The sequence below is a fragment of the Dasypus novemcinctus genome, chromosome 16 (assembly GCF_030445035.2).
Source record: "Dasypus novemcinctus isolate mDasNov1 chromosome 16, mDasNov1.1.hap2, whole genome shotgun sequence".
In the NCBI taxonomy this organism is placed as follows: Eukaryota; Metazoa; Chordata; class Mammalia; order Cingulata; family Dasypodidae; genus Dasypus; species Dasypus novemcinctus.
The window spans coordinates 12,540,909-12,612,997 of record NC_080688.1 but is presented as its reverse complement, the minus strand read 5'-3'; the positions used below and the strand labels follow the sequence as shown (position 1 = coordinate 12,612,997).

The following is a 72,089-nucleotide window of genomic DNA, read 5'->3' as shown; positions in this document are numbered from 1 at the left end:
GTTAGATTATATAGTTGTAAGAAGAAATGAATTGGGAAAGCACATGGCAACATGGAGGAACCTTGAGAATATTATGTTGAGCAAAATAAGCCAGCCACAAAAGGACAAATATTTTATTGTCTCACTGATATGAACTAAAGACAATAAGTAGACCTATTATGAAGTGTTATGAAGTGTAAGCTGGTGGGAGATGGAATTTGGGATGAAAAGCAGAAGAAGATGCTGGATATATGTAGAAAATTTAATAAGGTTAAAATATAAAAATATGAAAATGATTGGACTTCATAATACAAAACGATTATAACAAATGATGAATTTTTATGTGATTGTGGCTAAAATGAGTAGTCTCAGATTAATGTTAGTTGGATGACAGCTGGAGGATATTGGTAATGCATTACAATGATTTTGGAAATAGATGGTTAATAAAGTAAATATACGGATGTTCTGCTAAAGACTGTTAAGAATGTGATGATACCTTGGAAAAATAACTAATATATTTCATGGGGTATGATAACAAAAATATTGCAATGTTTTTGCAGCAAGAGCAAGGATGGTAGTATATTAATTCTAAAGGTAAAAAATGAATATGGGGTTTGGTTTTCTGAGATATGAATACAATTAAGCTTTATTTCTCTCCATTTTTTCATTAATAAGGTGACCTTGATTATGTTACTTAACTGATCTGTATTCATCTTTCTATTTTTCTGAACACCAGATGAACAACTGAGCTATGAATTGCAATTAGATGAGATAAAATTTCCTGAAAAAGATTATTTTAGGAGTATTGTTTCCATAACTTGCTGAGCTTGCTTTCTCTGTTCTTTTGTTTTTTTGTGAATGTGAAAGTTGTAATGAAAAATGGAAATAAATAAAAGAAATTCTGTGATTAATCCATAAATGGTACATTTATTTATTTGGTAAATTTACTTACAATGCAATCTTTATTTTTTGAAGATATATTTTTATTTATTTCTCTCCCCTTTTCCCCTGTTGTCTGCCATCTGTGTTCATTCGCTGTGTGTTCTTCTGTGACCATTTGCACTCTTGTCATGCAGCACCAGGAAACTGTGTAGCGTTTTTTGCTGCATCATCTTGCTGTGTCATCTCTCCATGTATGTGACAACAGTTCTGGGAGGGTTCCATTTATTTGTGCAGGGTGGCTCTCCTTAGGGGGTGCACTCCTTGTGTTTGGGGCACCCCATGCAAGGGACACCCCTGCATGGCACAGCACTCCTTGTGTGTGGCAGCACTGCATGTGGGCCAGCTCACCACATGGGTCAGGAGGCCCTGGGTATCAAACCCTGAACCCTTCATATGGTAGGCAGATGCTCTATCAGTTAAACCACAGCCACTTCCCTACAATGCAATCTTAAAGAGGCTTTGTATAAAGAACTGAGTTAGTGATGAAATGACCTACCATAAAAGCAGAATAAATAAAAGGAACCAATCTCTTAATCATATCACATGAAAATTGACAGTAACAAGGATAAATAGCCTGAGTTTTTAACAGATAAAATTAAACATGCCAGGAACACAAAAATGAAAATAGACTGGCATCATACTTCTTTATAGCAATGCTGAATTAGTAAATACCTTAAAATTTTCAGTTTCATTTAAAAATCCTGAAATTATTGGTTCCAAACTTAAGAAACAAAATAACGGATACAGGTGACTGTTGTTTTCAGCTTCATGGAAATACAAGGGTCACAATATTTAGCTAACAAATGGAAGGGTAAGGGTACTAGTTCTTGTGGATTACATTTGTACTTTGAACTTCAGTTACTTAAGGGCATTTCAGTTTATGAAATTTCTAAACCAAGTAGGTAGTAATATATTCAAGACACCTAACCGTAATTCAAAATTTTACAACCCAAAAAGAGTTGATCTCTTTCAAACTTTGTCATACACTCTTTCAGTCAGTAATGCATTTGTGTAAGTAGGCATAAATTAAAAATAAAATAAATTCTTATAATGTATATTTGTACATACTCCTGAGTGTGTGTGTTTGTGTGTGTGTGTAGATTAAAGCTCAGAGAGATGAAAGTGACAAGAATATCCATAGAAATCATAATTTATATAACCTTTATCAATTATAAATATTGTCAATAGTTTCATTACCATTTGACATTTATTCACAATAAAATGTTTAATATTGCATATTTTAAAATAAATCTGCCATAAATTATTAATAGTATTCCAAAATTTGTTCTTAAAAGAATGATACATTGATATAACATGTTTGGAGAAATAAGCAACATTCACATATACTCTCTCCAATGATTCATGAATGAGACAGAAGATCCATACACCCATAATGATTTAAAAATGAACAAAAAAATAAAGAATATGACTCATTAAATGATGGATGATTTGGATTGAGAAATGGACACTGACCAAGCAAGGCATGGTAAGTAAAATATTAAAGATTTTTTGGAAGAGGAGTCAGCTCTTGGGATAGGAGACAATTTTCCCTGCACAGCACAAGAGAAACTCAACAATCAAAAATTATTTGCTGTTTTATAAGGCAGGACTGAGCTATTGGGATGAAAACATAAATATATTGATGTCTCTGCTGGAAACTATTTTTTTCCTCAATCCTATTTTTCCCCTTGAACACAGAACTCCTTGATCGAGGCTATTGGCCCTCTCTGTGAAGATTCAGATTGGCTTACTAAAAATCAGTGAACTTGCCCAGAAAAGATAAACTCTGCAATGTGACCTTTGGTTCAAAGCCTAGTGGATGCAGCTGTGGTTGATGACTCTGAAGTAATTACACTTCAAATCAACAGAACTACCAGCCACATTTTTTCTTCATTTTTAACTTTAAAATAGCCAAGGATGACCAGAAATTGAAATACATTGTAACATGAAATAGACCCAAATTAACAGAAAAAAAAAAAAATCCTGAAGGTTACAGAGAATAGACTCAGTACACAAAAATATTTAAATGTAAAATAATTACCAAATGAATATTTTTGGTGACATGACAATATTGAATTTATCCAAAACAAAGAACAGGTTGACACCAAGAATATATATCCAGAAAAGAAGAAATAGGACCTCAAAAGAAAACTATGAGTGTAAAAAAAGTAAATGAATAGAAACATTAGAAATATAACTTCAAGAAGCATTTTAGAAAGCAGGAAAACATTACTAAAAACAATAAAAGTTAGGCAATATTAAGGAAAATGTAGAAATGGAAGAAAAAAAAAACCCAAGGAGGCAACATTATGAAAAATAGAACTTTTAAAGAGACTAACAAAGAAAAGACATGGAAAGTTTATTTCAAATATAATGCTGGCATATTTCCCAAAGTAAAGCCACAGCCTCAATTTGGTTTGGAGTAACTAAATGTGGAAAATAGTGAAAGAGAAAAATATATATACTTGGAAACATTGCTCTGATTTCAAAAGCCTTAAAGCATCAGATCACCCTAAATATTTCTGGAGAGAATAAAATCATTTAACTGGCCATCAATATTTCAGTGACATTGAATGTTATAATAATAAAATGTCTCCATAATGTTAAAATCCTGAAGATGAAGTGAGCTTAAATATAGAAATGTATACCTAGCCAAACTATCACTAATGCCCAAATATACAATAACAGAAATTTAAGATAGGCTAGGTTACAATGTTTCTTCCTGCATATCCTTTTATAGGAATTGTGCTCTAGCCAAGTGAAAGGAAACCAACAATGAGGAAACCAAGATATTCAGAGACAGTACATTTACGTTTGTAAAGCTGTAAAGAAGTATTTCAATATAGTAATGAAAGCATGCTTAGAGAGCAACTAGCTTTGATTGAAACAGGATAATGTATCTCAGGGGGGAGTGAAACACCTATGGAATGTCTAATATGACTGATATCTTAAAAAGGTGCCATTTTGATGAAAATAATGCTGGTAAAATGCAGGGTACTTTCAACTCCAGAAAAGAAAACAAAAGTGAAGAAAAATGTATTCCTGGAATATGGTTCTGCAATAGAAAATATATAAATAATCAAAATAACAAAATTTACTTGTAACAGTATTACAAATACTAGAAAGATATGTGGAAAAGAGTGGATTAAGAAAGCTAATCATATCTATCGTCATCCTAAATTAGTACATTGTATGTAAAAATGACACTTGGAAACTGGCATGTAAAATACTTAGAGAAAGGGACAAAAATTAGAAAAAAAAATAGCTTAGGGCTGAGATTCACTAATGTGTGGAATTAGGGAAGAACAGGTTCTGCTTATTTTCATCGTAGACATCATATATCTTAATTTTATTGGTGTGTTAATCAGTCAAAGAGATGATGATGCAAAATACCAGAAATCAGTTAATTTTTATAAAGGGTATTTATTTGGGGTAGAAACTTACAGTTACCAGGCCATAAAGTGTAAATTACTTCCCTCACCAAAGTCTGTTGCCTGTGTTGGAGTAAGATGTCTGCTGATGTCTGCAAGGATTTAGGCTTCCTCGTTTTCTCTCTTCCTGGGACTTGTTTCTCTCCTGACTGAGGTGTTCACCTCTCTCCACAAGGCCAGCTATAGACTATCAGGAAAATGGCTCATCTCTCTTTCTGGGGCCCCTGCCATGACTAATTGAGCCTTCTCTCTGCTGCTATTTGTGCTTACTTCCCAGGCTCCAGCATTAAAACTCCCAAATCTGTCCTTTGCCATGTCTTTTCTCTATGAGTTCCTACCCACCAAAGTGGTGGGAACACAACATCCTACTAATGTGGCCCAAACAAAGCTTAATCAGTATTTAATCAAGTAAAAGTGAAACCTTTGAATCCAATATGCCCAGAGGGACAGATGAGTTTACAAACATAACCCAATATCTATTTCTGGAATTCATAAATAATACCAAACTTTTACAATCAGTTTAATTTTAGCAAATTTATTGAGGTATTATTTACATTTCATAAAATTCACACTTTAATTATATAATTTATAATTTAGTAAATATACTGAAAAGTGTAACTATCATCACAATCCTGTTTTAGAATATTTCTGTCACTGACTAAGCTCCTTTTCCTACTCAATTACAATTAGGTCTCATCTCCACTCCCCAGGCTCAAGAAATCATTAATTTGCATTTTGGTTGAATAGATTTCTCTCCTGAATATTTTATATGATTCTATTTGTGGATTTATTAATAATGATCATATAATATTTTTGTAAATTAGTTATTGTAACTGTGATTCAAAAAAGCATTCTTCAGCTGAGTAGTATTCTATTGTATGTATATACAACACTTTGTTTATCCATTCATCTGTTGATGGGCATTTGGGTTGATTACAACTTTTGGCGATAGTGAATAATACCACTATGAACATTGCTGTGCATATATCGGTTTGCGTCTTTGTTTCCATTTCTTCTGGGAAGGCGGTTGTTGATGTGGGAGGAGTGAGGGGGGTAGGGGTTGGTGTATGTGGGAACTTCTTATATTTTAATGTAACATTTTTGTGATCTATGCACCTTCAAAAACACAATGAAAAATGCTCATATAAAATAGATTGAAGAAAAAAACTTTATATTGTACATTTAATAAATGAAACAATGAACAATTAAGAATTTAAAAGAAACACAGTTGAATAAAAACACATTTCTCAATTAAAAAAGCATTCTTCTATTTTTTGTTTAACATTTATGTTATTTAGGTATCTCATAAAATAAAAAAAAATTAATAAAAAATGGACTGGGAGAGAGTGTAAACTACAATGTAAACTATAATCCTTGTGTGTAGCAGTGCTTCAAAATGTATTCATCAAAGGGAATGAATGTGCCACATTGATGAAAGAGGTTGACATGGGAGGAGTGGGAGTTTCAGGAATGGAGGTATATGGGAATCTCTTACATTTTTAATGTAAAATTTTGTGTAATATATATCTTTAAAAAAAGGATAATAAAAATGATAAAAAGAAGGATTCTTGCACATAGTCTCCCACATTTGTAATTGTCTAAAGGTGAGATAAAAGAAAAAAATTGCATTGATATATGTGTTTAGTCAAACATGGTATCAATTTCAGATGTAACTAATAGTCCACCATAATGGAAAATTTTCCTAAAATCTTTTGAAAGTGATTTAAAAGAATCTCTGCACATTTGGTAGAAGAGCTATGTTAATAAAATACTTTTTATTTGTATTTTTTAATTTGTGGGAAAATTGTATCTATCTTCTCAAGAACTGATGTTCTTAACTTTTTACTTGCAATATTATTTTCTTAATTATTTGTAGATATTCTAATATATTCATCTTAATTGATCTGTTTCATTCCTATAAACTGAAATTTTTTCAGATTCATTTAACATATTCATTCAGTGTATTCAAAAGTCATTTAACTTCTGTAATCAATAACCTTTTATTTTGTTAAATATTCATTCTTTTCAATCTTGGATTATGATTTTGACTATGTTTTGAAAGTAATTTCTCACTGAACATTTTCTTTTAATTCTTTAAATTCACTTTTATTTTGCATTTTTAAAATAGAATATATGTTGTTGCATATAATGCAATAAAATTCTGATACTACATGTTATGGTTAAATTCATATGTATACTTAGAAGGATATGGTGTCCAGTTGTTTGGTCAGAGAAGCATTGGCCTCATTATGAGAATATTCCATAGATGGATTTAAATCACTAGTCATTTGATTGCCTCAAACCATTACATCTAAAATCAACAAAGGAAATTGTCTTCAGCAGTGAGTGCATTTTAAAGGAGTTAAATTAATACACACCAATAATTGCATTTCTTTCCTCCTCCTTTTAGCACATATTTTCATATTTTTTTCATTTTCTTAATTTGACTTTCCAATAGTTCTTTTAAAAAATATTTCTATGGAAAATTTCTGTTTTCCTTAGGGTTACTTATTAAATGTTTTTTAAAAATTTGAAATCTTAATTTATTGTAATTCCTTCTTATGAACTAATAAATACAATAGATAGATATGTAGAATTATGTTATTTTTTCTTAAAAGGATTTCATTCCAATTACACCTAAGGATGTTTCTAATTTACAAATTTATTGCATTTTGACTGTTTCCTCACTTTTTTTTAGTTTCACCTTTAGTAACCATATGATCATAGAAAATAAATTGAGAGAGGCAGGGCAAGATGGCATCTGAGTGAGGGCACCTTATAATCTCTCCTGCAAAGAAGTGGCTGAGTAGGGTTGGAGTCCTGCTGGACTGGGCTGTTTTGTATGTTTGCAGGGCAGGAGGTATCTGGATGTCAGTTTAGTGGGACAGTGACAGAGGAGATTCTTGTAAGAGGTAGAATTTTGGGTCTCTTACATGGAGGTGGGGCTGCACACGAGACCCTCCCCCCTGGGGCTGGTGGCCTGGCAGCAGCGATTCCTGGAGGCTTTGCTGCACTGGGGAGTTCCCAAGCTCTGAGCAGGCTGCTTCGGGGGCTTGCAGGGTGGGAGGTGTCTGGAAGTTGATTTGGTGAGACAGTGATGGAGGAGATTCTTGCGAGAGGTGGAATTTTGGGTTTCTGACATGGAGGTCAGAGTTTCTGGCTGGAGCCCCTCCCCCTAGGCCTGGTGGCCCATCTGCAGCAGTCCCTGAACTGTTTGTAGTACAGCAGCACCCCCAGCAGGCTGTTTTGGGGGCTTGCAGGGTGGGAGATGTCTGGAAGTCAATTTGGTGAGACAGTGACAGAAGAGATCCTTGTGAGAGGTGGAATTTTGGGTTTCTGACACGGAAGTCAGAGTTTGCAGGTGTGACCCCTCCCCCTAGGACTGCAGCCCTGAAGGATGTGTTGCACTGCGGTGCTCCCAGGCTCCCTGTTAACAGGATACATGGTTCCCAGGTCTGTGTCCCCTAAATCCTGGTGGCCCACACTCCAGAGACTCACACACCTTGAGTCTGCAGTGTCACAGACTTCCCATCCCTGAATCCACTGTGCCCTGAGGTTCATCTGAGGTCCTGGATTATCCTAGCCCTTGGCGTTTGTGTATTTTTTTCTTTCTCTTTTTTCTTTTTTTTATTGTCTTGGTTGCTAATATTGCATTATCTCCTAGTCTTTTCTCCCACTTTATTGTCAAGGTCCTTTTTCATTTATTTAGTTTTTTTTCTTCTTTTCTTTTTCTTGTTTCCCTCCCTTTTCTTTGTCCACCTCCTTTTTTTCTTCTTCTTTTCTTTTCTTTTCTTTATGTAATAGGTGCTGCAGGGAATGTTTCACATTTGCTGTGATTCCTCATTACTCCATTTCCTCTTTTCTGTGTGAATTGAGTTTGGCCACCTACACTATCACCTTTCCCCCATATCTTGATATCCTCCATCATCTACTGTCTCTCTTACATTCCACCTCCCCTTCATTGGTGCCAAAATTGTCTAACTTTTAATTTCTAATACCTTTCTTCTGTTTTCTGTCTTTTATCCACTCTTGATATTATGGTCTTTCTTTTATCTTTCCCTCTCTTATGAAAACACTTCTTTTTAATCCATACTATATTCTTCCCAATATTCAATTGACTATCTCATTATAGGTACTCTACTTACTGCTATAACTCTACACAACTATATGAGTCTAATATCCATTCTCCCAGATCTCACATTGTTGCTCTGTCAACATTATTACCAATACTACTTTACACATTTTCTTTTCCAACACATTATCCTTTCCCTGGCCCTAGTATTTTCTGTCAAAATGAGCTTAGCCAGCAAAAAGAAATTAGAGTAAGAAGAACAAAGTGACAAAGAGAAGAAGTAACACTTAAGTGAGAACAACAAATTAATCCCCAAGACTAGACAAAGAAGCTAAGGAACTGATTAAACCTGTCAAGATAAAATGATGACCAGACAGAGACAAAAAACTACAAACCAAACCAATAATCAGGAAAATATGGCTGAATCCAATGAACAAACTAAAAACCAGGAAGGGGAACAGAACATTGGACAAGTAATTAAAGATATCAAAACATATATTAGAGACCAACTTTATGAAGTAAAGGAAGAGATTAACAATATGAGGAAAACACTTGGAGAGGAAATTGCAGACATGCACAAAATGATAACAGATATGGTGTTGAACGACAGCTCAAGAAATCAAAAATACACTCTCAGCAAATAGCAGCAATTAGAAGAGGCAGAGGAGAGAATTAGTGACATGAAGGACAGTACATCTGAAATCAAACATATAGTAGAATTGATTGATAAAAAGATAGAAAAAATCCAGCTTGGACTTAAGGACCTGAATGACAATGCAAAACACTCAAGCATATGTACTATAGGTATCCCAGAAGGAGAAGAGAAGGGAAAGGGGACAGTACGGGTTTTGGAGGAAATAATGGCTGAAATCTTCCCAAATCTACTGAGAGAGATGGATGTACACATCCAGAAAGCACAACGCACCCCAAACATCATAAATCCCAACAGGTCACCCCCAAGACCTATACTTGTCAAATTATCCAATGCTCAAGACAAAGAGAAAATTCTAAAAGCAACAAGAGAAAAGAAAACCATCAGATGAATTCTCATCTGAAACCATGGAGGCAAGAAGGCAGTGGTATGATATAGTCAAGGTACTAAAAGAAAAAATTTCCAGCCAAGAATACTCTACACTGCTAAGCTAGCATTCAAAAATGATTAAGAGTTCAAAATAATCACAGTTAAACAAAAATTAAAAGAGTATGCCAACAAAAACCCTCCCCTTCAAGAAATACTAAAGGGAGTTCTACAGGAAGAAAGGAAAAAACAGAAGAAGCAGAGACATAGGAGAGTGTAAGAGCAACAAAAAAGAAAAAAGAGAAGGAAATAACAAACAAAATATGATAAACACAAGTCCAATCAAAATATGGCTAACATAAATAATTCCTTGAAAGAATTAACACTGAATGTCAATGGATTAAACTCACCTATCAAAAGATTCAGACTGGGACATTGGATAAGGAAATATGACCCATCCATATGCTGTCTACAAGAAACATATCTTAGACCCAGGGATTCATAGAGGTTGAAAGTGAATGGTTGGAAAACAATCTTACAAGCAAACAATAACCAAAAAAACAAGACAGGAGTAGCTATATTAATATGAGACAAAATAGACTTCAAATGTGAAACAATTGTGAGAGACAAAGAAGGATATCACATATTAGTGAAAGGGATAATCTCTCAAGAAGAATGAACAATCATTAATATTTATGCTCCTAACAAGGGCGCCTCCAAATACATAAGGCAAACACTGGAAAAACTAAGTGAAAGAATAGATGTCTCTACAATTATAGTGGGAGATTTTAATACAACACTATCAACTTTGGACAGAACATCTCAAAAGAGAATCACTAAAGAAACAAAATATTTGAACAATATATTAGAGGAGCTGGATCTAAAAGACATATACAGATTATTACACCTGAATAAAGCAAGATATACATTTTTCTCAAGTGCACATGGATCATTCTCCAGGACAGACCATATAATAGGCTACAAAGAAAGGCTTATTGAATTCAGAAAGATTGAAAGAATAATATCTCTGACCCCAGTGGAGTGAAGCTGGAAATCTGCAAGGGTCAGAGGCCCAGATTTCACAACAAGATATGGAAATTAAACAACACACTCTTAGAAAAACAGGGGGTCAAAGAGGAAATCTCAAAAGAAATTAATAACTACCTTAAAACTAATGATAATGATAACACAACATACCAAAACATATGGGATGCAGCAAAAACCGTATTGAGGGAAATTTATACCCATAAATTCATACATCAAAAAAGAAGAAAGAGCAAAATTGAAGAACTAACTGCTAATTTGGAGGAATTAGTAAAAAACAACAACAAAGTAACCCCACAGGAAGAAGAAAGAAGAAATAACAAAGATAAGAGCAGAACCAAATGAAATAGAAAATAAGAAAGCACTTGAAAAGATAAACAAGACCAAGAGATGGTTCTTTGAGAACATCAATAAAATTGACAAACCCTTAGTGAGACTAAAAAAGAAAAAAAGAGAGAAGATGCAAATACACAAAATAAGAAAGGAGAAAGGAGATATCACCACTGACCCCACAGAAGTAAAGACTATCATAAGAGGATACTTTGAAAAACTATATTCCAACAAAAATGACAATTCAGAGGAAATGGACAAATTCCTAGAAAGACATAAGCAGTGTATATTGATGAAAGAAGAAATTGATGATTTCAACAAACCAATCAGAAGTAAAGAAATAGAATTAGTCATTAAAAACCTCCCAATTAAGAAGAGTCCAGGGCCAGATGGCTTTACAGGTGAATTCTACAAAACCTTCCAGAAACAACTAACACCAATCCTGCTGAAACTCTTCCAAAAAATCGAAAGAGAAGGAACATTACCTAACTCATTCTATGATGCCAAAATTACCCTAGTACCAAAGCCAAACAAAGACACTGCAAGAAAGGAAAAGTACAGACCAATTTCTCTAATGAACCTAGACGCAAAAATCCTCAACAAAATACTTGCTAACTGTATTCAACAACACATTAAATGAATTATACACCATGGCCAAGTGGGATTCATTCTGGGTATGCAAGGATGGTTCAACATAAGAAAATCAATCAATGTAATATACCATATAAACAGATTGAAGGAAAAAAATCACATGATTATATCTATAGATGCAGAAAAAGCATTTGACAAAATACAGCACACTTTCTTAATAAAAACACTGCAAAAGATTGGAATACAAGGAAATTTTTTGAACATGATAAAGATTATATGAAAAATCCATAGCCAACATCGTTTAAAATGGTGAAATCCTAAAATCCTTCCCTCTAAGATCAGGAAAAGACAAGAATGCCCACTCTCTCCCCTTCTATTTAACATTGCCTTAGAAGTATTTGCTCAAGCACTGAGGGAAGAACCAGATATAAAATGCATTCAAATTGGAAAGGAAGAAGTCAAAATTTCATTATTTGCAGATGACATGATCCTATACATAGAAAATCCTGAAAGGACTACAACAAAGCTTCTATAACTCATAAATGAGTTTAATAAAGTCACAGGTTATAAGATCAATGCGCAAAAATCAGTAGCATTTCTGTACATCAATAATGAGCAAGCTCAGGAGGAAATCAAGAAAAAAATAACATTTACAATAGTCAATAAAAATTCAAATACCAAGGAATAAATTTAACTAAAGATGTAACAAACTTATACACAGAAAACTACACAAGACTGTTCAAGGAAATCAAAGAAGACCTAAATAAATGAAAGGATAGTCCCTGTTCATGGATAGGAAGACTAAATATTATTAAGATTTCTATCCTACCAAAACTGATCTACACATTCAATGCAATCTGAATAAAAATCAACACAGCATTTTTTAAGGAACTAGAAAAACTAACTATGAAATTTATTTGGAAAGGAAAGCGGTCCCGGATAGCCAAAGACATATTGAAAAAGAAAAATGAAATTGGAGGAATTACACTACCTGACTTCAAAGTATACTACAAAGCTACAATAGTGAAAACAGCATGGTATTGGCACAAGGAGAGACACACAGATGAATGGAACCAAATTGAGAGTTCTGATATAGATTCTCATATATATAGCCATATAATATTCAATAAAGCCACCAAACCCTCTCAACTGGGTGAGATGGCCTATTCAACAAATGGTGCCTGGAGAACTGGATATCCATATGTAAAAGAATGAAAAAGGATTACCATCTCACACCTTATATAAAAATCAACTAAGGATGGATCAAAGACCTAAATATAAGAGCCAAGACAATAAAGACTTTGGAAAGCAGAGTAGGGAAGCATATACAAGACCTTTTAATAGGAAATGGCTTCATGAACTTCACACCAAAAGCACGAGCAGCAAAAGAACAAATAGATAAATGGGACTTCCTCAAAATTAAAGCCTTCTGCACCTCAAAGGAGTTTGTCAAGAAAGTGAAAAGAGAGCCTACACAATGGGAGAAAATATTTGGTAACCATATTTTGTATAGGAGACTTATAACTTGTATAAAAAAGAAGTCCTATATCTTGAAAATAAAAAGATAAACAACCCATTTAAAAAATGGGAAACAGATTTAAACAGACACTTCTCCAAAGAAGAAATAAAAATGGCAAAAAAGCACATGAAAAAATGCTCCAAATCTCTAGCTGTCAGGGAAATGCAAATCAAAACTACAATGAGATACCATCTTACTCCAATAAGATTGGCAGCTATGTAAAAAACAGAAGACTACAAATGCTGGAGAGGATGTGGAGGAATGGGAATACTCATCCACTGCTGGTGGGAATGCAGAAGGAGTCAACCATTCTGGAGGACAGTTTGGCGGTTTCTCAAAAAACTAACCATAGATTTGCCATATGACCCAACAATTCCACTGCTGGGTATATACCCAGTAGAACTGAAAACAAGAACACAAACAGATATATGCACACCGATATTCATAGCAGCATTGTTCACTATTGCCAAAAGTTGAAATCAACCCAAATGCCCATCAATAGTTGAATGGATAAATAAGATGTGGTCGATACATAAAACGGAACACTACTCGGCTTCAAGAAGAAATACACTACAGATACACGCGATAACATGGATGAATCTTGAGAACCTTATTTTGAGTGAAGCAACCCTGGCATTGAAGGACAAATACTACATAACCTCAATGATATGAAATAAGTAAACCAAGCTGCCTCAGAGAGCTAGCGATGGGATGATAGACTTACAGGAAATTGGGGGGTTGAGGAAGGATGTAAGCTGACATCCATATGGGTGAAATCTATGATAAGCTTGAAGTAAGTATTTGTACAAGGAAGGGATAAAATGGGGTCATAGGGTTACCTTTGGGTGGGGCTTTGCAGGCTTGAGGGGGACTAGGGATGGGCGGATGGGTAATATTGCCCAAGAAATTGGGGGGAGGGTGGGGCAACATACAAACATAGGAGATTGTCAGGTATTTGGTTGAGAGTATAATGCTGAGAAAACCTTTTCAAAAATATAATATGGAAAGTTACTTGTTTAAGATACTTAAAGGTAATAATCAGAGGCAGGACAGGCTCCTAGGGAATATGTGAATGCTCATTTTGCCATAGTGGGTTATATCCTTGGATAGAGACCCATATAATGAGAGTGAAAGTATACCCATATCCTGGGGAGGACTGATGCCCTCAAATAGAGGAAACTGTATCTCTCAAGAGAAATGATGGATTCCAGGGCATTAGGGCAGTTGAGCATGTCAAGCGCTCAACATTGTTGCATGTATCTCTGAACATGGCCCTTCAAGCAATGAAGTTTGACTGTCACTGTGGGCCCTAAGGGGAGGGGGAAAGAAGTATTGAATAGATGGAGCCAATGTAACTGTGCGGTCAATTGAAGTGTTTCACAAGAGTACGCAAGGCGGGATATAAGACATGTAAAATTACACCAAAAATATATAGGGGCTGATAGACTAAAATGTAAATCATAATGTAAAACTTAAGATAACTAAAAATTTATAAATTTGTATAGTCTAAAATATAAACCACAAAGTAAACACAAATGTTACCTTGTTTGAAAGCTATTGTCTCAATATCTATATACCAGTTTCAGTAAATATAGTATGAATATGTAAAAAGATTATTGCTGTGGAAGGGAAAAGGTTTTATGTTGGATATGTAGGAGTGCTGTATATTGTATATATGAATTACTGTGATCTAAAACTCTTGTGAAGATAACCTTAATAATTAGGAAAAAGAAAAGAGAAGATAGGATGTAGACACTGAGGAAAAGATGGAAGTAGTTGCCTTGCCAAATTGCATACAGGGCAACACTTATTGCAGTGATGGAACGCAAAACATCAAAAACAAAGCTTTTGCAATTTTAAGTTTTTTGATACCCCACTTTATTTTTACCTTAATTTTTCCAAGTTAATATGTGTTCTATATCTCACCTATAAACTCATCACTATATTCCATTTTACTAAATAGGGAACCTGGCAATATATTGGGCTTCCCTTTTCAGGAAGTTTTGGATCACAGAGAGGTTCAACAATGGCAGCAGAGGAATACTGGTGTGGGATGTTATTGACAGGGGACACATAGTTGGCAGGGAGTTCTACAGAGCATATATCCAGGGTACATAAAAATGTTTGGATATTTTCATAGTGGAAATAATTGAAAACAACAACTGAGGGAGTGCTGATTTCTTAGCCAGGGGAGCTCCATCACATTTCCAAAAGGAACAGCAACAATCCCCCAAGTGCAACGGCAAAGACGAAAAAAGTAGGAAAGTCCAACAATGAGCCCTTGATACTAATAACTATGCTTGTGAGCCTGTGCGCCTGAAATAAGAACAAGGCCTAGAGCTGCAGGGTGCCTAAGAGTTACCTCCTGAGAGCCTCCGTTTTGCTCAAATGTGGCCAGTCTCAAAGCCAAACTCAGCATGTAAATTCATTGCCTTCCCCCCAGAGTGGGACTAGACTCCCAGGGATGAGCCTCCCTGCTGCCAAGGAATTACTACCAAGAACCAGCTGATGATGTAACTAGAAAATGACCTTGAATAAAAGGGTCAACTCGGATCAGCAGAATATCTCAATATACATATAATACTAGGAGTTAAAAATGCTTTTTGACCTGAATCAAGGGGGAAATGGAAAGGACAAATGAGTTTATATGCTATGAATCTCCAAAAAAGAGCCAGGAGGTTGTCAGAGGGGTCACCCTTATGAACACCTACCTCAGCAGAGTCCCAGAGACAGATAAAGTAGATACAACCCCAGGTATCGGTTCTTCTGAGGGCTACAGAGAGCCACAGGTTTTATGGTCATGGCAGATGGTGTTCAGTGCCATGTCAGTTGGCCCTTCTTTGGAGTTTGTGTTTCTATGTGATGGAGCTGGACTCAGATATGACCTTTTTTCACAAGCCTCTCCTGTTACTTTTACCAGAACTGTAGTTGTTGCTGGGTTTAATACATATCCAGAGCATCTGAATCTCTGGACTGACCATATGATAGCCAGGCCCTGAGCCTCAACAGACTTCAGCTCCTACACTCTGGTTTATTGGACTTACCCCACTCAGCCAACGTGGAGTTGAAGAAGGTCAACCACCACACAATGGAGCCAAGAGTACATACAACTAAAAGCAGGAGGATTGCATCCAGCATCCATGTGGAATCTAAGCCCCCTCTTGATATAGATGTGGAGTGGACACAACCAATCCAAAGTCCACAGGATGGAGGAATAGAATATGGATTAGAGTGGACGTACTGATATTCTATTCATGAACTATTGTGATTAGTAATTGACGAAAATGTGGCATTGGTGTGGAAAAAGTGGCCATGGTGGCTGCTGGGTGTGGGGAATGGGAGGAAGAGATGAGATGTGGAGGTGTTTTCGGGACTTGGAGTTGTCCTGGGTGGTGTTGGAGGGACAATTACTGGACATTGTATGTCTTCCCATAGCCCACTGGATGGAATGTGGAAAAGTGTGGGCTATGATGTGGACCATTGACCATGAGGTGCAGCGGTGCTCAGAGCTATGTTCACCAAATGCAATGAATGTCTCATGATGATGGAGGAAATTTTGCTATGGGGGGAGGAGTAGGGTGAGGGGGGAAGTGGGTATATGGGGACCTCATATTTTCTGAATGTAATAAAAAATAAATTAAAAAAGAGAAAATAAATTGAACAGTGAATAAATTTGCAATTTAGTGAGGATTTCTGGTTGACTGTATCAAGTAAGATCCTTTTACCTCAAGCAATACAAAGAACACCTAAAAGTAGCTAGCTTATGGAGTATTTGTTACCATATAGAAACAGAATTCCACAAGGAGACAGGACTCAGGTTGATTTAGCCCAGTGGCTATAACTCAATTTCTCTATAGTTCCCTTGGTTCTGCCTTCTACCTTTCACCAGCTTTATTCTCAATCTCCTGAGAAGTTGATCCTCCAAATGATCACTGGCTTCTATTCTTGCAGCCACCCCTCCAAATCTTTTCTCTACCCAGCAGATGGAACATTTTTTAAAATCATGTGAAATCTTACTTTTTCTCTCACAACTCCCAAATAACTTCTATTGTTACTCAACATACAACCCAATGACTTTATAATGACCCAAAAGACTTTTCTGCCTCACCTCCTGTCACATCCTCACTCAATTTATGCCTCTGAGAAAGGTATACAATTTCGTTCCACTTTTATATTTTTAAAACTCAGAAGAGTATATGGCATATAAAACAATTAATAAATATTTTTGTATAAATTAATGTAGCACTTCTGTTCCTTATATCTCTTAGAACAACAACAATAAGAGAGAGCATTATTTTTAAAAGCCATCTCAGTTAAGAGGAAATATTTCCTTCCTTCTGTTTTCCTTGTCCCTGTCCCTTCTCCCTCCCATTTCCCCTCTGTTAGCCCCTCTCCTTCTCCCTCCATTGTGGTTGTAAACTTTTTCTAAAAGACCTCCATAAAATTAAGCTAGTTCACATTCATTTTGACTTGCTCCTTTTTTTTTACTTGAAAGTCAATTCTTGCCAAGTAAGGATGCAATTAACTAAGGTATGTTAGACATAACAGTGGGAATGTGTTTCAGTTTTATCTGAGGCAGAGGAAAGGGTGCTATCCTGAAAAAGTGGAATAATTTTAGGAAGAAAGTAAGGTAGAATGAATATGGAAGAGGAAACCATAGTTAGTATACTCAGCTTTTTAAAGTATCAAATTTATATTTCATTTAAACAGTATTAGGAAATATTCAATAAGGAATTTCAGACATTTTATCTTTTCCTCTTTGCTTTTATCAAATTTCATTTTTGAGATTGTAGAGTAGTTTATATTGTTCTTAGCAATACCAACATCTTCCAGTAACAATGACAACTTTATCAAAACAACGTGTACATCATAAGAGTGTCAAAAGCAGTGAGATGTCTATATATCATATAAAAAACTCACTTGCTCTTATTTTTCCTATGTAAGAGTTGAGCAGAGTGTGTGGAAACGTACAAGAAGGAATCTGTGAAATGTAACATTTCATGTTGTCTTGCCACTTTACTATAGAATACTTTTCACCTGTGTATGGTATTTCACCTTAATACTGCTGAATGTCCATGATGTGGTATATATAATGTATCTAATATCATCTTCACAGGAAAGTGCAGGTCATGTAACTGGATCCATCTAGTTTTATTTTCCACTTGAATTTTTCTATTTTACGGGATAATTTTTTATTTTGATATGTTTCCTGTCTCACATACAAGTTACAAGGTAGAACAAGGAAATAAAGTTTACAATTGCTTTATGTATATACGTACACATGTTTTTCTGAATCATTTTAGAGTTGACTTGAGATATTGTATGTTTTTCCTCAATAAATAATTCACTGTATAATTTCAATGACTGACATTCATTTATGAGGTCAAGGACAATACTGAAACTGAACATTGACTGAATGTTACTCTCTAATCTAGAGTTAATATTCAAATTCTATTGACTGTCTCAATATGTTTTGCTGCTATTTTTCCTGTTATAAGATAAAATCAGAAAAATGCACTACTTTCAGTTGTCATAAATTTTAGACCTCTTTTAATTGCCCCAGTTTTCAGACTTTTATGGCTTTCTTTTTTTTAAAATCATAGGCTAATTTCCTTTTCTGTTTTTATTTCTAAAATACACTGTTTTAAAAATACTTTAGAGTATATAAATGTTACATAAAAAATTAAGAAGATTTCCATATGCCCCACTCCCTACACCTCCCACCCTATCCCACATTAACATCTTTCCTTAGTGTAGAACATTTGTTAAAATTGATGAACACATTTTGGAGCATTGCCACTAAGCATGGGTTATAGTTTACATCATAATTTACACTCTGTCCCACACAGTATTACAATTTATGACAAAATATATAATGACCTGTATCCAACATTGCAATGTCATTCAGGACAATTCTTTGAACATGGATATTCTTGTAACAGTAAAGACTAATTATTTAATAGAAAGTTTCTCAGTTTGTACTTGTCTGAAGTTTTCTACTGATTAGATCTAAGTTAAGCTTTCCTTCCCATTGGGAAGGAATGTCACAGAAGTGATCTTGTATCCAAGTGCAATGTATCAGGCAGCACATAATGTTGATTTGTCCCAATATTAGTGATGTTTACTATAATCGCTTAGTTTAGGTGACATCAGTCAGCATTATCCACTGTGAAGTTACGTAAAGTTATTATTTTCCCTTTGCAATTAATAAATAATTTGTGGGAAGAAATTTTTAGACTATTTAAATACCCTACTCAATATCATTCTCCTAACTTCCTGCCATAATTATTCATTAGAATTATATTGGAAGAAAGAGAGTTCTTCTTTATGCTATTTACAAATAGCCACATTTGTTTATTTAAGTCATTTTATTTAATTGTGATTATTAAATTGTCTTAAATCTGGCCTTTTTAGGAGCCCTTTCAAACCATCATTTATAACTTTTAGATAAGGCAAACTCAATCTTTGAGAACTTTCTTTCTGGTGCAATCGTACTCATTTCATACTTTAAGACTTTTTGTCCTAGAATCATCCTTTTCTCCAAATAGCTCTGATTTCTTTCAGTGGAGAATGATATATAGAAATCAAAATCTGCACATGAGGTATGTCTAATGCTAGTGGTGTGTCAGTGCTTCTAGGCCATTCTTAATGGAGAGATATACCTATCAATCTATATCTCTTTCTATCATCTATATTTATGGCTCATTTCTATATGTATGACATTTATATCATCTCCATAAATTTATAAATCCAAACCTAAGTAAACAACCTTAATTATATCTATGTTTATTTTTATATAAGCATAGTATCTATACATATTTAAAATCAAAAGTTCATATTGACCACCATTATTCAAATCCAACATATCACAGAATATATTACGTAATTCCCCTTTTGCACATATTTATGACTGAATTTTTCTACTGTTGGAAATCTGGTTCTCATTATTCTTAATATATTTACTCATTTTATCAAGCCTAGAATACACAAAAATCTTTTAGAATTTCTAATCTATAACAATGAAAACAGCAGACATAATAAAATGAGTTTAAGTTATTTATAATTCTTTCCTTTCTCATGAGAAATGAATATACAGTGCATGTTATTTATTTCATGTTTGATAACAAATCAGCCCAAAATGAAAAGTAAACTTCAGTAAGCACTTATTATCCCTTATGGTTTCTGTGGTTCAGGAACACAGAGGGTTGGTTGTGTACTTGTTCCACATCACATGAAGTCTCAGTTTGCTGAGTCTGCAGTCATCTGTATGCTTGACTAGCCTGGTTGTTGCACTTCAAGGGGGCTCACCCATGTGCCTAATAGGCAGTCTCAGTTTCTCTATATATGAGCCTCTCCACAGAACCACTTGAGTGTCTTATGGCATGGTGGTTGATTTCCTCCAAAGCAAGTGACCCAAGAGATCAAGGTGAACGTTACACTGCCTTTCACAGCCTAAACTTGAAAGGTTACAGCCAAATACTTCAAGTATATTCTGTGTTCCTACAAGCTAGTCCTTATTCAATGAGGAAGTAAAATGTAGGCAAGCATCTCTGGAAACCATGTTGGAGACTGGAAATCACATAGTGTAAAACAAAAATCTTATGTGTACAATAAGGAGAGTTTTGGCTCATGAATGCATCCATGAAATTCAAACTGCTATGAACATATAAAATATTTTCATCATGCTAGAAAGCTTATCTCTAACCATTACACCCCAAACCACCCATCAAAACAACCATTTTTTTAAACCTCAGATTATTTTGTCTAACAATTTCATATGCAAGGAAACATATCATGTGTATTCTTTGGTGTCCAGTTACTCTTGATCAATGTAAAATATGTGAGGATCATACATATTGTCACATGTATCAGTGGTTTGTTCCTTTTCCATCTATTCCATGCAATATGATTTGGTATAGCTTTGTGCACAGTCCATGTGTAGTGTTATTTACAACAATCAACAACATTTGACATCTCTCTGTGTAAAGCACATTATTTATTGGTGAAGTCAAAACATCCAGAAATAAATCTGGTATATTGCTTGTTTTGAAAGATTTACGAATGATTTTTTTGAGGAAAGGAATATATTAGATTCAGAAACTTAACCTCAAATCTAAGAAAGATGGGAGAGCTTTGCATTTTTTATGTCCAAGAGGGTTAAACAGAAGTATAATAAGTAGGGAATGGATTGTAAGCATAGACAGTAGAAATGGCCCAATGAGAGAAATCATTCTTAGTTTCCTACATGACTGGGAAGGAGACAAGGTCCTGTGTGGCAGATCCTCACACCCCATGACTTACAGTGTTCTGGTTCGGGATGGGTTATACATTTTCATTGACTTTATGCCTGGCCCTGCTGGAATGTGTCTCAGCTGTGCTCTCTGCAGAGTCATCAGAATTTGTTACTGACACCTTGATGATGGTAAGGTCGTTTCTATTTCCTGGGCTCGAGGGTCCGGGGTACAGATAAGGTTTCATAGGCTTGGTGAATTTGCTTTTGAAAGTGTAGAGAATGGTAAATTCTGTCACATTGTAGAAAGTGACCAACCCTTCATCATAATTCAAAAAAATCCCCACAGTCGAGAGGGGTTCTGGGACATTAAGTATATAACGGGGGGTGGAAAGAGCCTGGCACACACCACTCTTCAGACAAAGGGTCCAGAAACCATGATCTGGATGAGCAGAGATATACTGTCCTTTCCGGGGAACTGAGTCCCAACACAGTCCTATTGTCCACCTGTCCTTTCCTGCTACGTCAACCTCCCAATAATGCTGGCCACCACTGAAGATGTTCTGACCCAGCACAGCCACCAGAGTGTCAAATCGCGCATCATTGTCAGGCACATTTTGCTTTTCTGGAAGAGATGTGACACTTTTTTCATCATCTGACACAGAAAGGTAAGCATGAGCAGTGGTTCTATCCAGTTTTATGTCTTCTGCCAAAGAAGTAGAAAGGAATTAGAAAGAAGAAGGGAGAAATTAATTTGAGATTATAAGATAAACTCTTTCAATGTCTAGGGGAGGGATCAGAGCAAGGGTTCAAAACAGAGCAGGTAGCATTTGAGGATCATTCTCATGTATACAGCAAAATAAAATATAAACATCATCTATACATTATTGCTCATGATATCACACAATCTATAAATCTGAAGCTCTTATTCTGGGGGAAATATCTAAAATGATTCCAGTTCTGAAAATGATTGATGAGATAATTACTGTGCTATGTGTCATATCAGCACCTCCCAAGGACACCATTATTAGACAGAAAACATGGTCAAATGTCAGGAGAAACCAGCAAATGATGGAATGGTTTCCCAATATTCTCATTGGGAATGTTCTGCCTAGTGTCTTAGTATATAAAGTATAAAAATGTATGACAGAGCAGTGTCTGTGAGGCATAGAAGCATGGAGGCAGGAGCACTTCCAGAGTGCTAAAAGAAAAAGAAGTATCCAGTACAGACAGAAGAGAGTAAAAGAGGGGAGAGGAAGAGGATGATTACACAAATTCTGGGGTGGGGAGAGTGCAACTTCATTAGGACCATAGGATATTTTCAGGATTTTTGTTCTGAATTAGAGGTAGAGAAACAGAGGGTAGAAATTGGAGAGAATGAGTATTCACAACTATTTAGTAGAATTTTTCTGTAAGGACAAAGAAATATGTTAGTAGCTGTATGGAAAAATTAGATAAGTGAAGTTGGTGTTCTTTCCTATTTTTATAAGATAGTTGAATAACAGCACATTTGCATGCCCGTGGGAAATCTGAGAGAAATAATAAACGAGGCTTCTTTAAGTGGGGATGCAGAACAGAAATCATGCCATGTACCTTCGTGATATTTTAGCTTTGGAAAATCTATATGGGTGTGTTACTCTTGTATTTGTGGTAAAGAGTTATTTCTCACTGTTCTGCTACCTGCATTTCAAACTAAGGTATCCAATTATACCTGTGACTTGCATTGATTGCACATGCTTTGAAAGACAGTTCCAAAACAAAATCTCTTCCATTTAGTGTCTTGAGTCTTCTTTTAGCATTAACTCCATATACACAGAATCCAGTGACTATTTTAAGTTCAAAAATCAAATGAGTCTTTTTTTTTCAGTTTGAAACTGTTCTATAGGTCATATGGGTATTATCTTTTCTTTAAACAAAAAATCCCCTGAGAGTTTAAATGGCAAGGTTAAATGACAAGTACATAGTCATTCTTAATTACACGTTATTCACTTTGTATTTACCTGCATGTCTTTGAACTTCATTCAGACCTACAAATAGAAAATAGATGGAGATATCCAAAATTAGCTGAATTACGAGACAGGTCAGTGGCTATTGTAGGTAATAGAGCGAGAATATTCACTTCACTTACCCTCTTTTCCCACAAGTTTTCTTCTGTCTGAAACCAATTAGAGAATAATAAGTCTTCCGTGAGGACACAGCCTGTATTTTCAATTAAGCATAGGAAAGAAATACAGAACTTACCAAGCTCTTCACTGATTTTGTCTACAAATACAAATAAAAAGGAGAAAATAATTTGTCTAATTTCAGGAAATTTGATTCTTTGCTTTTGACCTATCTTACTTATGGAATAACAGAGAAATTAAGCACTCTGAGGGGACACAGTCTGACTTGTTGAATCAAAGAGAAATAACTATTCTGAGGGAAACAGAGTATTTTAGAATATGAAAGAATCAATGAACTGACCAAGTTTTACACAGATTCTGTCTATAAACACAAAAAGGAGAAAATATTAATTTATCAAATTTAAGGAAATTTTACCCTTTGCTTTAGACCTATCTTATTTGTGGTATGTCAGTGAATATCACTTTTTCTGGAATTTGAGTACCAAGAATGAAATGACAGTTCATTGTAGAAATTCATGAGACATAATTTTCTTAATAAAAGTAATGAATTACTGAATTTTGTGGCTAAAGATGAATTGCATATCATCAAGTAAATGAATGGAATTAATGACTGTAGTTGTGCATATAAAAAGATGAACATTGCACTGTCCTTTCATCAAAGCTCACTTAACACTACACATTGAATTCTTGACCAAGGCTTCCTGATTCTACCTCCATACAGGTTTCAGATTCTTTGCTACCATCTCCAGCATCTTCTCCACCCATCCATTTCATTCTTGAGTTATGTAGAAACCCCAGTGTCTTCTATAGAAAATGCCAAGGAATTGTAAAGAAATGTCTCATTAAAATTCAGATCATATGATCTTATTATGTAAAATTCCATCCTCTCAAAATCCTACTGTTCTTATCCACTACTCATAAAGTAAATTTCTAAATTGTAAATAAGGCATGAAAGATTCTTTGTGATGTAACTTCTGTTCACCTCTGCTTCTCATCTCCTTCTGGTCTCTCCACATCATATAGGTTTTATATTTGGTTTTCATATTTTGAGATTTGATACATTAAAGAAAAGAAGAGATTCATTTTGTTTATTCATGTATCATCACTGTATAAATTCCTTTTTATAAGAAGTCATTAAAATAGTTGTAGAGTGAAAATTATGATTCAATAACCTTTCCTGTTGGATTTTCCCATGTGTTAACTTACATTGGTTGAACTGTAATTAAATGATTTATTTTTATTTCAGATATAACATTCTCTTAAAAGAGAAGAGTTCTTTGGTGACTTTCTTTGATAAAATTATTCCTGTGTTCCTTACTCAAAACACATATTTATTCAGTTCTTGGAAAATGATTTAGGCAGAATTATTAGAATTGTAAATAAATCAATTCAGAGTAGTTTTCAGATTGGAATTAATCTGAAGTCAATGTTGAATTAAATGTGAGAGAGGTTTGACTGTATAATCCCATATGGAACACTTTTACATTTGATTAATAGAGTGTCTTGTGCAGGAAGATTTAGGTAAGCAGAAAAGCTGAGTCTGACTATAAACTGAAAGTCAGATGGAACACAGAAATGTTGAAGAAGAATTTTGTGTGTCTCCTGGGGTAAGGTCCTTAAAATTTTGCCTGATAACTAAGCAAAGAGAGGCTAAGAACTCCCTTAATAGACTTTGTGATCTTGTTTGTTCGTTTATGTTTTTGTTTGAAAACAAAGTTCTCCATGAGAATTGTGGTCATGGAGGAACAGCTTTGGCAAAATAAAGAGAATGGAACAAGCCTGTTGGAATAGCTTCCTCATTCTTTGGAGGTGATGGCTACACTGAACCATCCTGTGATGCAGCAGTATACTGGTTGATAATTTTCAGGGTCTCCAAAGGATCCAGTAGTAGACTGTGAGGCCAAACACCTTGGATACAATCTGAAATATATCTGCTGGTTGAACATCACATCGTTTGGGTTTGTTCAGTGTGACAATTCTCCACTATAATTTCTGAAGAAGTAGAGGGATGCTTTCTATCTATTGAGAGAACCAAATAGTAGGTGCACTTTGATTTCTGACTACATGTCTTGATCAGCTTCATTTGGGGACAGAGTGTGGTCTTTGAAGGTCAAAACAGTTTTGGTCCTGGGACTCTGGTGAGTGGAGCCTGGTGCAGGTACCTAATTATTTAAAATTAAGGCTGTGATGTGCTTAACATCATGGCTAATGTAAATGGAGCCCTTAACCATTTTCTGGATAAAGGTTGAATGTCCATGTTTTTTACCTTATCTATGGATTTCTCTTCTTAAAAGGGAATTTTCCAAATAGATATAAAATGCCATATTAAAACTTAACACATTTATTTGAGAGTTCAGCTAATAAAAACAAAGAGACAAAAATGAGAAGATTATAGTAAAAATATACCTTTATGTGATTCTTTTGTTCACTGTACATGTAGAAGTATATTTGGTCATCTGATATGGGTGACATACCTGTATTTTATGATTTGTTAAATCCAGGAATGTCAAGATCAATACAGCTACCAAAAGCATATGAATGTAGAATAATTCTGACTGATAATGCATTAAATTGCCCACATATTAATTTGAATGGGCCAGTTTATCTTATTCCTGGAAATACCCAGTCAAAAGTAAATAGACAATTGTACATCAGTTGTGGTTTCATGGGTCCAGATAGTGACTTAAAACCATCTTCTCTTTTCCATGCTCAATAACTACATCCACAGCTGCTACTACTTCTTCTAATAGTATCTCCAATGTGTGCCAGGCTTTTAAATACATGATATTTTTAATACTGAAGATAACCCTGTTCCCTAAATACCATTGTCATTGTAATTTTACAAATGTAAAGACATTCTTTATGGTTAAAAATATTTTATAAAATCATGAATCTAATGTGTAATAAAGATGGGATTTAAACACAGTTAACTTCACAGTTAACTTTTTAAAAAACTAGTAAAATTACCATGTATTTTTCTTTGTCTTGAGATAAGCCAAAATGAATAGATGAATGAGTTCATGAATGGATGAATGAATGAATGAATGACCATTGAAATGAACCACAGATATTACATGAGACCTTTCTTTTTCCAGAATTAGTTTCATTAAATAGATAAAACATTATGGAATTCATGTATGACTGAAGAATAAATATAATTTGTGACTTTGAACAGTTAATAATAAATAATATAAACTAATTGTCAATGTCTGAAGCAGTGCTATTCACAGTTGGTAAATGATCCATTGAAGAGTAGGAAACGGATGGAATATTTTCTAAACTTTAAAAAGTCGCATGAGTTGTATAGTTAGAGGAGTTGTTGATTGGAACAAATTGTCTTGTTTATTTCAGCTTATAAAACATTGAACTTTACAAGTACCCAATTATGGTGATTTATAGATTATATTAAGTGGTTGAATCTCAACATTGGGAGTATTTATAAAACTTACTGGTATCGCTCAGATTTATCAAGGTATTCTAAAATGTTATACATTTTTCTTTTTGAAAATATCCTGTTTTTTTTTCCTGTGATGCAAAGTGACTCAGTATTATATCTTGTACACATTAAAATAAAAAAATCTGACTCCATTAAAAAAATAACATAAACTTACTTTTTAGGTCTAATTATTCATCTGAGTGTATATGAACAGCTAATTCCACCTAACTTTTCTCCAACCTATTATCTGTACCCATCAAATCCATTCTCTACCCTCAATAAAGAGGCATATTAAAAATATAAATCTATTCATGATTCTCTCTTTCAATGGCTTCCCAAAGTTCTTGGACAAAATTCAAACTTATTAACATGGTGAAGAACCATTACATTTTTTGGCCTTTGCCTAACAACCTATGTGCTCACTCAACCCAGAATCCAGTACATGCTGCATTCCCTGCCCTGCACATGCTGAGCTATCATTGATATATTTAATTCCTTTATGACCGCTCATCTCAAATCCACTAGCACTTTCTCAGCATATCCATTACTTCACAGCTAGTTCAAATTCCTCCAGTATATGTTAGTACTACACCATGTATTCTCTTCCACAAGGCTCATTAGAATATTGATTTTTGCATTCATTTTGTAAATGTAATTATATATCTCAAAAGAACAATATGCATAATGGCGGTCATTTTTTCTTTCCACTTTTTCTATTTATTGAAACTTTTCACCATAAAATTTTTCTTCTTTTCAATAAATTTCCAAAGCATAATTTCCAAATTTATACTTTCAGGTTTTTAAAATATTTAGATAAGTGTCAGTTATGTATATAATAAAATTTTATAGTGGGATTATTGAGCAAATTAGTTTACTTTTTAAACAGTACCTCCAAGGTCCTATACCTCACCAGTAGAATGTTTTCAGTTATATGTTTGGGTAGGTCATTTCTCAAATGTCCCTTCAATGTAGCTAAGCATAGTCTACAAATTAGGCATGCCATATTTGTATTGCCATAATAAACATGCTTTTATGAGAGGAATTAAATTGACTTGGGGTTGCTAGGTTTGGTGTGTTGTTGGTTTTTGTTTTTGTTTTTTCACTATTGTTTTTCAAACAGCAGTCACCAAATAGGCAGTTTCTATACGTACTAGGAATCACTGATCTTAACTTAATGCAGAGGATGCAAGAACTTAGAGTCTTAGTCCTCACTGGGCACAAAACGACACATTGTATCCTCCATTTAAGCCTAACAACTTTGCATATAACAAAGTAATTTCAAATACCTTTCACAAGTAGAAGAAAGATATTTTTGTTGTCTCTCAACACTATTTTAATTAAATAAGAGTCAATTCATGAACTGTGGGATTTGAGTTTGCTATAATAATTTTAAAAATCAGGTATGGAATATTATTGGGTTTTGAAGTTTCAAGCACTGACTTAGACAAAAGTAAATATCGCTTACCCTTCTCTTCTACTATTGCTTCTTTATAAAGAAAATAAAACAAAACAAAAATAGGTTAGAAGGTGTCCTCTATGCTACCTGCATATAATCAAGTCCAGATGGCACATACTTTTAAAATCAAAAATATCAGTTTTAAATATATGTATTTTTAAACCAAACATCCTCAATAACATTCCCCATGTAAAATAATAGCCAATTATATGATGAATTATAAGAAAAAGTCCAGCTCATAATATGAATAAAAAACATAAATAACTGGAAATCATTTTAAAGCATATATTTGAAATTTTGAAGAAAATGAAAAACAGTCATTAGGAGAAACAAAAGCTTGAATAACATAGGAGATGAAAATTATTTTGCATTAATAGATTTACTCTTGTGAATATATCATTTATTCCTTAATATTTAATTCACTGAATGGTATTCTCATAAAAGTTTTAATCAGATTTTTTGTGATACTCAGAAAAATATTTTTGTTTAGCTGTAAGAATAGTAAATAATTTTATTAAAAGGTGGTGGCCTATGCTTAAAACTATCATTATTTTTTTCACTTTCTAATAATTGTATGTAACTATTTTTCATTTTTGAAGAAGTTTTCGATTACTAAAAAGTTACAAATGTGGCAGGGGAGGATCATTGGTATGGGGTGTCAGTGATGGAGGAAGTTCACCTGGGCAAAGTATATAAGGATTATGCTTTTGGCAGCCAACAGGGTGCTCATACAAAAATACCAGAAATCAATTGGTTTTCACAAAGGGTATTTATTTTGAATAGAGGCTTACCGTTACCAGGCCATAAAGTATAAGTTACATCCCTCACCAAAGTCTATTTCCCCATGTTGGAGCAAGATGACTGCCAACATCTGCCAGGGTTCAAGCATCCTAAATTCCTCTCTTCCTGGGGCTTATTTGTCTCTGAGCTCACCTACTCTGTTTTCTCCACAAGGTCAACAGTAGACTCTGAGGCTCTCTAGTCTTCATCTCTCCATAAGGCCAGCTGTGGACTATCAGTGGACTGGTTCTGTCTCTAACCCTGGGGCTTGATTCTCTCCAGGCTCAGCTCTTCAGCTCCTCTGTGTGCTTACTTCCTGAGCTCCAGCTCAAAACTTAAAACTCCCTCCTATGTGGTGTGGTTTCTCTGTGAGACCCACCCACCAAGATCATAAGTATGCAACATCCTACTGATGTAGCCCAACAAGGGCTTAATAATTATTCACTCAAGTAACAGTAAAACCTCCAAATCCAATACACTCTAATACACCCAGAGGAAAAGACCATTTAACAAACAAAATTCAATATTTCTCTTTGGAATTCATCAATAATATCAAACTGCTACAGCATACAAATAGGTTGAACTGTTAAAGCATTATCAGCATTAGCATGAACAGGGAATTTGTTAGAAGTACAAATTCTTGGTCCCCAGCCAAGACATTCTGAATCAAAATTTAGGCTAAACATTTGGGTTTTAACATGTCTTCCAAATGATTCTAATGCATATTCAACTTTGAAAACCACTAAAATAGATGTTCATTAGGAAAAAATTACTACACAGAGTGACATCGTGTTTCTGCCTTAGATGTCTGAATTTGATCAAATGCAACTATAATTCAGTGATGTTGATAGAACAATGGCACAGAGTGTGGTATATTGAGGTGAATACTTCACTGCATTTTACTCAAGTTTATACCTAATCTCTCTACTTTAATGTTAATAAGTGGATTTCTGTAGGGACTTTCCAAGAACACAGAGTTCCAAGTATTTTTTCTGCTGGACTCCATGTTGCTCATGCTCTCCTGCTTATGTGACCTTATTTTCAAAAAGATAGAATGAGGTTCTCTGTGTTAGAAATAAACCAACTCACCATACTCCACCCAGAGTGAACTTAAAACAACACACAAATAGGGAAACATAGACTAAGGTATAGATCAATGGCCTTTTGGTTCACAAGAAGATACTCTGCAAATACCATTTGAAAGAGTCAGGTCCCTGGATGGCTACATTCTGTTCACTGGAGATGCAATCAAGAGTATACACCTGTAAGCATCTTCTCAACCCAGGTACAATGAAATATAGAAAATAATGTAAGTTAAACTAAAAAACTTTAAGCTTCAAAACCATAGTCCAGAAATTATCCACTAAATGGTTATCTTTAACTTTAAGCATAATTACAGAAATGCAGTTGAAATAGACTAGTTCCACATGCATCTAATGAAATATCCTTAACAGTTAGTTTGTATTCAGATGAAACAATCTCTTTTTTTTTTACTCAATAGACAGATGACATTATGTTTTTGACAAATCTCAAATTCCAATATGATTTTATCGTATAATTCCAAAAGAATTGACACTGATTTTCAGAGGGTAAGGTGGAGTATGAGAAAAGGATTTACACTTATCAAATACATTACTAAGTGTAAAACAAACAAACAAACAAAAACGTTTAGATTCAAGTTCTTGATTGAGATGCTTTTATATGTCCACCATTATGCATTATGCTTGTGTATTGCATGCTGGAATCAGACTACTGCTTCTTTAAAAGTAGATACATATCCATATACATATATTTACTCTTAAAGAAAAGCTTTATTCAATAAAATTGTTTTACTGTTGTTGATCCAATGACTGACTCTCAGTTTACAAAATGCCCTCTTTTTAAGTTTTTAATATTTTATGGCAATCAATATACTTTTAATTTTTATTTCATTTTTTCAATCAAACCAATAGAAAATATCATTTCTATTGGAAGGATCCTTGCTCTATGCTAAGTTATCATATATATGATGTCAATTTGTAACAAAAGCCTCAATGTATCTAGTTTTCTGCATTCTGGAAAATTGCATAACCTCTTTCTGCATTTGATATGCTCCAGGAGGAATTACACTTTGTACTATTTCTATCCATTTAGCAATATACATAAATATAAACTTTATTACTTAAATTCTTAATATTTTCTAAACCGTCAAGTGAATTGCAGTGTTCCTTGGACCTACATTTTCAGCATCAGTATCAGCAGGGAATTGGTGAGAAGTACAACTTCTTGGTCCCCGGTGAAGACCTACTGAATCATAATTTGGTCCCAAACATCTGGGCTTTGACATGTCCTCTAAGTGATTCTGGTGCATGTTCAACTTTGGGAGCCACTAATCTAGATGTTCACTAAGAATAATTTAATGTACAGTTTCACATGTTTGTGTTTTTTTTCTTTTCCGTAGATATCTGAAAATGATCATATGCAGCTACAGCTCAGTGATGCTGATAGGACAGTGGCACACAATGTTGTATAATGAGCTGAGTACTTTACTACACTTTACTTAAACTTGCTCCTAATCTCTCTATTTTAATACGGATAATTGGAGTTCTGTAGGGACTTTCCAAGCATGTACAGTTTCAATTATTTTTTTCTGCTAGAATTAGTTTGGCATGCTCTCCACATCTGTAACCTTAGTTTGTAAATGATAGACTGGGGTTTTCTGGGATAGAAATAAACCAACTCACCATACTGCAGCTTGAGTGAATCTGAAACAAACATACAAATAGGGATACATTATTTAGACCAAGGAATGCATGAGTGGCCTTTGAGCTCACAATGAGTTACTCTGTAGATCACATTTGAAAGAGTCAGGTTCCTGGATGGCTACATTCTGTTCATTGGAGATGCTATGAAGAATTTACATACATTTGCACATATTCCCATCCAAGAGAAAATAAAATATAATGATGTAAGTTAAACTGAAAAATATTAGGCTTCAATAAGATCATGTAATAATTATCCAATAAATGGTTATCTTCACTTTCAAAGCATCAGTACAGTAGAATATAATTGAAAAATGTCATGTTCCTTAGAGTATATCCATCATGCATCTAATGAAATATACCTAATTGACAGTTTATATTCAGGTAAAACAAGATTTTTTTGTTTACTCAATAGTCAGGAGACATTATATTTTTACAAATATCAAATTTTTATTATGGTTTTATCTTATATTTCTATAAGAATTGGCACTAATTTTTAGAAGGTGTGATATAATATGAGTAAAGGGTTTACACTTATCAGATATATTACAAAACATAAAACAAACAAACCAAAAAAACCCAGCTCATTTAGGTGTAAGATCATATTGAGCCACTCAGCAATATGACGGTGCCTTGACATGTGGAATCGGACTGATGGTTCTTTAAAAGTAGGTACATATCCATATAAAGCTTTTAAAGAAAAGCTTCATTTAGTAAATTGGGCTTACTGATGTTGATCCCATGACTGACTCTTAGTTTACAAAATGCCCTAATCTTTTAAAACTATTAACTATTTATGGGAATCACTATGATTTCTATTTCTATTTCAATTTCTTAATCAAAGTATTCAAAAAATGTCATTTCACTTAGAGGGATCCCTGGTCTCTGCTACGTTATCACATCTATGATTTCAATTTGTAACCAAAGATTAATTGCATACAGTTTTTTGAATCCTGGAAAATTGCATGACATTTTTCTAGTTTTGGTATGCTCCGGAAAGCATTAACATTGTACGCTTTCTATCCATCTAGGAATATACATACACTCTAAAATCTAATATTTAAATTCTTAATATTTTAAAATCACTAAATGTATTGCAGTGGTCCTTGGACCACATTTTGTCATCAATGTTAACAGTATAAACCGCCAAGGGAATTTGTAAGAATTACAAATTCTTGGTCCCAAACTCAAACATACTGAATAAAAATTTAGTAGTAAACCTTTGGGTTTTAACATGTTCTCAAAGTGATTTTTTTTTTGAAGTGATTCTAATGAATGTTGAAGTGGGAGAACCACTTATCTAGATTTCCATTAGGAATAATTCAATGAAGAGTGTGACACAATTTTTCTGCCTTAAATATCTTAAATTGTTCAAATACAGCTACAGCTCAATGACGTTTATGGAACCATGCACACTGTATTTTATACTGAGCTTAATACTCTACTGAACTTTAATTAAGCTTTCACCTAAATGCTCTATTTTAATGCGGATAAGTGGAGTTCCCTAGGAATGTTCCAAGCACATAGAGTTCCAATTATTTTTTCTGCTGGGCTCCATGTTGCTCATGCTCTCCTGCTTCTGTGACCTTATCTCTAAAAAGTAGACTGTGGTTCTCTGTGTTAGAAATAAACCAACTCACCATACTGCCTTTCCAGTGAACCTAAAACAAACACAGAAAAAGGGATACATTATTAAGACTTAGGTATGGATGAGTGGCCTTTCAGGTCACAAGAATTTACTCTGCAGACTGCATTGGAAAGAGTCAGGTTCCTGGATGGCTACATTCTGTTCACTGGAGATGCAATCAAGAGTTTAAACTCCTGTAAGCATCTTCTCAACCCAGATACAATAAAAAATGGAAAATAATGTAAGTTAAAACTAAAAAACTTTAAGCTTCAAAACCATAGTCCAGAAATGATCCACTAAATGGTTATCTTTGCCTTCAAGCCTCATTAGAGAAATACAGTTGAGAAATGTCAATTTCCACAGAGTATGTTCAACGTGCATCTAATTAAATATCTTTAACAGTTAGTTTGTATTCAGATGAAACAATTTTTTTTTCACTCAATAGATAGATGACATTATCTTTTGACAAATCTCAAATTTCACTATGGTTTCATCATACATTTCCACAAGAATTGACACTAAATTTTAGAGGGTATGTTAGAGTGTGAATAAAGGATTTACACTTATCAAATACAGTACAAAGTGTAAAACAAACAAACAAACAAAAAACATTTAGATTCAAGTTCTTGATTGAGAGACTTCTATATGTTGACCATTATGCATTATGCTTATGTATTGCATGGTGGAATTGGATTACTGCTTCTTTAAAAGTAGATATATATCCATATACATATATTTACTCCTAAAGAAGAGCTTCATTCAATAAAATTGTTTTACTGTTGTTGATCCAATGACTGACTCTTAGTTTACAAAATGCCCTCTCCTTTTTAAGTTTTTAACATTTTATGGCAATCAATATACTTTTCATTTTTATTTCATTTTTTCAATCAAACCAACAGAAAATGTCATTTCCATTGGAGGGATCCTTGGTCTATGCTAAGTTATCACATATATGATGTCAATTTGTAACCAAAGCCTCAATGTATCTAGTTTTTTGCATCCTGGAAAATTGTGTAACATTTTTCTGCATTTGCTATGCTCCAGCAGGAATCAGACCACTTCTATTTCTATCCATTTAGCAATATACATAAACTATAAACTTTATTACTTAAGTTCTTAATATTTCTCAACCATCAAATGAATTGCAGTGTTCCTTGGACCTACATTTTCAGCATGAGTGTCAGCAGGGAATTTGTGAGAATTACAACTCTTGGTTCCCTGTGAAGACCTACTGAATCATGATTTGGCCCCAAACATTTGGGCTTTTATACCTCCTCTAAGTGATTCTGGTGCATGTTCAACTTTGGGAACCACTAATCTAGATGTGCATTAAGAATAATTTAATGTACATTTTCACATGTTTGTGTGTTTGCTTGTTTGTTTTTGCCATAGATATCTGAGAATGATCATACACAGCTAGAGCTCAGTGATGCTGGTAGGAAAGTGGCACACAATGTTATATACTGAGCTGAATACTTTACTACACTTTACTTAAGCTTGCTCCTAATCTCTCTTTTTTAATATGGATAATTGGAGTTCTGTAGGGACTTTCCAAGCATGTACAGTTTCAATTATTTTTTCTGCTAGAATTATTTTGGCATGCTCTCCCGCATCTGTGACCTTAGTTTGTAAATGGTAGACTGGGGTTCTCTGAGATAGAAATAAACCAACTCACCATTCTGCAGCTTGAGTGCATCTAAAACAAACATAGAAATAGAGATACATTATTTAGACCAAGGAATGCATGAGTGGCCTTGCAGCTCACAAAGAGTTACTCTATAGATGGCATTTGAAAGAGACAGGTTGCCTGGATGGCTACATTCTGTTCATTAGAAATGCTACAAGGATTTACATACATTTTCACATATTCCCATCCAAGAGAAAATAAAATATAGATAATAATGTAAGTTAAACTAAAAATATTAAGCTCCATAAAGATAATCTAAAAACGATCCAATAAATGGTTATCTTCACCTAAGTCATGAGTACAGGAGAATATAATTGTAAAATGTCACGTTCCTTAGAGTATATCCATCATGCGTCTAATGAAATATCCCTAAGTGACAGTTTATTTTCAGGTAAAAGAAGATTTTTTTCGTTTACTCAAGAGTCAAATGACATTGTATTTTTACAAATATCAAATTTTCATTATGCTTTTATCTTATAATTCTATAAGAATTAGCACTAATTTTTAGAGGGTGTGGTATAATATGAATGAAGGGTTTACACTTATCAGATACATTACAAAGTATAAAACAAACTAACAAAAAAATCCAGGTCATTTAGGTGCAAGATCATGATTGAGCCACTCAGCGTTATGACAGTGCCTTGCCAGGTGGAATCTGACTAATGGTTCTTTAAAAGTAGATACATATCCATATATATACTTACTCTTAAAGAAAAGTTTCATTTAATAAATTTGGCTAACTGATGTTGATTCCATGACTGACTCTTAGTTTACATGTTCTTGAATGTTTAATAATGTACATACCAATAATTATCTATGGTATACTTAATAATGTATGTTTATAACGAATGCACCATACTCATGTGGGATGTTACTTTTAGACTAGAATAGGGACATATTAGATTCCCTTATATTTTCTATATGAATTTTTTATAAACATAAGATTCTAGGGAATAATGAATAAGTAAGACACTGGGGGAACATAAATAAGGAATTTTCTGCATACATAAAAGATAACAGATCTTACAGTGATGAAAGTCACAAAATCAAATAAGATTTTTTAAATTATTGAAATTTAATTTAATATAACTTTATTATTGTTTCTTTTGACTTTATTTTGGATTGCAGAAGGGTTCTAACTGTGGCAGGGGATGATTATTGTTGCAGAGCATCAGTGGTGGAGGGATGTTTGGGGAGCGGTACACCTGGGGTATGCCTGTTTGTAATATGATATGTTCTAGTGTTCTTGAGGCTTTTTCTTGGTGGGTGGGTTGAAGGCAATAACTGACTGAATATGGAATTTCCATCCAGTGGGGTCCTGCTACAATCTCTAATAGAGTGGCAAGAATCTGTAGTGTAATGGACAGTGCCTAACAAAGGAGGACAGACCAATACGCCAGACCCTTGATATGGATACATGCACATATGAACCTGGAACTTGTGAAATGGTAGCATAGTGTACTAATATATATTGGCTAAGAGTTACCTCCTGAAAGTCTCTTTTTTGCTCAAATGTGACCTTTCTCTAAGCCAAAATAACATAAATTCACTTTGTTACCCTGGGTGTGGGTCATGACTCCCAGTGATAAGCCTCCCTGGCACTGAAGGATAATCACCAAGCACCAACTAGCAATGGGTTAGGAAAAAGAACTAGTCGAAAGGGGGGAATTATTAAATGCAAATTCATTTTTATGGGTATGAGATTTCAAGGAGAGTCAGAAGGTCATTCCAGAGGTTATGCTTATGTACATCTCAGGACCATCTCGCCAACTACTACAGTAAACAATGCTTTAAGCAAGGTTGCTCCTGAGGGTTCTAAAGACATCTGTACACTATAGGTAGGGCAGACAACTCCATGCAATCAACACCCCATTGGTGGACCTTACCTTGGAATATTATAATAATGTATGTCCTCAAGGAATTAGAGTTAGACTCATTTATAATTTCCTGCACATGGTTCTTCTGCCCCTTTTATTTGAACTTAGAATTGGCACTCTACCCATTAAACATATGTCCCAGAGACTTAGTTATTCAGTCTGTTCATATGCCAGTGGAGACCTAAATCTCAACAGAGTTGCAGATAAACCTACACTCCAGTTCATCAAACTTAATCAGGGCACCTAACAAAAGACTGATGATGGACTGTGACCATCCCATAAGGCGAAGTGTATCTGCAACCACAAGCCAGAAAGTTCCATCCATTTTCTCCATGGGCTCTAAGTGCACTCTGAATCAGAAGTAAAGTGGACATCAGCCTCCCCAAACCATCAAGATTAAGGAATGAGCATACATAAGATGGGAATCCATATATGGTCTAAAGTAGTCTTATTATTATTCTATTAAATTAATGAAGAACTTGTAACATTGATATAAAGAGTGTGGTCACCAGAGGTTCTGAGATGCAGGAGAGGGAAGAATAGGTGTAACATGGGCCATTTTTGGGGTGTTGGAATTGTTCTGCATGATATTGCTATGATGGATACAAGCCACTATACATTCTGTCAAAACCTATAAAATGTGCTGTGCAAAGTATAAACCATAATGTAAACTATAAACTATGATTAGAATTAATGCTTCAATATTTGTTCAATTTTAACAAATGCACTACACTAATGACAGATGATGTTAATGGGGGAAAGTTGTGAAAAGGAGGAGCTACAGTATATGGGAAACACTTATATTTTCAATGTAACATTTATGTAATATAAAGTTTCTTTAAAAATTAAAAAAATAGATACATAAGTTTGTCATCTACTATAAAGTATAAAAGCTCTTTGATAAATCAATCTAGTAACCTATTATGTGTGTTTTCATGTTTATTTGCTTCATTTATAAAAATGAACACATGGAAACAAATCAATTAGTTTCAAAGGAAAGAATATTCAAAGAGTATTCAAGTATTTTGCCTGTATATTTCTAAACATTTGCTCATAAATATATGTGCATATATGTGAAGTATTTTCAAAGTGTTGAAACAATTCAACTTTTCAGTCAGTGCTGGCTAATATATTTGTGACAAAATAATATGAAATGGAATGTGCAAATAAGTTGTTAATTTAATTGATTATTTGGCATGGATGATGGGAGGTGAAATTAGCTTGGACAATTTTCTAAAAATTAAATCTTTTGTCAAATTTTTTCAAACAATCTCCACTCTTACCCTTATATGCTACCATTCTTGCCTTTTTATGCTACTATTCCTTGTTCTATCAACCAAACCTTTTTTTCTGCACTAAATCAAAATTTAAAAAAATTGTACATAAAACATCTGTCATCACAATAGTCATTTTTTAATTTGAATTGATTAAATTATGTCTATCAACCATTTTGAGGTTTGAGATTTGAACTGTAGAATAATTTATTGGACTCATTTACTATCAGTTTTTCAAAGATTGACAGTTAAAGAGAGTAGCACTTTAGCGCAATGGTAATCACCTCTTCCCATTTTGAATTTCTTCATCTTGGATTATTGACATCAGCTCTATCAGAATGAGGTCATGATCAAGATACTGGAAACTGTATAACTCATGTAGACAGTAGATGGTAAATGCAAATCTAAAAATATGCCACTCAGGAATAGATACAAAGGGGTAGCTGTAGCATTGATATTAACATTTTGTTTGGAAATAAGTTGTCCAAAGGGCTCCCAATTCACATTAAAAAGTGAGGAACAAAAAGTCAAGGGTTATGAGTATCAAGCTCTGTCTGGCATAAAGTAATTGAAGTAGGGAATTTTCTAATCCTTATTTTCTGAGGAAGTGCTTTCTCCTGGAAGAGCAAGGTGCATAGGCAGTTCTTACCTGTGTGAAAATTTTATTTACAAAAAAATTCTTTAAAAACTTTAGATTACATAAATGTTACATAAAAATAGGGATTCCCGTATGACCCAACCCCTCCCCCTCCCACACTTTCCCAAATTAACAGCATCTTTCATTATTGTGGTAAATTTTTACAAATGATGGACACAATGAAGCATTGCAACTAACTGTGGATTAAAGTTTACAGAATAGTTTGCATTCTGTCCTGTGCAATTTTGTAAGTTATGGCAAAATATTTAATGGCAACATTCATTGCAGTGTCATGCAGGAAAGTACCAAGATTCCAAAAATGCCACCATATTACATCTATTCTTCCCTCTTCCTTCCCTCGGAATCACCAGTGGTCACTACCTCCACATCAATCTTAAAAGTTCTTCCATTGCTAGAATAACAATAAGCTTATAGTAGAATAATAGTAAGTCTACATTAGTGCATTCTAACTCATGCTCACCAAATAATGCTTTGATTCTGATCCAGTCTTCCCCTTTACCCTGGCCCCACAATAGAGATCACTTGCATTCTGATAAGAGGAAAATATATCCTGATTGTAAACCAGGATTACAGTAAAGAAGAAATGTTACAGAACATTTGATCATCTCTGGGAGAGAAGGAAGGAAGGAAGGAAGGAAGGAAGGAAGGAAGGAAGGAAGGAAGGAAGGAAGGAAGGAAGGAAGGAAGGAAGGAAGGAAGGGAGGGAGAGAGGGAGGGAGGGAGGGAGGGAGGGAGGAAAGATGGGAGGGAGGGAGGAAAGATGAAAGGAAATAGGAAGGAAGGAAGGAAAGAAGGAAGGAAGGAAGGAAGGAAGGAAGGAAGGAAGGAAGGAAGGAAGGAGATCCTAGACCCACAAATTTTAGTGTCAGTTCTCAAATGAATGAAGCTGTTATGTTCTTTCTTGATGAGGTAGTTGACCTTGATCAGGCAACATTTATCATTTGACAATGCAGATTCACATCTATGCAGGTGGAATATTTTTCCTCTTGAATCATTTTCTTCTTAATTTCAATTTCTAATGAGATCTTACATTTCACATCTGATTTTATTGAATGAAGTTATCCTCTGATTCCCTCACAAATGACGATAGACCCATATTTACCTTTTGATTTTCTAGCACGCATTAGTAGAACACAGATGATCCCAATGATGATCAGGAGAACCACAATCACAGGTACTACCACGGGCCAGGGTGAGACCCTGGGGAACAAGGCATCTGAAAAAGGGATTGCATACTATGAAATTAAGTTTGACACAAAGTGACTTATCTGTTAATGATGAATCCTCAGATGCTCTCTCCTATCTGATATTTTTAGGAGGACAGAGATTCTAAATCTCACTCAGAGGGCTCTGCAATGATAAGGAATTCAAATTCAAAAATCTTGTAAAAGTTCTTGTTTTCCTGCTTCTTCCCAATTTCCAGAAACCCAGGAAGCTCACTTTAAAAATTCTGAAAATTTTAAACATTCTAAACATATAAATGTAATGTATCAGACACCCAGTCCCCACAATCCAGATTTCACATACACTAACTTATTAATTTTGTAAAATTCAATTTTTTCATGTTAAAATTCTAAAAAATCAATTAAGTTTCTCCGCCCATAAAGTTTTCTTTCTTCATCTAGGGTATTCCTAAACTGTCATTGACTGGTTTCCTTTCTATCTATTTATTTTCTAAATATTTTTGAATTTGAGCTGATATGCAGATGACTGAGAATTGATGAGTAGTATATAAGAATAAATGGGGAATTATGAAGATTTTGTGTGATTAAGTCAAACAGGTTTTAACTCCGGGGCCCAGGGACAGAAGTTTAGCTTACTTAGACCCTTCTGAGAATTGCAACTGACCGTTAGAAACTTCCAAATGTAGTAACAACATGGTGTCAATATTATTCATTTATAATGTTAGTTCAAAAGAGGTGCCAAGGACACACTTGTTCAAGGATTAACTTCATTAAAAATTTCAAAAGATGATTGTGAATACATAAACTAATTGTTAATTAATTGTGAATTTGTTTCAGATTATATAAATATGAAGAAATATTCTTTTATTTTATATTTCATTTCCTACATTCTATTTTCAAGAGCTGTCTCTTAACATGACTTGAAGGAATTGATTTTTCCTTCCTCATTCCCAACTCAACATCCTGTCTTAAATATCATGAGAATACTCTGGGTATTTCCCTCCCTCTTACTTTGTTTTACTAAGTATACTTAAAAAAATATATATCTTTATGTATCTGACATCTGCTTTCTATTCTTCAAATTAAAAATATAATTTTCTCTTTTTAATTACCTTAATTAAGTTTACTTTACAATGTTGAAGCATATAAGAAGTGACATTTTACTGTTTGAAAAAAAATCATGCAAATGTTCCATCAATTTTTTTAAATTAATTTTTGACTAAGTATTTTGCTAAGTTGTGGATATTAAAAGAGGTAAGATATAGTGTCCTCAGAATGCTTATGCTCTAGCTAGAGAGATATAAAAACATGTCTTCAAAATAATAAAAGGGTAATGAAAGGGAACTTACATATTAGGTCAGAGATGACTTTCCAGGAAGGGAGATATCTGGTCTAGGTCTTTAATGACCAATGGAAAAGACTTACTACAGGAAAATAAGGGACTGTGACAGTCAATCATAAACTATATGGGGCATCAGGTGGTTAACTGTCTAGGGAGATTGTTATGGGTTTAGAGGAAGGAGGAAGAGAACGAAAAGAGAGGCCACGTATGAGGCTAGAGAGATAAGGAAGAGAAAATGAGGAGAAGCCTTACTGACAGGGTACAAAGCTTCCCTCTTAAGGAAAACAATAAGGTAAAGTTGCAGGGTGTATTTGGGTGCAGTTTTATTTCTGTGAACAATTATTTTGGGTATGTGTAGAGGGTAGATTGGGGTGTCTGAAGTTTTCTTTGCCTTTGACATGATTTATCAATTAATCCTCATATAAAATTGAGGTAGACACTATTCATATTCCTATATAATATATTGGGATTTGGCATGGGAAAGTCAGTACTTGGCCCAGGTCACAGAATTAGTAAGTTGTGATGCCAGGACTCAAATTGAAATGGACAGATGGGAGAATAAATTTGACATTGTTATGAATGGTTTCCTTAGGTACTGGAATTAGGGGAAATTTAGAGAGGACTGAATGATTCCTCAAAGAACTGCATTACTCTTTGAGTGATTTAGCACAGAAATGCATTTTTATTATATTTAAATAATGGCATTTATTTGACACATGGAGTAAACAAAAGAGGACAAAGATTTTTTGATGGCTAGATTAATGAGTCAAGTCAGCCAGGCAATGGTGCCCAGTAGTCTACTCAAGCATGCACTAGGCTAGTTACAGTACAAGGGTATTTCATGGACTTTAATGATCAGTGAGTTGATTGCGTAGATGCCTGATTACCTCTACAATCAACTAAGGAGAGTGTCTTCAACCATGAATGACATCTCACTCAGTCAGTTCAAGTCCTTAAAAGCAGAATGGATTTCACCATTCAGAGGGACAATTCTTACCTCTATTTCAGAAAGCCAATGTCTCCTGGAAACTTACCAAAGACCTTCATTGGAGGCCCCAGTTTGCAATCTGCCCTGCAGAATTTGGACTTTTGCATTCCACAGTCACATGAAACAATTCTATAAAATCTCATACTATTTCTGGATATATCCTATTGGTTCTATTTCCCTAGAGAACCCTAATTAATATATTTTGGAACTGGGAGTGGTTCCTAAGAAATAAAATCTTAAAAATGTGATTTTTGAATTGGTACTTAGAGTTTTGCAATAGGCGCTCAACTCTGATTAGATTTGGGCACTGATTCCTTTCCAATAATCAAAGGATTCTGAGAGTACATGTTTTGAGTTGGCAATTGAGCAAGACAAAATATCACCATTGGATATGAATACTTCCATGCTTATAAGAAGCAAGTATCCAAATGGGAGTGTTTTTAATACTCGAACAGAGATTTGCGGAGTTAAAAGATACAATGATGTTGGCAGGCTGTACCTTGGAAACAATTACAAAAGAAAGAATGAAATAAAGCCTTAAAATATGAAACTTAAATGCAGCATGAATGATGTGAAAGTTTCTGTGTGTGCTCTGAAAAAAAAACTGTTTTGTGCAGCTTCAGATTTAAGATCTCTGAAAATCAGACTAAGAGTATCACTATACAAACAGCAGAGTTACAATGGTGTAATTTCCAAGACTATTTTATGAATCCCTAAATAAGAAAGATGATATTTGTAAGCTAATCTATTGCTCTGGGTGTGATACCATCTGATTGCATTAGATTCAGCTGAAGTGTCACTGATTATCTGTTAACATTGTCTTTGATTTGACAGCATCTGTAAGTTTTGACTCAGATTGAGTCCCCACCCCCACTGTGGGCCAGTATAAATGGACATTCACTCAAGAATATGTGTTGGAAGAGAAATTTCTGTCATTTTTCATCCTGGAACCCTGGAGAGAAATGAACAATTCACTGGATACTTTGCAGCTAACATTGGGAAGAGAACAGGACAGCTGAAAAGGCCCAGTAAGTAATGAGCCTCATGCCAGCAGAGAGAGGAAGGTCTGAAAAGCAAGTTCTATGCCAGCCTGCAGCTGAGAGAGATGAAAACCAGAGTCAATGACTGATCCTTCATAGAGATCAGTGACAATCTTGCTTCAATACATGCCAAATGACTTTGGTGAGAAAATAACCTTGAGCTGGACTCTTGAGGGTCTTAAAACTATAAGTTCTTACCACGAATAAATATCTTTTATAAAAAGCCTACAGATTTACAGTACTTTTCATCAGCACCCATTTGGCAAATAAATGCAAATAGAAACTAAAATCTCAACCATGTAGGGTGCCTGCTGTTAAACTGAGGGCATTGATTTGGAAAGAAGTTGAACCCTGAGGATAGGGATGGAGACATATGGATTTATGATGTTGGTGGGGACATTGAAACCCTAATTTATACTGAGACTTTGACAGACAAGCCTGTAATTGTCTGGTTTGGTGATCATGAAATGTGAAGCTTGTATCACCCAGCCTCCTGCCTGCTATGGAGCCCAGACTCCCTCCCTTCCTGAAGCACATATCAGCCAAACTAAAGCTTGCAGTGTACAGGATCCAGTCTACCACAGGGAATATGGACTTCCTCCCTGCCCAGAGGTTGGTACCAGTCAAACTCCAGCCTGGACTGAGGAGTTTGCCATGCAACCCTTGCCTGAAGAGATTAATCCTGCTTCGCCAGAAAAACATATGCAAAGGAATGTCCTGAAGTCAGTTTTGCTTGTAAAAGTGCCTAATAATTCTCCTAACCACCAGCATGACCTCTCTTCTCTTCAAGAATTCTTACTTGACTAAGTCACAACATGCCCTCAAAGGTGAAATACAGAGTGTGACCCATGAAGAAGTATATTATACTCTAAAACAACTGTATGTGTTTTCTAATGTACATAGATAGAAATTAGGAAAATATGTGTGCCAATAGCTATTAAGGTTGTGGAATAATGGTAGAAAGATTATATAGATCAGGCTTGATTTATCAATATGGACCCACTAAACAGGTATTCTGGATTCATTGTTGTAGCATAAGGTGTTAGAAAGGTCTCAAATAGTTTGCTCAGGTGACTTTCTGAAATATGGGCCTAAAGATGACCTAGAATGTCTGAAGTCAAGATGCTCGAGTTACCCTGGTGTACTGTAGATGAGGGGATCCAAAAGTTTAGAAGATTGGAATGCTAGAATGGGTTCACCATTTGAGAACTGTCCACCCACCACAGGACACAGGCCAAAGGACACTCCTTTGACCAGGACAGTGAGGAATAAATTTGTAAGATGTACCCCATCTTCTCTGTTGAGCTCTGTGGATGCTCTTCTCTGTAGTCCAGATATTATTTTTCAAACTGCTGTCATGAAACTCAAATCTTTAAATACTATGTGGATGATTGGGTCTCAGGCTCATAATAGTCAAGTAGTAGCCTTAATCAACAAAGATGATTGTGGCTACAACAATGAAAGGCAGACTCAAAGCAGCAATCAAGAATCTGAGGGAAACAGATGTTGCTCAAGCAGGGGAATGCCTGCTTCCCACATGGGAGGGCCTGGGTTTGGTTCCCACTGCATACTAAAAAATGAACAACAACCAAAACAATACACAAGTAACAAATGAGAAAAAAACCTCTAGGGAGCAAATGTGACTCAGTGATTGAATGCTGGCTTCCTACCTAAGAGGCCATGGATTCAATCCCCTATCCTGTTACATAAAAAGAGAGAGAGAGAGAAAAGTCTGAGTGTCATAGAGCTATGGTGTTGGTTGATAGATCAGTGGACACTTAGAATTAAAAAAAATAATCAGATGATAACTCCAATTGCAGCTGTTGTCCCAGATGTGGTATCATTGAGCATTCCACACATCCCTTGGTAACTGGTATGTAGCTATTTATCTGGCAAATGTTTTTTTCTATATCCTTTCAAAAGTGAAGGGTAATGTGTCGGATCTTCCCCTCCTATGACCAAAAAAGAGATACAATGCTTAGTTGGCCTCTTTGTATTTTGGAGACAGTACATTCATCATTTGGGTGTGCTTCTCCAGCTGGTTTACCTGCTGACCAGAAGTTGTACTATAGTTGACTGGGGACTGCATAAAGAGGAGGCTCTGTGGCAGGTCCAGGCTACTGTGCAAGCTGCACTGCCACTTAGGCTATATGATCCAGTACACCCAATGATGCTTAAAATGTCAGTGTCAAATAAAAATGCTATTTCATGTCTTTGTCAAGTCCCTACAGAAGAAACACAACACTGATCTTTTTGGTTTCCTCTGCAGATAACTATTCTCCTTTTGAGCAAAATCTTTTGGTCTCCTACTCCGACATAGTAGAGACTGAATGCTAAACCATGAATGACCAAGTTACCTTGAAACCTGAGTTCCCTATCTTGAGCTGGGTATTGTATGATCCATAAATCCATAAAGTTGGGTGTACACAGCAGCACTCCATCATAAAGTGGAAGTGGTATATACAAAATTGGGCTAGAGTGGATGCTAAAGGAACAAGTAAGTTACATGAGGAATTGGGCTAAATGTCCATGGGTAACACTCCCACCACATTACCTTTTCTTTCCCAGCCCAGAGTGGCATTCCATGTAGCATTGCTTCTTTATAAGGAACATACTTCACAGCAAATGATGTGTAGGAATGGGCACATTTTCATGGAGTTCACTGTTTTTACCATGTTCCCCATCATCCTGAAGCAGATGGACTAATAGAACAGTGAAATGGCCTTTTAAAGAGATAGTCATGGTGCCAACCAGGTGGTAATACCTTGCAAGGCTGAAGCAATGTACTCCAAGAAGGTATGTATGCTCAGTTTTAGTGAGCACTTTATGATAAAATTTCTCCCATAGCTCGATAAGGCTCAGGGCCCAGGAATCTAGTAGTGGAAATGAATGTGGTACCACTCACTATTACACCTAGGGATCCCTAAGAAAATATTTACTCTTATCCTTGCAACCTTAACCCATGCTGTTATACAGGTCTTAGTTCCCAAAGGAGGTGTGCTTCCACCAGGGAGCAGAACAATGATTCCATTGAAACTGGAAGTTAAGACTGTCACCTGGCCACTCAGGGTTCATCATGGCCCAGAATCAACAGGCAAGTAGGAAATTACCCTGATGAATTCCAAATGGATGAACAAGAACATCCTTCTAGGTCTATTGCTTATAGATTTTTGCCACTTATACCTTTTTGATCATCAACTATTTATCATAATGCTGAATGTGCTGATTTGAGAATTATTTTGGATGCCAAAAAATCATGTTCTTAACAAACCCATTCCTCTGCATGTGAACCTATTGTACACTGGATCTTTTGGTTAGCTCTTTTTTAATTAGAACATGTCATCTAAAGCATTTGATTATATTGTGGGACAATGAGTGGATCTTAATCCTCTTAAGGAGAATAGAGATCCACCATTTACCTTAAAATGCTAGAGAAGACTTTGGTATCACCTGCAGCAACAGAAAGACAGAGAAACTCAGAGCTTAAGGGAGAAAGGGAGAGAGGTTGGAATCAGCAGAGCAGTCCAAAGTTGAATTAAAAGGCCTGCAAGGACAGAGGAGACATAAGCCACTGAGTCTCATTACACATAGCAGATCTCAGAGAGAAATGGAGCCTGGAGGAGAAAGCAGAAAGAGATGAGCAGAGTCATGATTTTGCCTTCCATGTTGCAGGAGTCCAATATCACCAGCAGTCAGCCTTTGGTAAGGCAGTGTGATGGTTGGGCTATTGTGTCAATTCATCTAGGTAATTGGGCCCAGTTGTTTTGTCAAGCAAGCAATGGACTAAATGTAACACAAGGGCATTTGTGAACTTTAGTCACCATTGACTTTACTGCAGTGGTAAATCATAGATAGCTGATTACAATTACATCAATCAGGGAGATTGCCATCAGCAATGAGTGATGCTTAATCCAATCAGTTGAATGCCTTAAAAGGGGAAGTGATTCCAGCACTGAGTGAGAATTTCCCAGCTCATCTTTGGACAGCCAACATCTCCCAGAACTCATCAAGAACCTTCATTGGACTTTCATTGCAGCCCTTGGTTGTGGCTTACATGCAGAACCTGGACTTTTCATCCCCATGGCTGCATGAGAGACTCTCATAGAATCACACACTATTGACAGATTCTTGTTGATTCTGTTTCTCTAGAGAACCATAATACAGGCAGCATCTCTAATAATACCTTGATTTGGACATTTTCACAGTCTCAGAAGTGTAAGATTTTAACATGGTAAATTCTAATGATAAATGCTAACCCATTTCTGGTATTTTGCATTGACAGCCTGTAATAAACTGAAACAAGGATCTTGAAGAGAACCGACCTGTAACAGAAATGTGCACTTCCTTTTCCACACTGAGAACTGGGTTCCTTATGTAACAGGCCACATTTCTTTCTGAACTTTCATCCAGTATGATAGATGACTCCACATGAAACAGCCCACTTCTTTCTGGTGTCTTTTTCTCAGAGGCTGGTGAAAAATGCTGTCCTTGCAGATCCCTCCACTGTACCTCAGGCTCTGGGTACCATCCTGTGGATGTGCAGGTCAGTTTAAGACCTTTGGTTTCACCATGGTCAATGTGAATATGAGGGGCTGTGCCTGATTCTGGGAAAAGAGAGGGAGAGAAAGTACAATTTTCAAGTGTTTTATTACATTTCACATAAGTCAGTGATCTTGTACTTTTTAATGAAACTCCATGAATACCAACTCTCTTATTTGTGAATATAGAAATTTTAAAAAAATTACTGACCTCAAAGGAATTTAGGGTGGTGGAAATTAAAACTAAAAAGACAAATCATATATCAGCATGTAAAAAAGAAAAAGTACCCAAGTACTAAGCAAGTCCATATCAATTGTTTTCCTTTTCTTCCCAACTCTTTGACAAGTTACTCATAATTTTATCTGAAGATTCCCTAAGTTGTGTAACTGAACACTCAATCCAGTTGCAGCCTATGACCTTGAAAGCATACATCAGTTCGTTTTTCTGAGGTAGGTTGCAATGTGTCCCTGTAATTTCCATTGGCCCTTTCTTCTAAAACAGTTGTTTTCAGTACAATTTCCTGTTATTTGGACTTCTCTATCAACGTGGTCTAGTGGAGCAGTCACTAACTATATTTGACTGTTGAGCTCTTGAAATGTGGCTAGTGCAACTAAGGAGTTCAATCTAAATTTTAATTGCTTTAGTTTTAATTAAGAAGCAATATGTAGCTAAGGATACACATATCTAGCTATCTCTCTTGGTCATGTGAATGGGAATGATGTTTTCACTTTCTAGATTTTATCCTTAAATGGAAAGAAGCATGCTTTCCTCACCATTCTTTCAATTTAAACAGGGCTGGAGCACAGGTTTCTCAGAGAGTTGTCTTTAAAATGAAGATGAAAGAGGGTTTGTGGTAAAATAATGGAGTACTAAGTTTTCAGACACAATCCTTCAACCCAAACAATTATTAAGCAGGTAGGAAATGTCTGAAACAACTATTTTGAAACTCCAGAGGCCAGTAGTCCACTGTCAGCATCCCAGGAAGAGTGGTAGGAAGAGGCTGATGAATTACACTAAAGAATAATAGATTTGTCTCTCTGCAAAGAAGCTGCCAGCCTTGATCTCCCACTCTTAAGAGGACACACTGTGGTCCAGACCCTGGCTAGTTGCTGGTGACAAAAAGGTAAATAAAAATCCTCTTTCCCCAGAACTGCGTGGGTATGACTGATCACTGATCCTGGTTTTGATTACTGAATTATGATCACTGGAGGCCTATATCTGAAGGCATATATTGTTTCAACCAGTTTGGACAAAGGCAGTGGCAGCCATTGTTTCACTTCTGAATAGGGATTGGAGAATGAAAGACACTATGATTTGCTTGGCAGGCCAGGACAATTCTGTTTTGGGAAGCCCTTCTCAGTACCCTTCCCTGGCAATTTGAAGCCAGTCTGTCATCCCTGATTCTGTCCCTGGTCCTTTCTTTCCAGGTATTCAAAACGCCCTCTCCTGTGCCCATTCCCCCAGAATTTGCCCTCCATCCAAAAACAGCTTGAGACAAGGAAGAGTATAAAAATCTATAAATGTGGAGACTCTGGGAAAAAGGCCTGCTGGCTTCAAACACTCAGGAGATGGATTATGGTTCACTGGGAAACAGAGAGAACAACAAGAGTTCTCTAAATAGTGGAACTCCAAAACACCTAATGTATAAAAGCCCAGGAGAAGACAGAAGCCCATAAAGACAGGGAAAGCACTACACACCACATTTGCCTTGGGCAGACCTTCATGAAAGGAGGGATGAAGCTCAAGAAGATCTCTGTTTTAGTATGAACTGCTTACAAACCCAAGAGTCAGACATCTTATGGAATAAATTCCAGAATGAAAATTTTAAGATCTTAAAATGTTCAGTGTGTGGAATCAGAGTAAAAGACCAAGAAACAGGAGATTAAGGCCCATCCAAAGGAAAAGGATGAAAATCCAGAAAATGCCCATGGAGATTAGAATGTGGACATGCTGAAGAAAGCCCTTTAAAAATTATCCCAAATATATGCAAGGAGATGAAGGAAATTATATAGAGAATAAAAAGATACCATGAAAATACGAGAATATTAGTAAAGAGCTAGAAATTTTTAAAATGAATAAAACAGAAATATAAAAGTTTAAGACAAATTTGACTGGATTGGAAAATTCCAGAAAGGGTTTCAAGAGTAGACTGAAGCTGGCATAAGAATTTAGCAGAGAACTGTAGACAAGACATATGAAATGATTCAGGCTGAGGATAGAGAGTAAGTAGAAATATTGAAAGTGAAAAGAACCTAAGAAACATCTGGGTCACTACTTGGTACACTGATATACATTGCTGGAGTATTAGAAGAAAAAGAAAGAGAGATAAGGGGCTGCCCTGGTTTGAATCTCCAGAAGCCAGAAGTCCACTGTCAGCATCCCAGGAATTACACTATTATTCTTTAGTGTAATTCATCAGCCTCTTGACCCCAGAAAATTATATTCTTAATCTAACCCATTCCTGTTCAGACAAATCTATTTCATGTGGCATCTTTCAGTTAGATTAAGTCAAGAGAGTACTTTATTAAATCACTTTTGATTAGTTTGCTTTTGTTTAAGCCCTTGATTAGATTGCACAGACCAGGTTAAGTCCTAATCATTTTAATGCAGTCTTATATTAATGGAACACAGAGAAAGAGAGCTACCTCTTTACCCTGCCAAGTGAGAGAGGACTTCAGGATCACTGAAAGCCACAGAAAGAGAGAAAAACCCCAAGATGCTGAAAGAGAGAGGCCAGAGAGAAGAATCACAGAAGCAGCAGGAACCTGAAACAATAAGGCCTAAGGAAACAGGAGCCATATGCCTAAACAACCACAGCTTAGTTCAAAGAGAAGTGAGCATGGAGAAGAAGGAAGAGTCTGGCCACCATTTTGTCTTGCCACTTGGAAGCAGTCCACAATCTACCAGCAGTCAACTTTTAAGTGAGAAAGCATCTCTGATGATTCCTTGATATGGACATTTTCATAGCCTCTGAACTGTGAGATTTTACTTAATACATTCCCATTTTAAAAGCTAAGCCATTTCTGGTATTTTTGTGTTTGTGTGTTCAAAATCTTTAACAAACTAAAAAAGGGACTTGGAGGAAAATTCAGAGAAACAATGGTAGAGAACTTCTGACCATATCAAAAGACTTAATTATGTACATCCAAGAAGCCCAGAGAACACCAAACATGATAAAAATGAAGAAAAATACATCCTGTCATATGTTAATCACATTATCAAATTCAAAGGACAAGTAGATAGTTCTGAAAGCTGAAAGAGAAAAAAATGTTACATAAAAGGGACTTCCAATTAGATTGAGTGCTGATTTCTTATTGTAAACCATGGAGGCAAGAAGGCAGTGTATTCAACTATTTTATGTGCTGAAAGAATTCAACAAACAGCCAAGAATTTTATACCAGTGCAACTTTCTTTCAAAAATAAGGCAGAAATTAAGATATCTAAGATATGGAAAAACTGAGGGAATACATGACAACTAAATCTGCCCTAAAAGAAATTTTAAAGGGAACTCTTCTGACTGAAAGGAAAGTACTCAAGAGAGAGGTTCAAAACAACATAAAGAAATAAAGATCTGAGGTAATATTAACTATTATGGTAATTATATGTACCAGGATTATTGTAAAATATTTTTGGATGTAACCCCACTTATAATTTTTTAAAGGTGGTAATATGCAAATACATTAAATGTTAAGAAAATCTGTGCTTTGGACACAAAATTTACAAAGTTACAAGTGGTAACAAGTTCAGAAAATTGACAGAGTACAAAGGAGCACAGTTGAAGTATATGTGCAAGTTATTGATGTAAAGTTGCTATCAAAAATATGATTGCTCTAAATTTAAGATGACAATTTTATCCCCATGGCAACACAAATAAAATATATTAAACATATAATCATACAGAGATGAGAAGGCACTCTATATAGTACAGCACAAAAATTCAAATATAAAAATAGGCCTCAATGATAGTGAGGGACAAAATTTTATAAGACTTACAAAGCCTAAATTAAAAAATGAAAGAATAAAAAAGCCCTGTGTTATCAGCAGTGAGTTTAAATGTAAATGGGTTAAACACAGCAGTCAAATGGTGGAGATATGTAGAATGGATAAAAAAAGCATCACCTGACTATATGCTGTCTGAAAAATTCTCACCTTATAGTAAAAATATGATTAGGCTGTGGGTGAAAGGTGAGGAATAATATACCATGCAAATAGTAATCAAATGAGTAATCTAATACTGTAATTAGTAATCTAATCTAATATAGAATAAAATAGACTTTACATCAAAAACAGTCAGAGTAAACAAGAGTTATTGTATAATGTTGAATGGCAGAATACAACAGGAAGATGTAACAAATATTAATATATATGCACCTAATAGAATAGCCCCAAAATTTGTGAAGAAAAGATGGATGGATTTGAGGGAAAATTTGATGACTATATATTAAAATTAGGAGACTTTAATACACAACTCACAGTAATGGATAAAACACCAAGTCAGAAGATCAATAAAGAAGTACAAGACTGAATGAAACTCCAGAACAACTAGATCTACAAGACAGATATGCAATACTTTGCTGAACAAAAACAGAAAAAAATAACTTTCTTCTCAAGTTCACAAGGATCATTCTTCAGTGTGAATAATATGTTGGGTCACAAAATAAACATCATTAGATTAAAAAATGTTGAAATTACCCAATGTTTAATGCTTGATCTCAATGGAATTATGGTAGAAATAAATAACAGTGGATAAAATGGAACTTCACACATGTGGAAATTTACAAAATAAAAATACTCTTAAACAATTGAGGGTTAAAGAGAAAATAAGAAGCAAAATCAGGAAATATCTTGAGTTGAATTAAAATAAAACTACAACATATCCAAACTTATGAAATGAACTGAAGGTGGTGATGAGAAGGAAATTTATAGCTCTACATGCATTTCAATAAAAAAAAGAAACAACTGCAATCAGAGACATAACCTCAACACTGGAAGAATGAGAAAAAGAAGAGAAGACAAAGTCCAAATCAAGTAGAAAGAGGGAAATAAAATTTGGCAAAAAGATAAATGACATAGAAAAAAAAATCTACAAAATCAAAGTTTCTTCTTTGAAGAAATCATTAAAATTAGCAAGACTAATAAAGAAAAAAAGAGATAGGTTTATATAATTGAAATCAGAAATTAAAATAGGGACATTACTTCTGGCCATGCTGAAATAAAAAGTCCTATGAAAGGTTACTATGAACACAGTATGCCAATAAATTAGATACTGGATGAAATGGACACATTCTTAGATACCAACTACCTTTATGGACTCAAGAAAAAAATAGATCTCAACAAACCAAGTAATAATGAATATATCTCCCAATCTAAAGAAATCCAGGACCAGATGGCTACACAGGGGAATGCTTCCAAGCATTCCACAAATATTACTCCAATTCTTCTCAAAATCTTTCAAGAAATTAAAGAGGAGGGAACACTCTCAAATTCATTCTGTGAGGTCAACATCACCCACATAACAAAGTCCAGATAAAGATACCATAAGAAAAGAAAGCTACAGGCCAATATATCTTATGCATAAGGATGAAAAAATTCACAACAAAATAAAAGAATACTGAATCCAACAGCACATTAAAGGAATTAGTCACCATGATTGAGTGGAATAAAATGGTGCTATGCAAGTTTGGCTCTTAATCAGAAAATCAGCTAATGTAATATACTACATTAATATAATGAAAAAATCATATTAATAAATATAAGGTATTTGACAAAATTTCACTACCTTCATGATTGAAAGACTTAGAACATTATGGATAGAAGGAAATATACTCAACATGATATAGAGCATATATGAAAAGCCCACAGCTAACATCCCATTTAATGGTGAAAGACTGAAATCTTTCCCTCTGGGATCAGGAACAGGATAGGATGCCCACTGTCACTACTGTTATTCAAAATTCTACTAGATTTTTCTACAAAGCAGAAAAAGAAAGAAAAATCATCCAATAGTACGCAAAGCAATTTATTGATTCAATGTAATTCCAATTAAATTCCACCAGCCTACTTTTCAAACATATATTAATAAAAAACAAACATCACATTTCAGAATATGGTTTTGAAAGTGGTGAGATGATGCATGGGAAAAAATTAATCTATTATATACTTCTTTGGGCTATGAATGTATTCTTGTTGTCACAGGTATGTTTTCTTGGTAGATAGAAGCCCACATAGTAGTTAAAATGGAGGAATAAAATATGGATTAGAGTGAACTTACTGGTATTCTACTATAGAATTATTGTGACTCTAGCAATGGAAGAAATTATATCATTGATGTGGAGACAGTGGCCATGAGAGTTGCTGAAGGCAAGGAGAGAGGGAAAAAGAGGTGTGACATCGGGGCATTTCCAGGACTTTGAGTTGTCCTCAAATGATATTGCAGGGACAGATGCAGGACATTATATATCTTGCCACAACCCACTGAATGGATTGGGAGAGTGTAAACTACAGCATAACCTATAATCCATGCTGTGTAGCAGTGCTCCAAAATGTAATCATGAAATACAATGAAAGTACCATACTAATGAAAGAAGTTGTTGACATGGGAGGAGTGGAGTTGTGGGGAGTGGGGTATATGGGAACCTCATATTTTTTGATGTAACATTTTTGTGATCTATGTATCTTTAAAAAATAATTTAAAAATGAGAAAAAAAATTCACCTTTGTGAAGTGCTTCTACATACTCAAGTAAAAATGCAAAAATCTCTGAAAAAAATAATCTATGTCTAAGAAAGGAAAACTGGACAATATACCAAGCCCTCAAATTTAATGCTTGTACTTATGAACCTGTTCCTATACAAAATGAAAATTAGCCTAATTATAAATAATTCCTAAGAGTAATCTCCTGAATATCTCCTTGTTACTCTAATAGGGGATCTCTATAATGCTAACTCAGCAAATCAGCTCACTATAATTCCCCCAATGTGGGACATGCCTCCCTGGGAGGAACCTCCATGATAATTAGGATTTCTACAAAACTCTAACCAGCAATGCATTTGGCAAAAAGATTTTGATCAAAATGGGAGTCCATAAATAAGAGTTTTCATTGTTAAGAGCTTTCATTCTGGAGGTTAAACTTGTATAGATCTCAGACAGATTTCACTAACTTCCACAGGAAGCAAAGTCTCAAACAAGAATGCTCCCTAAGGCACTAGGCACATCCAGACATTAGAGGCAAGGAGCATAGTGCTTAACCATGAAATTGGCATCACTCGGGCAAATCTTATTTGGGAATACCTGATAAACATTTCCTCAATATAAAATAGTTATATTAATTTATAATTTCCCTGCCCATGAGTATTCTACTCTTTTAATTGAACCCATAATTTTCAATATACCCATTTAATATATCTCTCAGATACTTAAATATTTGGATTATTCATATGCCTGTTAAGTTCTGAATCTCAGCAGAATAGCAGCAATCTCCTACTTTACGGTTCTTTCGGCTTTCTCTGGACATCCAACAAAATGATGATGGGCAATTCCCATCCAAAAAAAAAATACAAGAAAAAAACAACAAACAAGAGGTATCTACAATTGCAAGGAAAACAAATCTATTTATCCAATGATAACTAATTCCCCTCTCAGTCTGAAGCAATCAGAGCAGATATTCTAAATCCTTTAAGAGTGAGTAATGGATAAACATAAGGGGAAGAACATAACCATTGATCAAAAGAGGTGGATTGCTATTGTAATTATTATGTTAGTGAAAGAATTTGTAACATTGATATAAAGATAGTGGTTGCCAGGGCTTCTGAAGAGAAGTGGAAGAATGACTAGGTGGAATACAGTCATTTTTGGGGCAGGAAAATTGTTTTGTATGATATTGCAATGACAGACACATGGCATTATACATTTTTCAAGCCTGTAATATTGTATAGACAAAGTGTAAATGTTATTGTAAACTATAGACTTTGGTTAGTCCTAATGCTTCAAAGTTGGTTCATCAAGTATAATAAATGTACCACACTAATACATGGTATTAATTTAAGAAGAAGCTATATGTGTCTGTGTGAGTGTGTATGTATGTGTGTGTGTGAGTTCTATGGAAATTCCCTGTACCCCTGTTTCAATATTTATAAATTTAAAACTTCTCTAAAAATAAATGTATTATTACAAAAAGTTATATGGAAAGGTAAGAGGCCTTGAAAAGCAAAAGCTACCTCAAAAAATAATAAAATTGTAAAGTAGGAGGACTCACAGTTCCCAACCTTAAAACTAATTCCTAAGCCACAGTGATTTAAGCACTGGCAGAAGGACAGCTATACAGTGCAGCAGTATATAATGGAATTGAAGTTTATAAATCAACCCTCACATCTATTGACAATTTAAGTCTGGAAAAGTGGCAAAGACCACTCAGAAGGGAAAGAATATCCTCTTGAAAATGGTGTGGAGTATATGGGGACCTCTTATATTTTTTAATGTAAAAAAAAATGAAGAAACCTTTATATGAGATAAAATATACTCTTCAATAAATGCAATCTTAAGTTCTTGGAAAAAAAAAGATGCTGAAAATGGGATCTCCTTTTCTAAATGTAGAATGAGGAGTTCTACCTCATACCTTAAAAAAGCAGAATATCAAAATGAATCAAAGACCTAAACATAAGGATTAGAACTATCAAAATCCAAAAGAAAACAGAAAGAACTACCTTCGGAGTCATGTGTTAGACAATAGTTTCTTAGTCTTTGCTCCCAAAATAAAAGCAACAATAGCAAAGAGGAGGTAAATGAGACCTCATCAAAATGAAAGTAAAATGACATCTTGCAAAATGGGAGAAAATATTAAGAAACCACATATCTGATAAACGTTTATCATCCACAATATATAAAGAAATCCTTCAACTTAATGATGAAAAGACAAATAACCCAAATTTTAAAAATGGACAAAAGATATGAACAGACATCTCTCTGAAGTTTAGAAAGTACATGAAAAGACGCTCAGCACCTTTAGCCATCAGGTAAATGCAAACCAAAACCATAATATGATACAATTTTACACCCACTAAAATGGCTACTATTAAAAAATGGAAAACTACAAAGGTTGGAGAGGATGTGGAGAAATAAGCTAGTGGGAATGTAAAATGGTGCAACCTTTGAAATATAGTTTGTCAGTTACCCAGAAAGCCAAATATGGAATTACCATAAGACCCAGTAATCCCACTATTAGCTATATACCTGACAGAATTGAAACCAGGAATTAGAAAAGATATCTGCACACTGAAGTTCATGGTGGTGTAAATAAATAATGCAAATAAATCGATAAGTGTAAATGAATTGATAATAAATATAATGTGGTACATAAATACAGTGGAATACTATCCAGCTCTAAAATGGAATGAAATACTGATACATTCTACAACATAAATGAAACTTGAAGACATAATGTTGAGATAAATAAGCCAGTCATAAAAGAACAAATATTCTGTGATCTCATAGATTTGAAACAAATAGAACAAAGTCATGGAGTCTGATTCTAGAATATAGATTTCTAGAGAATGGAGTGGGGGTACAGAATGAGAAGTTAATATATAAAATGAACAAGATTCCTACCTGGAATGATGGAAATCTTTTGGTAATTAATGATGGAAAGTGTAGCACAACATTATGAACATAGTTAACAGCCCTGAAATATAGATCTGAATAAGAAAATAAAAGGGCATCTTAGATGGCATATCCAATAACAGAAAAATAATCCCTAAAATTCCATGGAACTATGCTACACAGTAATTCCTAAGATAAACCACAGACTTTAGTTAATAGTAAAAGTTTTAAAATGTGCAATCATCAATTATAATAGATATTACACACCAACCCAAATTGTAGTTTATGGGAATCCTTTATTTTATGCATGATTTTTCTGTGAAACCATTACTTATCTAATGAAGGGAAAATACATTTTAAAAAGTGAAGATGTAGTGTATAATGTGGGAATGTGAGAAATTCAAGATGAAAGGAATGTATTAACTTCACACTTTAGTCTTGATCTCCACCCTGAATCACCCATGACAGAGGAACTATCATTTAAGACAGTGTTTTGCTTTTAAATGTTTATCATTGCAGACTTATCTCAATCAAAATAATCTATAACAAAAACAAACAAACAAATAGGAAACCATTTTCTGGGATTGAACTAACTCTCATTATGATTCATCCAATGAAGGAAAATTATCTGATATTATCTGATGTACAAGATGATCAGATCTTGTACAACAACAATGATGTTACCATTGAATCTGATTACCTAGAAAGCATACTGGTGACCTCAAGCACTGAAATATAATATAGTGTTACATATTAAATAGCTAGGTGCTTTAAACAGTGTATTTTCATGGTTATGAGGATAATCTCTAGAGTCAAATGGTAGGTTTTGTATGTATTAACACTTAGTAACTGTTCAATAAAAGACTCTCAAGGGCTTTAATTTCTTTTCTGTAAAAGGAGGAAAGTAACAGAATCATCTCATGAGATTGGTGTAAGGATTAACTGAACTAATCCATATAAAGTGTTCAGTGGTTTCTAATATGTAAGAGTTAATAGGTTAAGAGTGCAAAGAAAAGACAGTATTCATTTGCCCCTTGGGCTTTTTTAATTTGAAGGGTTGCCCCAAAATATCTCATCTACTCTGCATACATACTGACACTTGAAAGAAATAAAGAATTGTGGGAAAATATTTAAAGTTAACAGGACTTTCAGAAACATGAAACATTTTCCATTAATGTATCAACTTGTCTGGTAAAAGATTAAAGTTAACCTTTGAGTCTTGCCACTCTATGTACCTTATTAAATATATGGACTAAGGGTGAGCATAACATTTAGTCATTACCAATTTATTATAGCATCAATTTGAAAGAAGGGAGGACATATTTATGGGAAAGTGTCTGTCTTAGATTCCCAAAGGGCTAATGATGAAAAGTAGAATAAACGGCCTGTCTTTTATAAAGGGAATTTATCTGAGATAAAAGGTAACAGTTCTAAGGCAGTGAAATTCCCATATCAAGATACCATGAGAGATACTTTTGCACCAAAGTCAGCTGTTGGTTATCCTGGTGTCTTGCTCCATGGCAAAGATGGCCACCAATCTTTGTCAAGGTCTCTTCCTTCCCCTCCAGAATCTACCATCCACAGGAGTTCAGTGTGAGCTTCTCTCTTTCTAGCCTCCTCTCTCAGTCTCTAGGGGCTTCTTTGTTTTCCTATTGTCTTCTCTCACAAATGGCAGGATCCATTATAGCAGCTTCCTTTTCCTGTTTGTGTGTGTCTCTGTGTCTATATTTATATCAGATTCCACAGGAGTATGGATATCAATATGAGTTATGCCTCACTTTCATAGTCTAATCAAAATTATCTCACATCTACAGGAATGGATTAGTTCAGAAACAATCCTTTTCTTTTTGAGACTCAAGAGAATTTCAAACTGTCACAGGGATATATTAGTAATTAAAGAGCTTTGAAAGTGTTCCACATGCTCTTTAAGAAGTTTTTTATTTGACTTTAATTATCAAGCCATGATTTGGGATCAAAAAGAGAAAAACTGTCAATGTCAGAGTAAAGCCTGGTTCCCTGACCTCACATTCTTTCAGATTTTCAGTTTGCATATTCAAAGCCTAGAAATTTCCTGTCATTCCATAAACTGATCCTAATAAATCCCTTCTTTTACCAGTTTTGTGAATACGAGGTTTTTACTGTCTTTTGACAATAGTAGGGGAGAAACTAATAGGTTTCACCAGTATAATGAGAATGTCTATTATTTTTGTGTGTATCATGTGATTTTATGCCCAAATCCTCATATTTTAAGGCTTATCATTTATTAAACATATTAAATACATTTGTAAAATATGATAGAAGTAGCCCTAACCGTTTTGAATGGTGGAGGTGTTTTACTGTACCACGCTAGGGCCAAAATAGCAAGATAGTATGGGACAATTACAGTGGTGATTTTTAGTAGAATTTAAATTTAGAATTCACTGAATTCCTCAGTCCTGACATGATTCTTGTTGCATATTCAGTAGAAACAGATTTGTAACAATATACCAAACATCACTACTCAAAGAAAGAATTTGAAACTACAGAAATGTATGCCAGAAACTGCAAAACTAATATAACCTAAGAAAAACCTCACATCTCCTAGTAAAGAGGATCTGCCTGTGGAGTGAACATTTGTCCTGAGACTAGTACAAATAAGGACACCTAGGCAATACAATCTCAAAAACTACAGGCACTACACTGCATGTGGCATGGCAATGATACTAATGGATCCACCTCAGGAGGAATAAACCAAGGTCCCCAGAACCCAAGTGGGATGTACTCACCACCAGGAGGAAGAAAGCATTGAATCAAAATAGGATCTTTTTATCTTGCTTCAAATGACTGAGTGTAACAAATATCAAAATATATGTGCCCACTACAATCAAGACACACATTAGTCCTCATATAACATAGTCCTTCCAGTGGATCTTAAAAGGAGGCAGCACCATCCATCATAGTTTTCCAATAATATTACTTTGCAATTCTGGAAAAATGTTTCCTCCAGGACAGTCCTACATGTGTGCAAATGTCTCTACCTCCAATTTACTGACAATCTCTGAAAGCTAAAAGAGAATGAAGGAACTAATCTGTGTCAGTCACCGAAATGATGGATAGCTCCTTGGTATCTATTTGACTTGAATTTACAGCATAAGCATCCCCTGAACTCAGCTGTAGGCAATTCAATATTTGTAGAGAACTAATGGTGGCTCAGTCTAAGTCTGAAGCTAGAAACCTTCTTTAGCCATCAGATAGGACATGTTATTTTTCTGGGGGAAATTCATGAGCAAGAGTGGGCTCTAAGAGCACAAATATAGGTAATGATCTGGGTACAGATGGATGTCATAGCAAGAGTGGGAAAACCCATATTTCACTGAATATGAGTATATACAATGTGGACATGAGAAATGGTAAAAAAAAAAAAAAAATCTGGTCCAGTGAATGTTAGATTCTTCCTGGGTCTGTCTTACTCCTACAGGGTATTGGATCCTGGACCAAACTCTCTAAATGAAGTGAGTTTCTGGGTCAATTGAGATATAGGATATATAAGACTATGTTATTTCACCTATGTTTAACTAATAATGTTGAAAAAAGAAAAGAGCATTTCTACCACAATCTGAAGAATATGGAAGAGATTGATTAGATGAATTTAGCCTCTTGAATATTCTTGGCATGATTGTTGAATATTTACTTAAGACTCATGTACCTCTGTCAATATACATGATTACTAGTCTAACATTTTTCACTGGACTGGACAAAAATAATACAATTTATCCAAAAGCGCCCATTGCATAGGCTCACCTGTGACCAGGACTTGAAATTGTACTGCATTTATGTATGTGGAGTTTTCAAAAGAACAGCTGTATTCCCCTCCATCAGAAAGCTGAATGCTAAGGATCTTCAGCGCTACGTGTCCTTTGGTGATATTGTCTCTCAGAAACTCCGTCCTCCCTCTGTACTGTGGCATTCCCTGTTCCACATGATCCTGGAAATTCTTATAGCGATACACCAGGCCAAAAGGATTGTTCCGGTGATATCTCACTTCCATCTTCTGAACATCCATCGATGGGCTGAGGTGGCAGGGCAACTCTGCATTTTCTCCCAGCACAGCAATGACAGGGCCTTTTGGTCCTATCACTTGGAATTTTCCTGGGGAATAGTTATGAAAAGTCAAAGATTAGCCTTAGAACAGTGGCAGGGATGGTTGTGAACACATGACTAGAGAATATGTAGAAAACCTCAACTAAAATAATGAGCTGTGGCCTGTAATAAATAGCTTAAAAATAAAAATGCTCAATTATAACATTAGTGTAAGTGCTAATAGTAAAACACAATCCTACTGTGCACCAGCAACATGATCATAAATACAATTTTTGTTTCCTACTTGCCTTGTATTAGAACTAAAGTTCATGTAAATTACTGAACTCTATATTATTGACTATTTTCCTAATTTTAAAGATGAGGGATTTGAATCAGGAAGGAATTTAGTAACTTTCTCAGAAAAACATAATTAATAAGGCACAAAATAAAAATGCTTATACAGGCACCAAAATATGTCCTTGCTTTAAACCAATATAGGATACTGAATTGCATTACTCAATAGAATGCAACACTTGCTGAAATAGAAGATAATATTTATTAAAATAATACTTTTGCTAAGAAAAACATAGAACACTACTTAAATCATTTTTTCATTTTAGAGAATGAGTGGGAGACCATGTATATAAAAACATTCTAAAACAAATCTGTAGGCTATCTTGAATATAAGCTTTATGAATGAACATGTTATTTTATAATGTTTTTGTATACAATCATCCTCCATACTTAGAATATCTCAAATTGCAACACCTTATTCTCACTTTTTTTTAAACTTTTCTCCTGGAAAATATTGCAGGAAAATTCAGATTGCTAAGTGATATTCTTTTTTATTTCTAATTAAGCTAACACAATTCTTTTGCATCTTAATCTGTTGTTTAAAGACTTTCTACATAGATAAAAGGCAGCCACTGCTCTGAAGAGAAGAGGCACTGCTCTGAAGAGAAGAGGCACTGCAGGGCCAGAGGAACAAAAACACAAACAGAATCATCTGATCAGAGAGCAAGACAGAAAGATACAATTCTACCTTTTTAGATCCTTCATTATCATTCACTAATCATTAACTCAAATAATTATCTAGTCCCTATTCCTTGTCAGTCACCACTCTAGGAATGAAGCAATGTTCTTCTTTATTAGGCACAGATGTTATTTTTTAAAATTTTTGAATATATAGATGAATATTTTGATGAAAACTATCAGAAACAATGCAATTGGTCAATGTATAATTCAGAGGCTGTTGAGGATTTCATGGGTTAAAATCAAAATGCAGGGGCATATGATTTTCAGTGCTGTGCCACCCTCAGTGTGCATCCTCATGACACAGCCTGAGGAAGAAGATGAAATGAATATGTCAGCTGGAAACAAAGAATCTTAGAGAGAAGGCAGAGATGTTCCAAACATGAAGTGTAAGTATCAGGAATTTTCATAGGGACTGAATCCACACCTATAGGTGGTTTGAACATCATATTTGTGGACCCCTCATCATTCCAATGAAGGGAATATTACTTGTTAGTTTCCTGCATGTTCTGCCCTGTTTTGCCAGTTAAGATTTCATCAGTAGTGATTTCTTCCGTGAGAGATGCTCACTTTTGTCAACCTGCTCTACTGTTACATGAAAACCCTTTCTTATAATGCTCCATGTAGAATGAAATCCTAGACTCTTGAAAGGTGGTATCCCATGACTTGGACAGGATGGATCTGGTTAGAAATCATTGGGAGGGTAGAGTATCACAACTCATCCATTACCTAAGGTCCCACTTTTGACATAATTAACCTGTGAATCCACATACAGCCTGTGGTATATCATAGACATTGCCATAGGCTGAAAGTAGAAGGAAGATACAGAGTAACAGCTTAGGTAGCTGAGGTCTGCCCCCATGGTAAGATATATTAGCAGCAAACATAAAAATACAGAAATAATCTTGCCAATTATTATGACTTAAAGAGTGTAATTTAACATGATATCAATCAGTAGTTGTTTAATTGGACATCATGGAAAGGAGAAGTAAAAAATGTGCAACGAAGACCACAGGAACTTTGCTTACTTCACACATATCTCTGTAAGAGAAACCTGATATTGTAGCTTTTAAAACGTAACTCCTTTCTACTTGCTGCCAACTTCCTTCTTTAAAATTGAAACCAAGGACAGTTGTACTTTGCCCCAGCTATCACTATTAGACTGATCATAAAGTGTGCATATAGTACTCATGGGTAAGTAAATGTTTTACAGATACAACTGTATTAACATAGGTATTATGAAAGAGCCTGAGGACAGAGTGAGGTGGTTAAGTTATAAAATAAAGAAAGAAAGAACTGGTTTACTTGATATATTAATACCCAGCCACTCACTTACTGGTTTTAGAACAACTCTTAACTGTAGTGTTGGTGATAGGATATGAGAGAGGTCAAAAGACATTGGTCCTTTTTTACACCCTCTACTTCAAACCCACTGAGATGATGAAAGAAGCAGTCAGATAAAAACACTTCATTCAACTTTCCAAATAAAATCAGACAGGGTGGCCCCTCCACCTGTCCCAATACATGGAGGCTGAATCCTGCCTTCATATTTGGTAATAATGGAAACTAGAGACCAATATGCCATAGTGAATGTCACTTTCACCAGACCGCTCAACCCCTAGAAATGGTTCTGAATGCCAAAGAAAGATAAGAGCTAAGGATTTTCAGAGTATTTCCAGGCATGATCAAGGGAAATTTGGACAGAGTTCTAAAACTTGAATTCCACAGTAAAGCACTGAATTTTCCCAGATATTTTTCTAATAGCTCTCTGTGTTTTCTGTCTGTTAAAAGCTCTTCCACAGAGAAATATAAGACAAGAGATAAGAAAGAAGAAAATATAGAAATGTCCAGATAGAAGGATGGTATTGAACAAGTGATATGCAAAGAATCAACTCAGCAATTGAACATTCCACCTACCTGTGCCTGTGGGGGAAGCCATGAGCAGGAGAAGAAGGGTTCCAGCAACAAGATAGGGTGGAGTCATCTCAGGTGACTTCCCTGGGGTCTTCACTATAATTCATCCGCATGGGGAAAGGAACCTGGTGAAAGGAGAATTGCCATCTGTCCTGTTTTCTAGGGATATCTTTGGACCTCCATCTTGCAGATTTTAAATTCCCTTCTTTTCTCTGCCAACTCGCCTTTAAAGATGAAACTACAAAGCAGATGCACTTTGCCCTGGCTATCACTAAGAGCTTGATCATGTGAGGTGTTTATGTGCATGTGTATGTGTGTGCATTGACTCTCATTCCACTCCCACTGATACTTTTATAACAATGTACTTTTAAAGGGCTTTCTTTTTTCAAAGTGATTTTTCTCATTGTTCAACCATGACAAATTCCTCTACACAATGAATTCTAGTATGTCCTAGAATATAATACAAGTTGAATAAATCCTCAGGGTCATGAGTCAGTAATGAGAAGCTGTCATTAGCATGGTTACGCACGGAATATGTCACAGATATGGGGACAGCTCTGTAGAAACCAGAATATCTGCCTCTATTGGCATGCCTTAAAATAATATACAGAATTTATCCACCTTAGAAATCTATGCTTCTCTGCATTGTCAGTAATGTATTATGAAAATCAAACATCTTAAATATTTCAAACTAAAAATAATCCTAGATTTTTACAGGTGACATAAAGACAGCCAACACTGGTACACATTTTTAAAATTATCATTAAAATACATGTGAAAGCATAGAAAAAGAAAAAAAAATAGGTACATAAATATTTTTTATCTTTAGGATATGCAGCAAACAGTTAGCCTTCTGAAAGGAAAATATTATGCCCAATCCAAATTTGAAAGGCATCAGAGATATAATTTGTCAGTTACCTCTTCACTTAGCCTAGGCTCCTTTGCTACCAGGTAGAGAAAAACGTAATGCCCAACTCCTCAAAAACATTATCCAAATGGTTCACAACAAAGAAGACAATTATAATATCTCTGCCTTCTCAACCATTCAACATTTTCCATCTCTTCAGCCAAGAGTCCTACACACATTCTCTCTTCTTTGTCTCTCATTTCCCACCTCAGGCCTCAATTAATGGGAAAACTTGTAATGCACTGACTTATACCACAAAGTGATTTTCTGATTCATGGTTCTTTTTCCATATATCTGCCAGTTTCTTACTAATGATGCTTATTAAGACTATTTATAAAATTGTCTCTAGCATAGGCCTTGTATTTAAAATCAAATAATCTCAAAGCCATAGGTTTTACTTATCTGAATTTTAGCCTCATTATAATCTAGAATGATGTTTGATTTTTTGAAAGCCTTACTTCCTAAATATTCTAGTACTAGAAATGCTGTATGTGATCCATACATGCTTAGCAAATAACTGGATACTATATCCAGAAAAATCCACAAAGAAAGATATAAAAAGTAAATATTTAAAATATCTGATTATTGCCTAATAGATCATGAGTAGAAAATAAAGAATTTTTGTTTTAAAACACCTCTAACAATAGCTCTCTCTTGGAATTTCATTCTTTCACAGAATTTTGGCCAGAAATATACCCAAAATGAATATAATTACCAAATGTGCAGTTTATGCTTTGTTGATTCCATATTTTCCTTTCTTACCTGACAGAATTACTTGCAATTAGAGACATTGCCATATTTTTCTATATGTAATCAACTTCCTATTATTTATGAATAAAACCAGCCAATAACGGCCTATATAATGGTCTATATATCATTATTTTATTGAATTAATCATTGTCAAATTTCCATGAGTTCTTTAGCTCTGAAGATTTAAGTATAAATGGAGAAGATCTGGTGCCTTTTAATAGTTTTCATTTCATGAAAGAAGCAGACATAATAGTCAATAATTAAGGTACCACATCATGGATGTTATGACACATAGGACAGAGAATAATGAGATGTGCACAAAGGAAAGGTAGTGTGGGTGTGTGCTTGTGTGTGTGTACACATGCACATGCCAGGTAACCAATGATGACTGCTACAGTGAGACTAAGAGCTTAAAAGCCTGATTTACTGGGCATATCTCCACTTGACCTTCTGAATGACTCATACTTCTTATAACAAGAAGAGGAATCTGTGTCTGAAATCAATGCCTGCCTGAAACCAAGAAATACAAAGGTCAGCACAATAGTGTTCAAACCAGATTACAGAAACACGCAGAACAGCCTTTGAGCTAGCTCCATTATTTTTCTTCTTTTTTTTTCATTTTTTCCTTATTAGAACTATAGGTACAGATTACATAAAAGTTACATTGAAAATATACAGGATATCCACCTAGCACACACCCTCCCTGTCTCTAACTTTCCCCCATTAAAAAACATATTTTATTATTGTGGTACATTTCTTACAATTGCTGAACAAATATTGAAGCATTGCTACTTTCTGTGGTCTATAGTTTATGTGGTTTACACTACACCACACAATATTATAGGTTTTGGAAAAAGGTATAATGCGGTCACCCCTCGGGCTGAAGTGTGGTTTGCTGGCCTGGCGGGGGAGCGGCCGCGGTAGGCCTAATTCCACTGCCCCCATAATAGGGTGGTTGGTCGGGCCCACCGCCACCCCTGAAGGAAGCTCGGCATGGGCGCAGAGTGCCCTCGGGTCTCCCCTTCTCGGCAGCCATGCTTCCGCGGCCGCCCCTCCTCCCGGATGGCGCCACACGATGTCTGTGGGGCGGCACCCTTCTTCTTCTTTCTCCCTGCGCAGGTGCAGGGTGGAAAATTCCAGTCTGCCCTTTTCCCCTCCCCCGACAGCAGCAACAGCCAGGCGTGGGCGGAAAAATCCAGTCTGCTCTTTTCCCTCCCCCCGACAGCAGCAACAGCCAGGCATGGGCGGGAAACTCCAGTCTGCCCTCTACCCCAGCAACAGCAGCCACCAATCACTAAACCCTGCCACTTCCCCCAGCAATAGCAACAGCCAATCCCTAATCTCCACCCCTCCCCTGTCGAGTACCGCCCACTGACCTTTCTCCAGCAACCAATCAGAACAGGGCATGGCTTTGACCAATCAGCCTTCCCCAGCCCCTATAAAACTGTTGCCTCTCCTTCAATAAAGTGGACTTGCGTGTTTACCTTGTGTCCGCGGTAGTTTTTCTGCCGTTCGCCCTCCAGTCCTGAGAGCCCCCGACAAGGGCCTGGCCTCCCTTGTCCCCAGTTCGTCGCCTGCTTCTCCGGGTGACCCCTTCGTTGCCGGCTTCACCGGGCAACCCCGTCAGCCGAACCGCGCAACCCCTGTGAGACCGACCCCTCGTCTGCTGCCGGACCGACCCCTCGTCCCAAGTGGGACCAACCCCTCATCCCAAGCAGGACTGACCCCTTGTCCAGAGCTGGACCAACCCCTCGTCCGCAGCCAGACCCCACCTCTACCGACCGAGCAAGCCGCCGCAGTTGGCGCCCAACGTGGGGCAAGGCAACGCCACCACAGCCTCACTCCATAACCTGGCAGCCCCCCCCTCCTCTCTTCTCACCGTGGGACTTCTCTCGTGCAATATTGCTGCTACCTGAGCTTTGGCTACCTCATATGATCCACGGCGGTCTGGGAGAATCGCTGGATGGCTTTCTCCTTCCATGTCGGGGGCTTATACTGACCCGCTTTGATTAAGAGGAGCCTTGGATTTCTCGGGAGCGTGCGCTTGCATGTCTGAAGTAACCCTCCCACAGCCCTACGCCCTCCTCTCTTCTCACCCCTATCTTTTCGCTCTGCATTGCTGCTCCTGAACCTTGGCGACCTCATACGATCCACGGTGGTCTGGGAAAATCGCTGGATGGCTTTCTCCTTCCATGTCGGGGGCTTATACCGACCCGCTATGATTAAGAGGCGCCAATAAAACTCTCAGGAGTGCGTGCCTGAGCACCTCCACCCCTGCCTTCACCTCTGCCTCCTCCCCTCCGCACTTGCTCCCCTTTGCCTTGCTCCACTGCTCATCGTTCCGCCTTCCCCTCGTCAGGGCCTTCCTTTGGCCCGCGACCACCGTCGGAGTCCCGTCGGCTCCGACCCCTCGTCTCACCGCGCACCTCGGCTCCCATCGCCGCGCTCTCAAGGTAAGGGCCCCTTTTCTTATCAGCTCCAAAAGGCCATTAGCAATGGGTAACATCCTTTCTGCTAAGCAAGCCCCGAAAGTTCGGGCCCTCGCCGGTCTCCTAGACACTAACCGTTGTAAGATCTCTTTGAAACAGCCCCAAGTATATTGGGACCTTCTTCTCCCCTTTAATCCATGGCTTACCACGTGTCAGCTCTGGGACCCGGATACCTACACTCACCTTATAGATAGGGTCACTTCTGCTGTGGAGCAGGAAGGTAAAAGATTCCCTCCTGGCTTATTACCGGTGCTTTTTACCATCCGCTCCTGCCTTCAAGGTGCCCCTACCATCGACTCCCCCCGGCCGCGCCACCGCCGCCGCCATGATTGTCAGGATGGCGACTTTAACAGGGACCCTGATCGGAACCCTGATACCAACTCCGATTCCGACTCTGAGTCGCTTGTTGAGCGCCTTAATAACACACTCGAAAATTGTCCCCCTAAACAGTGTAATCTTGCAGTGCCGAGCGCCGGTGAAGATGGCAAACTTCTGCCTTCTTCCTCGCTTGAAAAGGAGAGGCACTCCCAAGATGGCGGACTTCTGCCTTCTTCCTCGTTCGAAAAGGGGAAGCACTCCCAAGATGGCGGGCTTCCGCCTTCTTCGCCATCCGAAAAGGGGAGGCACTCTCAAGATGGCGGACTTCTGCCTTCTTCCTCGCTCGAAAAGGGGAGGTCCCTTTACCCCTCCCTCCCCCCGACGACTTCCTGCCTGGGTGGGCCGGAAGCTCCCTCCCTGCCATTTTCTCAAAGCGGTCCGCGGCCATCTTGTAGCCCACAGCCATTTTGTGGCCCGCCGCCATTTTGTAGTACTGCTGGGGACGGCCCACAGCCATTTTGTAACACCGCATGGGCTATGGCTCCTCTCGCGCCCTCCACGCCAGCGGCCCCCCCCGGCTCCGCCTCCCCCAGGCAGCCCCCTCCATCCGATCCATGGCAAGCTGCCGCACGCGTGGCCCCCCATGCCACCATCGCTCTCAAGCAGCTCCAGCCCCACTAAATAGCCCGCAACCCGCTTTCCCCAGCCTGCGGCCTGCTTTCTAGCATCTAATAACGTTTCTGCTTTTGCCTCCCAATACTTCTGTGGAGCTTCCTCCTGTCTCGACCTCACTCTTCTTCTCAGCCATCCAAAGCGTCCTTTCTCGTCCCCCACCCCCCTCCTTATTTTGCTTGAACCCCTACTGCATTGCAGATTGGGCTGCCCCATGTCGGCCCACCCCGTTAACATTGGCCTCTCGCGCGCCCGTGGAGACTTTGGCCTTCTTGTTGTCCTCGCCTACGTCTCCACCACTCCCGACGCTGCCGCCACCACCACCGCTGGTGCCCTGACGCGACTTGTCCTCACCGCTGTGATCCTCCAGACCATCACACAGTCTGCCTCTGCCGCTCTTTGCCTCCAAGAAGAGATCAACTACCTGTAACGCGCTGTCATCCTGGACTTTTAACAGCAGATGGATTTTATAGCTGCCGAGATCAACGAGAATTGGACATTGGCCACCCTTGTTTGCAACGGCAAGATACCGCCCCCCAAATTGTACATTTATATCCCCGTCATACTCACCTCCCTCTTCAGCCCCGCTTCCCTCATTGCTTACTGCCTCTTGGGCCTTGGCTACTTGTTGCTGCTGCCATCCTGGCCCTTATTTGAAAAGAAGGGGGAAATGCAGTCACCCCTCGGGCTGAAGTGTGGTTTGCTGGCCTGGTGGGGGAGCGGCCGCGGTAGGCCTAATTCCGCTGCCCCATAATAGGGTGGTTGGTTGGGCCCACCGCCACCCCTGAAGGAAGCTCGGCATGGGCGCAGAGTGCCCTCGGGTCTCCCCTTCTCGGCAGCCATGCTTCCGCAGCCGCCCCTCCTCCCAGATGGCGCCACACGATGCCTGTGGGGCGGCACCCTTCTTCTTCTTTCTCCCTGCACAGGCGCAGGGCGGAAAATTTCAGTCTGCCCTTTTCCCCTCCCCAACAGCAGCAACAGCCAGGCATGGGTGGAAAAATCCAGTCTGCCCTTTTCCCTCCCCCCGACAGCAGCAACAGCCAGGCGTGGGCGGGAAACTCCAGTCTGCCCTCTACCCCAGCAACAGCAGCCACCAATCACTAAACCCTGCCACTTCCCCCAGCAACAGCAACAGCCAATCCCTAATCACCACCCCTCCCCCGTCCAGTACCGCCCACTGACCTTTCTCCAGCAACCAATCAGAACAGGGCATGGCTTCGACCAATCAGCCTTCCCCAGCCCCTATAAAACTGTTGCCTCTCCCTCAATAAAGTGGACTTGTGTGTTTATCTTGTCTCCGCAGTAGTTTTTCTGCCGTGCGCCCTCCAGTCCTGAGAGCCCCCGACAAGGGCCTGGCCTCCCTTGTCCCCAGTTTGTCGCCTGCTTCTCCGGGCGACCCCTTCGTCGCCGGCTTCACTGGGCGACCCCGTCAGTCAAACCGCGCAACCCCTGTGAGACCAACCCCTCGTCTGCTGCCGGACCGACCCCTCGTCCCAAGTGGGACCGACCCCTCATCCCAAGCGGGACTGACCCCTCGTCCAAAGCTGGACCGACCCCTCGTCCACAGCCAGACCCCACCTCTACCGACCAAGCAAGCTGCCACAGTATAATGGCCTGCATCATTGCAATATCATGTAGAACAATTCCAATGTCCCCAAAATTCTCCATATTACACCTATTCTTCCCTCTCTCCCCCTTTCAGAATCTCTGGTGATCACTGTCTTTATGTCAATTTTACAAGTTCTTCCATTATTAAGATAATAATAATTCTACTTAGGTCCATAGTTGCATTCTCCCCTTATGTGTGTTCATTCCATCATCTTGAGGATTTGGGGATGGTGATGGACACTGCTTCTGATTGAAAGGCAGCTTAGATCCCATGAGGCAGGTGGATGGAACTGTCTTATTTGTATTTGTAGATACACTCTGTTTTTTGGTATGTGCATTGTATATCATCAGTCTTTTCTTAGTTGTTGTGGGCAAGTCCAAAAAATTAGACAGTAGGTGTTGGCTGCAACTCTGCTAAAATTCAGAGTTCAATTGGCATATGAACAGACTGAAGACTTAAGTCTCTGGGATACATATATATATATATATATATATATATATATATATATATATATAAATAAAGGAGCAGAAGAACCATATGTAAAAAAAATGTATAAATGAGTCTAACTCTGATACATTAGGGAGAGAGGTCATTATCTATTTCAAGATAAGGTTCACTGATGGGATGCCAATTTCCTGGGGTTCTGTGTCCTGCCTATATTGTCCATATATCTCTAGATCTCTCAGGAGCACCCCTGCTTGAGGCTTTCTTTGCTGTGCCAGTCAGTGAGATTCCCCTGATATGTGAACAAGTGTAATCTCTTGAATGACCTCCTGACTACCTTTGAACTCACTCAGCTATAAAAACTTATTTGTATTTAAAGTTCCCCCTTTGAGTC

At 36.4% G+C, this 72,089-nt stretch overlaps 1 protein-coding gene across 2 annotated transcripts; it reads right to left on the bottom strand.

The window, feature by feature from the left end:
* Window positions 1-19,740: 19,740 nt before the first annotated feature.
* Window positions 19,741-64,781, bottom strand: LOC131273641 (butyrophilin subfamily 1 member A1-like). 2 transcript variants are annotated; one of them, XM_058277250.1, is made up of 12 exons: window positions 64,510-64,781; window positions 61,282-61,629; window positions 47,692-47,973; window positions 39,918-40,031; window positions 34,995-35,015; window positions 33,333-33,353; window positions 31,675-31,695; window positions 28,181-28,201; window positions 23,398-23,418; window positions 23,285-23,311; window positions 23,157-23,183; window positions 19,741-21,781 (listed from the first exon to the last, which is right to left on the bottom strand). In XM_058277250.1, exons 1-12 carry the CDS (start codon window positions 64,574-64,576, stop codon window positions 21,249-21,251), a joined length of 1,503 nt encoding a protein of 500 aa, XP_058133233.1. In that variant the 5' UTR covers window positions 64,577-64,781; the 3' UTR covers window positions 19,741-21,248. The 2 variants fall into 2 exon arrangements, with proteins under 2 accessions (XP_058133233.1, XP_058133232.1); XM_058277249.2 differs by having other exon boundaries at window positions 19,742-21,862.
* Between the last annotated feature and the right edge of the window lie 7,308 nt (window positions 64,782-72,089).

What these genes read in the sequence shown, in the direction of transcription:
- LOC131273641 (XM_058277249.2), bottom strand. Translation starts at nt 64,576, where the DNA reads ATGACTCCACCCTATCTTGTTGCTGGAACCCTTCTTCTCCTGCTCATG. An exon ending in GGCTTCCCCCACAGGCACAG is followed by an intron (nt 61,630 to 64,509) that starts GTAGGTGGAATG and finishes ACTATTCCCCAG; the next exon opens with GAAAATTCCAAGTGATAGGA. An exon ending in AGTGCACATTTCTGTTACAG is followed by an intron (nt 40,032 to 47,691) that starts GTCGGTTCTCTT and finishes TCCCTTTTTCAG; the next exon opens with ATGCCTTGTTCCCCAGGGTC.